We start from the raw sequence: 69,244 nt of genomic DNA on the forward strand, positions 1-69,244 counted from the left end.
AAATAAAGGTTAATCTATCATTAAGTGACAATGCCAAAAGAAATTACAATTTAAATTTTCTTGATTAGAGATGAATGCTCACATATTTAATGTCTTATATATGATTTATTCATTTAAATTTCTTTCTTGTTTGAATTTGTTTTCTTCTAATTATCATGTTAAATAGTATGAAATAGAGTCAGGGAAGTAATTTATTGTAACTTATTTTTTTTATCTCACTAATCCAAACACACTATCCAATAGTTTCTAATTGATTTTTAAACTTTTAATTTCAACTATGAACAATGTAAGATCATGATATTTCCATTTATTAGCTGAAAATTTTCTCTTTATTAATTGATAGGTCGGTTTACTGATTAGAAAAATTCAGATATGGAAATAAAGACACAGACGAATCAACTAACATAGTAATATTTTTGCAAACAACTGCTTAAAGTTTCTGTTTTCAAAATTGAAGAGTCATTAATAATCATTCAAACTAAATTACTCCATTAATGAAGCAAATTTGATTAACTACACTAGTAATGAAGCTCCACGGGCAAACTTTTCGTACCCAACAACATATTCTCAGAGCTAATTTGATTAAGGCAATTGGCGACTCAAATCTTTTTAATAAATACGTGTGCGCGCATTACCGCACGCATGTTTTATGTATCATTTATGTGTGGGTAATGAATCCACATCCCCCACTTGTATTCTTTGCTTAAAGTCTTCTCACCAAGTAAATTAAACAAAAAAAAAATCAAAATAATTGTTGTCTAGAGCATTCGACATAACATGCTTTGGTATTGATAATTGTGAAATTTGAATTTAATTGATAGTTAATTTTGACTAAGAATAATTAGAATTTATTTACTTTAATGTTGTTTTTAATGAAATAATAAGAAATTTAATAGCATGTTAATTTTTTATTAGCAGAATTCAAAAGAAAAAAATTACATGTGCTTTGAAAAAAAATTGAAGCAAAAACTTGAAGAAAAAAATTTAAAGAAAAAATTAAAGATTGAGACAGTTCACTTAGCGCATAAAACATGCCTGACGTATCGCCTCGCTTAGTAGCCAGATACCTTTGACATATAAAATTGAGAGATCTCTCTAATGAATAGGTCTTGAGTATTTCAAACAGGGAAATCCTCTTTCTAGTCATTCTCCCCTTCTCTTCTATTATTCATTCCTTCTCTTCTTCTATCCACATGAGTCCCTAAAGCGTGAAGCCTATCATGGCGCTAAACCCCCATTGTTGGAAATTTGACGGACCAACTCTTGTAATGTGATTTTTTTCTAATATCTATTTAACGAAATCCAATTTTTATTGCTATTGGTTGTGCTTTATTGTTTATTGATTATGATCTAATCACTCATGTTATGCTCATGTATTATTTAGGAGGTAATGCATTAAAAAATTATTATTTTCTAAGTACTAAGAAAGGGACATTTAAATGAAATCATTGCGAAGAACATAGTGATATTTGTTTAACTATTTTATGCATATTTAATCTTAGTGTAATTTACTATTTTTATCTTTGTAAAGAAATTTGAGAGAAAAAAATAGATAAATTAGACTCTTTATGCGAACTAAAGATAGATTATCATAGTATATATGAATGAAAACTAAGATAACTAAAAAAAAAAATTACTAACATTACATCACAAGTAGTTTACCTTTAAAGTATTCAAACGTATTATCATTATCTTTATCTTAATTCCTACCTTTCTTTATCTTTTATTTTAAATTTCTTATCCCTTCTATATTTTACTTTCTTTAAATTTTACATCTACAATTCTTTATCTCTTTTATTTTTCTCTTGCTTAAATTGAGATATACACCAACTCAAATACAAACAAAATCTATGAATTTGATACCAAGACTTCAATTAATTTTTCTACTTGTAACGATTTACACTTACCAATTAATTACCAAAGATACTTGATACTATAGTAAGAGGACTAAGAAGAAAACATAACAAAAATGAGTAAAAGAGTGGAAAAAGGTATCCATGGCCCCCTCAGTAAGCGCAGATTAAGGCCAAAGCGCCAAAGACCATATTCAAATCCATCTTATGTTTGCGACTTACGTACAAAGATGTCATTACCAAAATAAAGCATCAGAAATCGTAGAGGCAAAGTTGTTTTCAACCAGAATCATTATTTGTTCTTTATTATACAGTATAATAGTAGGATACCATATTGAAATAATAAAATTCTAAAAATATTTCATATAATACTTTTTTAATTTAATTAAAATACACTAACAATGTAAATGTAATTTTTATATTATTATTTAATTATAATTTTTTATGTTTGTTAATTTTTATTTATCTTTATAATAATTACTTTAAAAATTATTCCTAAAGTAATTTCTTATTTATTGATTGATAATACAATGATATATGAACCTACATTTTGTTAGTATGAATAAAAATAAAGTTGAATCCTTAGTAAAATATCGGGATCGAAACCTATAAATAAATAAAAATGATTATGAGAGAAAATCCGGTTAAAAACATCAAATCAAGTTTTTCTGGTGTAGTTATTAATAAAATTATATATATTTTACATTTATAATATTATAAAAAAATTATATATAAAAATTAAACTCATATTTTGTTAATTATTTTGTATTTCTCTGTTACAACATTGATTTTATCTCATATTTTGTTTTTTCTTTTCATCTCTTGTTTGAATGAGTTTGAATGAATATATAGTTTCTCTAATTCTATATATCCACCACCTACTAATTATTTCCATTAAAATGGAGCGTTATCTTTATTCCCTTTCCAACTTTGGATCTCCCGTATTAATATGCTTCCTCGTCACATTTCCTTGGTCATAGATTGTAACGCAAGGGTAGTTTGTTCATTTCACAGATCATACAATTACAATCCATGTAATGCCAACCAGGAACCTAGAAATTCTATCAATTGTCCTCTCTGGCTCCCACTTCCAATCATAGTGTTCAAAAAAGCTATGTTTGTGTTACCTTAAAAAACCCTGTTAAAACCTCAAACACCAAACTTCTCACTCAAAAAGCTACTTCATTATCTTCCTTTCCTCCTTCACTATCACTACTACTACTCATTCTCAAGTCTCTCAACATGTCTATGCCACCGCACAGATCTTTACAGGCCATCTTTCTTGTCTTGTTTGTTGTTGTTCTTCTTCCTTTCTCAGTCTCAGTGGCAGCTTCATATTCTTCTATTCATGAGCTTCTCCGAAGCCATGGCCTACCAGCAGGGCTGTTTCCAGAGGGTGTAAAGTCATACAATTTGGACCAAAGGGGTCGTTTGGAGGTAAACTTGGATGGTCCTTGCATGACCAAGTATGAAACAAGAGTTTTGTTTGAAACTGTGGTTAGAGCAAACCTTAGTTTTGGTCAGCTCAAGGGGTTGGAGGGTCTGTCTCAGGAAGAGCTTTTCCTATGGTTACCAGTGAAGGATATCATTGTGAATGATCCATCTTCAGGCCTTATTCTCATTGACATTGGTCTTGCACATAAACAGCTCTCTTTGTCTCTCTTTGAAGATCCCCCAGTTTGTAGATCCCAAGGTACTCTTGTTTCTCTTTCTCTCTCTCTTTGTCTAGCTGTTATTTATTGATGACTTTGAAGTTTGAACCTTTTGAATTATGGGGTTTGAATAGGAATCATAGTGGAAAAGCATTAAGCATATGCATACCATTTTCTTCTCAGCCATGATTACTTTCTAGGCTGTCAAATGATGATTGGATGCATTTCAATTCTCATTAATTTTGTCTTCTAGATTTCATTCTACATGCGGAGTTTTGATTTAAAAAATTGAATGTGGGGTGCAGGTCTTTCACTTAATATTGGTGGAAGGAAAAGCATTGGATTTCAAGACCAGAGATGAAAGATTGCTTGTTTATCTGAACAAAAAAACGGTTTCTTGTTTTCTCTTTCCAATTTTGTTTTGTTTTGCCCTTTTCTTTTTTCCTTTAAAAATAACTATATGGTGTAATGTGCATAGATCCTATGAGAGTTGTGATTAAATTAGATATCAGTTGAGGGAAAGAAAAAGAAAAAAAGAAACTGATAGCGCTATCTATTGTATAAAATCTTTGTGCAATTTTGGTTGTCGCTTTTTTTTCTAATGTTCAAGGAAAGTTATGGTATTATCATGTCATATCATTTCATTTCTTCTTTTCTTTTCCTTTTACTTTTTACTTTACTAAAGGGAAAATTATTCTTTGAAAGAAAAAGGCTACTTGAACCTGTATTGAAGATATTCAGAGAATCTGCTAGCTTTGACGGCTATTTAGATGTTTGTTGAAACCAAATTTGCCTCTCAAATTTTTAGTAGGAAAAGCCTTAATTGATTCAAGTTAAAATTTAAGGCTTAGGCGATGTTCAAATGGCCATTACATAAGGATCATAAATCAAATTGAGTCTGCTAAGGGAAAAAAACGAGATTCTAATTTGCTTAATTTATTTGACAATCATATGGTCAATAATGTCGGTTTACTGTGAATTTCTCTTATGTATCCTTTTTCAATTGTGTTCTAAGGACCGAAAAAGAAATAAGATATCAACTTGTTTGGTCGGATTTAGATATTCAATATAAAGTTCTTCAGTCTCCTCAATTCTGTTCTGTTACCATTTATTTTATGGTTTTAGCGATTGCAGCCTCGCAGGTTCTTCTCTCTCTCTCTCTATATATATATATCCTTTCCCATAATCACTTTTGGTTGTCTAATAACAGTACAAGCATTCTTAGTAAGGAGAACCTTCATTTCTATAGCCATTTAGCTTTTATAACCTTTGCTTAACCTTGAAACAGATCGAAGGTAAAAATAAAGCATAATGGAAGCTATTGCAAAAAGAAAATATAATCTGTTATGTGACTAGTTTTCATTTTCATTGTGGAAATGTTATGAGCTGACACCATGCCTTCAATTTTACTCATTTTATTTAGTCTAAAATCTAGAATTGATTTAGTTTTGTATAAACTTTTTGAATGGCAAAACAAAAATATTTTTCTTATCACGTTAACATATTGCAGGTTATGGTATGAGTGTCCAGGTTGGTGTTAACATATGCCTTTTTTGGGAGGGGTTGGAGGACACAAGAAGATGAACTGACTTTATAATCTCCTTAGGAGAAAAGAAAGTACTCAATTTTAGTGGCTAGTTTACAGTATACTGAATTTGCATTATCCAACTGTAACAGTAACAACTGACATATAGTTTTTGATTTTTCTATTACATAAGCAATCCTCTCAAATCCTAGTGGTACCGTAATCATGACCCGACAATAAAATAACTAATAGTCTATTTCAACTTGCTCTGTATGTCATTGATAATATCTTGCAACAAACTCTTGGTTTGATCAATTGCAAGTCTTTCACCATCCTTGCCCCTGAACAATAAAAAGTCTTCGTTAAAAATAATTGAAGTGCATATTATATTATCACATCATTAAGTTTTCGAAAGTAGTACAGATGCATATTAAAGTACAGATGAATCAAAGTTCATCTTCAAGTCTCTTATGGGTTTAATAACACACAAGGTATGCTACTCTCTCTGTGATGAAATGTAGTAAAAAACAAGTTTTATTCTTATCTTTCATAGAATCGCCTGTATGCAGCTTGTAATTAGAGATGCTCCTTTTGTGGTTGCGAGATTGGTGTCTATGAGCTCAATGCCAAAATTATTGAGGGCCTCCATCAATTTGCTGAATCTTCCCCTCTTCTTCTCAATGATGATCTTGACCCAGAGTTTATTTTCATCTATCTTTGCCACTCTGACCTCAGCCTGTAGAAAGTAACAGAGGTAACATTAGTAATTAACAGTTTGTAGAGGGCTATTCATTCTTTTTACAAAGAGAGTATCATAATTATAGAAGACCTGTATCCCCCAATTCTTCATATCCTCCACAGCATCAATTTCATCTATTTTTGCCTATGCTGTTTTCTCTGAATTTGCTTCCAATTGGTGAAGCTCTTGGCTGAGACGCTGCACTTCATATTGCAGCTTCTCAATGTAGGTGATAGCATCTACAATAATTGTTCCTCTATTCATCCAAAAGTAAAATTAAAGTTTATAGTCAGTTTACATTCCAACAATTAATGTAACAATTTGTATGTTAAACCATGAAACTGAATATTGAATGAACTATGAGATAAAGAATGATCAAGAAAGAAAGTGAGGGCTTTGGTAGTTGCATTTGTGATGATAGGGTTCATAGACCGCAGCATCAAAAGGCTTGCACTGAGTTTCTCCCTCCTCCTCCCTTCAATCTCAAGGTTCTTTGATTTGTACACTCTTGTGTCATCATCATAGTTCCTCTTCCTACTCATCCTTTGCCTGCTACTAACATTTTCAGTAGCAACAACAGAAAACTCTTCCATAGTAAAACATAACTGATCCTCATCTTGATACTCCATTTGTGTGAAAAATAGGCCTTGGGGAAAGGAAGAAGACAAACGGGTATTGAAGAAATTGAGAATTTGCTGGTGGCAACATAAGTGCTTCTCATAAAGGCATCATGTCAGAGAGACAAAGTATGCCTGTTTTGAGGGCCTTTTTCTGTGGTGCCTAGTTAATTCAGGTAAGTTTCTTATGACAAGTGAGAAATATATTCGTGTTTGGCCATTTAAATGTGCCTTCTGCTTGTTGGAATCTTCGTAACAGAATGTGATTATGAATTATGTTTTTTTTTTTTTTTTGGTTATAGTCTGATTGAAGGCTTTAAAAAAAAAGTTACCACAAAGCCATAATAAAAGTTTATCTACAAATGTGATTGATAAAATGATCATGATCAAAGACATGTAAGTACTTATTTGTGTTCACGATAGAGGCAAGATGCTGTAACTGTACATGACAAAAAAACACGACTTTCACGTAGGCTTTGGCAAAGTGAAAATAAATTTTCGTGTGCAATTTACGGTGATTCGTTAGGGCTTGTTGGCTGAAACTGCAAGAGCACCACAGTTGAGTGTGGTTGTTAGAGGCTTAGAGCAGAGACATGTTTAATTATTTATGTTCTTTCTGCCTGAACTAGAATAGTTTTTTAAATTAGTTTTTATTTGAATTTTATTTATTTTTAACACTTAAAATATATAGTTTTAGGTCTTGATGAAAAGGGTACTCTTTTTATCAAATAAAATTATACTTAAAAAAATAAAATTAAAGTGATAATGCTGAATTATATACCTTTATATTTAGTTCAGCATGGTTGTCAACTTGGATTATAATGCAGAATTCATCAACAACTATTTAACCAGTGTTTTGTAATTTTTTTTCCTTATAAGTATCTTGTTTAAAAACAATTCGGGTTTAGGTACTGCGAGACATTAATTAAAAGTTCATATAAAAATAACCACTTATTAAAAGCTAATTTTTTCAAGGGTTTTCCAAACAATATTTTAAGAGAAGTATTGGAAACCTCTATCACAAAGCTTTTGGATCATCCTTTTATTAATTGAACCAATAATTTATAGCTCAACCGATTTTTTTCAGACCATTAAATAAGAAATAATCATACTGAAAATAAAATCAATTGATGGTTAGACAGGATAAAACGACAGGTCGTACTAAGTTTTTATTAAGCTTAAATATATCTTATTTCAAGAATACACAATAAATAGAAAAAAATTATTTTAAATTATTAAACATCGCATTCAATGAGTCGATATAAGCCTAAAATTAATATATCTTATTTTATATTAAAAAATAATTTATAACCAACCAGAGTTAATTTTGTATAAAATAATAATGGTCGAAAATTTTGTGAAGACAAACATTCATGTTTATGCTCAATCGTGTTTCAAATAAGATTGTTTATGATAATGTATACTTGTAATAAAAAAAAAAACTTTCAAAATATTATAACTAAACATTTTTCTGTTACAAATTGTAAAAAAACTGATTTGCCTTCATTGTAATTTATTTAATTTGATTAATCTAATTTGACATTCATATGATGAATAATGTTGGTCTATTGTGAATTTCTTTGTTATATATCCTTTTTTTAATTGTGTTCTAAGGACTGAGAAGAAAGAAATAAGATATCAACTTGTTTGGTCAGATTAAGTTATTCAATGTAAAGTTGCTCTCTCCTCCTCATCGGCATTGGAAATCTATCTCTTTCAAGTATAGTTAGTTGGTAATTGATCTTGAGTTGTCTTTTTCTTTGATTTTGGACAAGCATGTTAATCTCATAATTAATCTGAAACCACATTCTTATGTACATAGCTCCAGTGTTGTTGAAGTACAGTGCAGATTGCTGTACTTCTTAGCCGTAAAAGGACAGCATTGATTCTGCTCTGCTGTTGCCTTTTATGTTAAGGTTTTAGTGGTTGCAGGTTCTTGTCTCTCTATATCCTCTTTCCTAGCACCACTTTTGGTTGTCTTACAAGCATTATTAATAAGGAGAACCATCATTTCTATATCTATTTAGCCTTTATAACCTTTGCTTGATCTTCAAACAAATCGGTGGCAAAATAAAATATAAAGAAGGAAGTTATTGCAAAAAGAAATGTGATATTTTAAGGGACCGGTAGTGTAACATTTTTCTTATTCAATTAACATATTCTAGGTAATAAAGTTGCAGTTGATGTTAACATGTGCCTTTTTTGGGAGGGGATAGAGGGATGCAAGAAAATGAACTGATTTATTGTGCACCATCCAACAGAAACAACAAACAAAAATGATCTTAACTGGTATATAGTGATATATCTTTTTTGTCCGTACAGACCTCTCAATGTAATCATGTCCTTACGATTAAATAACTAAGAGTCCATTTCTACGGGCTCTATATGTCATTGATGATATCTTGCAATAAATTCTTGGTTTGATGAATTTCAAGTCTTTCACCGTTCTTGCCCTGAAAAACAACAAAAATCTCAGTTAAAATAATTGAAGTGAATATTATATTACCACATTCTTAAGCTTACACAGTTGAATCGAAGTGTTCATCTTCAAGTCTCTACTTATGGATTTGATAACATACAGAGAATGCTACTCTCCCTGTGATGAAATCATAATCTTAGAATCACCTTTATGAAGCTTGTAATCAGAAATGCTCCTTTTGTGGTTGTGAGATTGGTGTCAATGAGTTCAATGCCAAAATTATTGAGGGCCTCCATCAATCTGCTGAATCTTCCCCTTTTCTTCTCAACAATGATCTTAACCCAGAGTTTATTCTCGTTTATTTCTTCCACTATGACCTCTTCCTGCAGAAACTAACAGTGGCAAGGCAACATTAGTAATTAACAATTGTAGATGGCTATTCATTTTATTTATTTTTTCAATCAAAGAGAGAATCTCATTGATGAGATGACCTGTATCCCCCAATTCTTCATATCTTCCGCAGCATCAATTTCAACTATTTTTGTCTCTGCTGTTTCCTCTGAAGTTGCTTCCATTTGGTGAAGCTCTTGGCTGAGACTCTGAACCTTGTCTTGCAGCTTCTCAATGTAGGTGATAGCATCTTCAACAATCATTGCTTTATTCATCTAAAAACCAAAATTAAGAGTTTATAATCACTTTACATTCCAACAATTAATGTAACAATTTGTATACTAAACCATTAAACTTAATATTGAATAAACTATGAGATAAAGAAGGATCAAGTAAGAAAGTGAGGGCTTAGGTAGTTGCATTTGTGATTATAGGTACTATAGACCGCAGCATCAAAAGCCTGCTACTGAGCTTCTCCCTCCTCCTCCTTTCAGTCTCAAGGTTCTTTGATTTGTACTCTTTCGTGTCATCATCAAAGTTCCTCTTCCTGTTACAACCATTTTCAGTAGCAAGAGAAAACTCATCCATAGTGACACAAAGCCAATCTTCATCTTCATACTCCATTTGGGGAAGAAAAAAATGGGTCTTGAGGAAAGGAGAAAAAAGCAGGTTTTGGAAGAAATGTGTTTGAAGGCTTTGTAAATTGAGAATTTTTGGTTGGTGGCTATATAAGTGCTTCTCATTGAGAGATCATGTCAGAGAGAGGTGAAGAGAGAGAAAGTACATTGATGCTTGTTTTGAGGGTGTTTTGGTGTGGTCCCAAGTTAGTTCAGGTACGTTTCTTATGACACAAATATATTTATTTATGTTTGATCGTTTAGATGTGTCTTCTTCTGCTTCTGCCCATTGGAATCATCCTAACTGAATTTTTTTGATACGATCTTCGACTCTTAGTAACAGAATGCTGATTATGATTATGGTTATTTTATTACAAAATGTAGTTAGAAATCACATTGAAGTTGTTCCGAACTTCTTTCTTTTATAATATAGTCCGATAGAGGGTTTTACAAAAAAAATAAAAAAAGGTACCACAAAACCCTAAAAGTTTATCTAGAAATGAGATAGATAAAATTGTCCTGATCAAAGACATGTAACTACTTATTTGTACTCTCGACTCGATGAAGGGAAATTAATGCAGCAAGTGAAAATAAATAAATATTTTTCACGTAGGCTTTGGCAAAGAGCAAATAAACTTTGGAGTGCATTTTGGTGTGATTTTGTGAGGGCTAGCTTTGGCAGTTGGGCTTGTTGACTGAAACGCGGTAGCACAGTTGCGTGTGGTTGTTAGAGCAAAGGCATCTTTAATAATTTATGGGCATGGCTATTCATGTTTAACCAGGGTTTTTGCTCTCTAATTTGATTTTTTTTCTTCTTGATAGGTATTCTCGTTTAAAAGTATATTTGCTTGATACACCGTCAGACACTAATCAATAAAAAGTACATAGTAGTATTAAAATATCCACTTATTATAAGTTCATATTTTATTTTTCAAGGGTTGGCCACTAAATTTTTTGAAAAACTAAATTGAAAGTTTTTCCTAATTTAATTATATAATTATTCTTTATTTGATTTTTATAAAAGGTTGATTGTTGATGGATTGATAAGTGTATTAATTTGTTTCAACTAGTAAAGTTAAAATAGAAGTCCGAGTGTCGAATTTATATCAACTTTGTTTGTACTTAAGTAGATGAATATTTTATTAATAAAAGAAGTTAAAGAAAAAATAGTAATTTAAATTGGTAGAAAATTAAAATAAATAAGAGAAGAATAACAAGAATTTAAATTGATTAATTAAAGACAGAAAAATTAGAGAACCCAATAATATTGTATAAGTAAATTCAAAAGATGAGAATGTTGCCTACCAGAGCTACTCATGTAATGTTAATCATCTTTCTCTATTTATAATTATTTCAATTTATACATACATCTACTAGTATACTCTAATTTTGACCCCGCATGAAAAATCTAATTTATCTATTTTCTCTTCCTTTGTAGAGCTAAAAAAATATCAATCTATTTTTAGTGATGACTTTATTTAGATATTTTTTTCTCAATTCTATTAGAAAATAATGACTCTCAACGCTACCCCTAAAATTTAGTATGCAAATGGGTGATAAGTCACAAGCAATAATATTAAGCATAAGTGAACTTCTCATGCTAAGTTCGTCTTTACTTTCTTGAATTGGCCTCTTTTCCTTGATTAGTTTATTTTCCTTAATTAGTCTTCTTTCCTTAATTCGTCATGTTTTCCTTGATTATTCCTGTTTTCTTTAATTAGTCTTGTTTTTCTTAATTATCCATGTTTTCTTGGAATTTATTTTACTCACTAAACATCATAAATTCATCACTTTTAATATTTTATGCACAAAAACTTAAATAATGCTAATTTAATAATTATTTACTCAAAAAGAAAAAATTAGGTTTCACTTTACATCCAATTTAAATAAATAAAAATAATAAATAAATAAATAACAAAACTTTAAAAAATATTTTCAATAAATTTTAATCAATCATAAAAAAATGTGTTTGTCTTAAAATTTTCTCTTAGCATAAAATAAAAGAACCATACGTATATAGCATTTATTACCATGAAATCCAACTCAAACATTATGCTAAAATCAAATCCTTTAATTATTTGAGACAAGAATAAAAGTACAAACACATGAGGTAAGATCCTTATTGCCAAGGATCACAATATTATTGAAGGATGATAAATTAATGCGGTCGCGTCTAGATAGTGTGTTAAAAGTTATATATGACATATAGGTATGAGAAAAAAATAGAATATAATAAAGTCTCACATCAAATAAAGATAATATTGAAATAAATTGTATAAATGAAAAACAATTATCACTTTATAAATCGATTTTGTAGGATTCATTAGAAAAATGGAGATGTCTCCATTGAGACATTTCCAATCAAATGAAATTGTGCAACGTACCTTTGTGCGTCTTCAGCCGAAACATGTCGGCGTTATATTCACATCATTAAAACGTGACATGTGTAGAATAGAATAATAGAATATATATCTCCATTCATTTTGTTTTTACCTCAGCTCCTTCCAAATCATCAGAAAGACGAAGAATTTTGGGCCACCGAATGTATAATTTGTGGAACTTTGTCCACGATGGCAACAATTTCGTTATTTCTAGAATGATCCATGAGGAAGAATGCATGGACAAGCACTCTGACTTTGTCAAATGGCTAGAATTCAACCAATGTGCCTCTTTCAAGAAAGCATTCAACAAACGCATCCACTGCTTCGTATATATAAATTATACTTCACTTTTAGATTTATTGGAGATTTAATTTCAGAAATCCTACTACTTATTCAAACAAAATAATTAACATGTGACATGCATGACGAAATAAATATAAAATAATTAATATGCTTTTGATCTCCAAATTTTTAAAAGTTCAGTTTTAACCCCTTTAAAAATTTTGAAGAACTAATTCCGAACTTTGAAAATTTTAGAGGGGATAAAAACATATTATGCCCTTATTTTTTATTTATTTAGGTGCTCTTTTAAAAAATCCCAAATAGTTGAATACCAACTAAATAATTTAACCTTAAGTAAATTGATTCTTTACCGATCTTTTTAATGAATCTATAGGGTTGAAGCCATGCTTTTCGTAGATTTTTTCGGCGAAATCTTTTTGTATTGTCGTAAAGAACACTTAAACGCATTTTCATGAAGTCTGGAAGTTGCTCTGTACCAGCCAATTCCCATCTGAATTCAGACAAATCAATTCGTTGTAAGCATTAATTAGAATGAAATATCTAAAAAATATGCTAAATGCCAACTATCTTTATGTATGGGTGTCCCGTGCATGGGACAAGTATTAACTTCGAGAAGGACAAATTGGTGAAATTCATGGACACCCTACTTTTGTGTAACCCACATGGGCAAAATCACCATTCTGGGTTACTTTTAGAAATTATTTACCAGAATGGGTCTCTTTGCTTTTTATTTACTAAGGGGTGCTGTTTTGGCAGGGAAAGTGCTTACCTGAGGGGCGCTTACCGGAGGAAGGCGACACGTGGCCGCTGCTGCAGGCGGTGCTGCAGGTGGTGCAGACGGTGCTGGAAGCACCCTGCAACAAAGCGCCGAAGGTCGCGCCCTGCATGCAGGCGCTACTGGTCGCGCCCTGCACGCAGGCGCGTTCCGTCGTGCCGTTCCCGAGGCGCCTTGGTTCGCGCCCTGGCCCCAGGCGCGTCCAAGCGCCCTTAAATGGGGTCCCCCCCTCCCCCAAACCCCCCCACGAAAGCTGTCCCCCCCTCCCCCAAACTCCCCCTTCGTGTTCCCCCCCCCCCCCAGCAGTCCCCTTCCCATTCCCCCCTCCCCAGCAGCAGGTTTTTCTTTTTTTTGTTTTTTGTTTTTTTAATTTATTTTATTTATATAAATGATTATATTTTAATCTTTTTATATATATATAATTTTTTTTTGCAGCCAGCTTCTCCCCTGTTTGCAGGTTCCCCTTCCCTTGTTTGGTTAGTTTTTTTATTTGGTTAGTTTTTTTTTTTTTATTTAATGTATATAAATTGTTATATTTATATATATATATATGTATATTTTTTTTTGCAGATAGGCAGTTTATATTTTTTAGTGGATTTATTTGTAGAGGTAATTATTATTAGTTTGATAGTGTGTTATATTTTTAGTGCTTTGTTATATATTTTTTTCTAGGTAGATAGGCAGTTTAAATTGATATATATTTTTAGTGCTTTGTTTTTTATTTTATAATAATATAAAATTGTTAATTATTGTTGAAGATAATTATAGATAATAATATTGTTATTTAAATACTATATAAATTGTTATATTTTAATATACATATATATATATATATATATATATATATTTTGCATATAGGCAGTTTATATTTTTTAGTGGATTTATTTGTAGAAGTAATTATTATTAGTTTGATAGTGTGTTATATTTTTAATGCTTTGTTATATATATTTTTTGATAAATAGGAAGTTTAAATTGATATATATTTTTAGTGTTTTGTTTTTTGATTTTATAATAATATAAAATTGTTAATTATTGTTGAAGATAATTATAGATAATAATATTGTTATTTAAATATTATATTATTATTTTTGTTAATATTTAATTATATTAGTTATAATTGATGTTATTTGCAATTGTAAGACTTTGTTGTTGTTGGGTTGATAATTTTAGTTTGTAGAATATAATTTTAATTAAAATTAATAATAAATATTACTAGAATATTGCTATTGAGCGTATTTAAAAAAGAAAGGCATATTGAGTTTGATACAATATATCAATAGTTTAAAATTAAAAATAAACTCTAAATTATAATTAATAACTTTTAAAATAAAAAGTTAAAATTAAGAAAAAAAATTGCTGAAATTGCTGCTATATATATATGTGTGTGTGTCATTATAATTCATTTACTTAAATTATGTGTTCATTTGTAAAATTTAAATTATGTATTTTTTTAGAATATTGTTTGCGTACGTATTTAAAATGTATTTAAATATATTGTAATTTATTATTAATTATTTATGATATGTGTGATTATTAATTTTTTTTCTTGTTATACAGGAGTTTTAATATGGCAAGTTCGTCATCATCTAATCATTATGACGTGGCATCTGGACCATTAGAGGATGATTTACTGTGGATGCAAAAAAACCATATATCACAACATATTTGGAATGATGCTAATCAAAGGACATTAAAAATTCGACGAGCTACACCACTGTATAATCATAGAGAAGCACCGCCCGAGGAAATTATTCCTTTATTACAAGTTTCGGGTTTGTACCCGATAATGAAATTGGCGCAATTGAAGATAAATGGAGCATTAGTTAATGCTTTTATTGAAAGGTGGAGGCCAGAAACACATACATTTCATTTGAAGTGTGGCGAGGCAACTATTACACTTCAAGATGTTTCTGTGCTACTTGGTATTTCTGTTGATGGAAGACCTTTAACCGGCAATACAAATATTGATTGGTTTGAGTTGTGCCATGAATTATTGGGTGTCATGCCTGACGATGATGCAGTTGACGGGAACTCACTTTTATTGAGTTGGCTGACTTCTCAATTTGCAAATATTAATGATTTCATAGGCAACCAACAAGGGCTTGAAAGATTTGCTCGAGCTTGGATCTTAAGATTCATAGGAGGCGTGATGTTTGTTGATAAAAGCAGCAAAAGGGTGCCAATGAGATATTTGCAATTTTTGAGAGACCTTAGAGAGTGCAGCACTTATGCATGGGGAGCTGCTCTTCTGGGTAACCTTTATAGAGAGATGTGCATCGCAACAGACTATCATGCTAAATCAATAGGCGGTTTCACTCTCTTGATTCAGTTATGGGCATGGGAACGATGCCCAACGTTAGCCCCGTCAGTTATTCCTCCACAACAACAAAACGCGCCACTTGCTTACAGGTATACTTTCCTTTAATATTTTGAATTGATAATTAATAAATATGGTTGCTTGATGTTAATCATTATTATACGTAACATCTTATTTTGTTATTTGTTTTTTTGTGAAGATGGTTAGGAGGTGAATTGCATCACATAGGCAATGACAATTTACTTGAGTTTCGTCGTAAATTAGATGTCATGAAACGCGACGAGATAATAATTTTGACATTTGTTTATTAAATGATGTTCTAATTGTTACTTAATTTATTAAATTTAACTTTTATATGCAGTTTGTTTGGGTCCCTTATGCTGGACATGTGGAAATGAATTTGAGTCAAGTTTGTTTTATTGGGTCTGTATTATGGACATGTATCGTACCACTTATTTGTTTTCAAAAAGTGGAATGGCACCAGCCGGATAGAGTCATGCGACAGTTTGGAATGCAACAACCTATTCCGGGCCCAGTAATGCAACCCGAAAACATACATGACTTGACCTTAAAGGGAAAAGAAGGAAGAAATTGGATGCGACTAATGCAACCCGCGCTTAATGAATGGAATAGTCGCTATGAAAGGAGAGTAGAACAAACGCCGCCACAAACAGGGACCCTTAGTCTGAACTCTGAATATATGAGGTGGTACAGGCGTAAGACAAAAGTTTATGTCGACCCAAAACATGCAAGAAGAGGACTATTGGTATAAATTGTTCATTATAATTTAGAAAATAATGTTGCGTTGAAGATTATTTTAATAACTATTCTTTTTTTTTTATGTAGGGTGAAATCGCGGAAACACTACATTTTATGGTGTCGCCTGTTGGGAGAAGGGTTTGTACTTTTGATGATTTACTGCCATGTATCGAGAAGATCACTCTTATATCTGAAGAAGAGGATAGGATACTTGAGGCACATCAAGATGCTCCCCCTTCTCAGCCACAATTTGAACATCAGCAGTTTAATATACTACAGCGAAGTGTGGAGACTCGAGGCTTAGGGCGACGTCGGCAAACTGTGGATGCAGCACCGTACAGTTTGCCTCCGATGCCAGAACGAGAACATGGAATGTATTACACACCGCCGGTATTCACCCAAGAACCATCGCAGATGGCGCCGATGTATTCATACCCACATGATTTCCAACCAGGGTACAGTATGACAGGCATATTTGGATCCTCTCCTCCTTCAGGGGGGACTCCTTCATTCACCCAAAATAATGAACTACCGACCCCAAATGCTCCACTTGGTGGTCCGTGGAATGTACCTGGAAATATACCCGACATGAATGACTTATTGGGGGTCGATTTACGTCATGATTTCTCTGCCGAGGCTGACGAAGTGGATGAAAGGGGAAATCTTAGAAGAAGAAACCCTGATAGGGCAGCTAGGAATTGGGATCGGCCATGTGGGACATCGTCGCGGCATCACAGACATAGTCATGATTGATTAATAATGGGTTTACATTGTATTGTTTTTTTCCATGTACTTTGTATTGTTTTTTTTTTCTTCATGTTTTAACAATGTCATGTACTTTCAAATATTGTTTTCATGTTAATTTTATATTATTGTTACTTTAACGTTCAATCTTATCGTGCAATGCTTTTAAAATAAATTACGATAATGTCACTGACACATAAATGTGTTTAAGAATAACAAAAAAAGAAGTAAACATTTCATTATCATATGATCTAATACATGACATCAACAACTGCCTTGTTGAGATTGCAATGGACAATTACGCCGGTTGTGTCCTACTGTCCCACATCTGCCACACTTGTAGCGACTTTGCGATGGCTCCCTCCAATCCATTTCATTTCTTAATCGAGTTGATCTTGGCCTTCCTTTTTTGTCACGAATAAAACTTGGATCAGGCACAAGTGTCCACGGGTCATCAGATGGGACAATCGCATCGTCATTCCCAAGAGGCCACCATTGTGCGGAGTAAGCACGTAATATGTAGTCATTTGTGTACACAACATCTATATATTGATAGAAGTTGATGCTAACAGTACCACACGCAGCAATGATATGAGAGCACGGATAGTGGTAAGTAGTAAATTGTCCACATTGGCAGTAGCGCTCATTCAAGTTAACTGTCCATTTATGTCCACCTCGTTGAGTCATAGGGTCGAAAGCCTCCTCAACCTCAAATATTGTTCTCTGAATATCATATGTCCGAACAATGTGAGAACAAGCCTTTTCTTGATTTTCCCGAAGTTTTTTCATGACGTGTGAGCAATATATTTGACCATCGCGTATTTCCCTTTGTGCTTGACGACCACGATCAACAAAATACTTTCGACACCTGCTGTATGTTGACTTCACAAGGGCAGTTATTGGTACATTGCGACATCCCTTAAAAACTTTATTTACACATTCGGATAGATTGGTTGTCATATGACCGTATCTACGACCTTCTTTGTCATATGCCATTGTCCATTTTTCTTTTGAGATCTTCCCAATCCATGCTTTTACTGGGGGACTCAGCTCACAAAATTTATCAAAATTTCTATCAAAAATATGCTTACACGGGGTGTATCCTGCACATAATAAATTATCCACATTAGTCAAATTTGCATAACAAATAACATATATGTTATATATGAAATAATATATGTTAGATATGAAATGTTACCTAATTTTTTTAACATTTCTTTTTGTTTCCCATTCTTAAATTTGTGATTAAAATTACTTCCAATGTGACGCACACAATGCACATGATACGCATGAGGAGGTTGCCACCCAAGTGCTTCATTCGCAACAGCTGCCTTTATACTTGCATGACGATCAGAAATGAGACAGATACCATCTTTATCTGTGACATGTTCACGCAAGTGTGCCAAAAATCATGACCACGCTGTTAATGTTTCCCCCTCAACCACAGCGAATGCAAGCGGAAGAACATGACTATTTCCATCTTGTGTTGTTGCAATTAACAGCGTACCGCGATACTTCCCATACATGAATGTACCATCAACTTGTATGACTGGTTTGCAATATTTAAAAGCCTCTTTGCATTGACCGAAGGTCCAAAAGACTCGATGGAACTGTCGGTGTTCACGGCTGACAGTATTGCCAACAACAAAATCATCATCACAAATTTGATAATACGATCCTGGCGAATGATTTTGCATGTGTTTCAGCCATGACGGAAGAACGACATAAGACTCATCCCAGTCGCCATATTCAATTGTTATTGCCTTTTGCTTTGCCTTCCACGCTTTCCTGTACGAAATGTTGTAATTAAACATTCCATTGATCCTCTCTTGAATCAAAGAAATCTTGAGTGACGGATCTTCTTTGATCATCCCTATAAAAATAAGTACGAAAAATTATTGTACACCACACCAACAAACACAAAAAAAAGGATAAATAAGAATGAAAATTTATAATCATACCTAGTACACAAGTGGCAATCAAATCAGAATCCAATTTATCATGGTCTTGAGTTATACTCATATTCAAGCAACTGTGTGGTCCTCCCCATTGCGTAACTTTCCATGTATCAGTTTTTTTTTATAAAATTGCCCTCATATAAAAAGGGCATGGGATGTCATCGCTTCTATTTCCACAACAGACGACATATTTCTGCGATTTAGATTCAACAACTTTGAAACTTTGATGCACTTTCATTACATATTGTTGTAATGCATTTTTTACTGCGCTTTTGGTATCAAATTCCATACCAACATATAATTCTTGACCCATATTAAAATTTGATTCCATATCTAAACCGCAAATTTCTTCTTGGTCAGGATAACTCCAATTAATATTACTATAGTGAGAAGCAGAATCCCAAAATGGAGTCTGACTTCCACCTACAAAAACAATATACCAAAAATTTATAATTCAAGGGTAGATAATTATTTAAATATTATAATATTTATTTATATATAACAATAAATATACCTTCTCCCGATTGCACAACTGTAAGTGGTTCGATCAAACGGGCAGCTTCATCATCTGTGTCAGACATTTCATTAATATCCTCATCCTCATCTAGTGAGTCCTCAGCGTATGAATTAGATATTAAATAATCATCATCATCAAAATCTTCTTCTGAATTTGTTCCAACTGTTGCACTACCCGATTCATTGTGAGACATATTATTTTCGCATGATAACAATGAATTTGTCAAATTAATTGCAGAAGCACCCGCAACATCAACTTCAACACATAATTCTATGACAGACATTTCTTGTTGTTGTTCAAAACTTTGAATCATTGTTTCAACATCTTCATCGTCACAAATTTGCAGTGCAATATATTTACCTGCAACTAAAAATCTACAAGTGATAGTAGATATACTTTCATGTTTTTGTAATTTTACCTTGTCGTGTATCCTTTTTTTTAAACTCTCAAAACTAATACCACGCTTTATTTGAATAGCTTTTTTAGGGCCTTCAAATGTGATACCATCATCAGTTTCATACATCTTACCATTTAAATAGACGAGTGTAATAATTGAATTCATTTTTCAAAAATATACCTACAATAAATAATTAATGTCGTCAACAAACAATAATATAAAAAATATATTAACATAACATAAATTATTAACCTAAAATAAATTAACAACAACAAATTACTCTAAATAAATGAAATTACTGTCACAACAATTTCCTACTTCGCACACGAATGACGCAAAACAATCGGCATTTATTTTTAATGTGTATGTATAAATTTTGGCTATTAAAAAAATATACCAACAACATCAATAATTATGAGCTTAACTAATAATAATAATAATGTGCTAGACATAAAAACTACTACAATAAATAATTATTGTCATCAACAAACAAATATATCATAATTATAACCAAAAAATAAATTATTAAGTTACCAAAAATTACTAATTATCACACAAAAAATATAAACAAAATTACTATTTCATTTTATAGTTCATGTCAATTTGTTTATGCACCTACAAAATATAATCATTATTATCATCACCAAAATAAATATTAATTAATGCTATAATGTATTGAAGATAAAAAATATTTACTAGTTTTGAACAAAATTTCTAACCGGTACGTTTCAACTCAGCTTCAAGGTTTCCAAATGAGCTTGATTTTTGTGTGAAAATGAAACGGAGGGCAGATGGTTTTATAGGGAACAGGGACGTGCCAGGGGCCCCACCACTAGTGGAAGTGCCTGCCAGGCTATCACTAGTGGTCGCGCCTGGCAGGTAGGCACGACTGGTAGCGCCTGACAGGTAGGCACGACTGGTAGCGCCTGGCAGGCAGGCACGACCACCCCTGTCACATCGTCCTGTCCAGACAAGCCACGTGTCGCGTTCTGGTGGAACGCGCTCCTCAGGTAGGCGCTTTGTAGTAAAATAACAGACCCCCTTGGTAAATAAAAATAAAACAGACCCATTTTGGTAATTAATTTGTAAAAGGGACCCAATTTGGTGATTTTGCCAACCCACATGCATAGATGCCTGGATCAAAGTACGAAAAATTATGAATTGAAAATTTTAAATATGTACTTTAATTTTTTATGTTTGTATTATTGTATATTCCTAACAATTGTACTATGTAGAAATTAAAAAAACGTACTAATATAGATGGGGTATATTTTTTAGAGAGTTGAATTATTTTTATAATAATTTTTTCAACAAGTTTTACAAACAAGTATTTTTTTTTTTGAGAATGTACTGTGGAAACTATTTATTTTTACATAATTAAAATTTATAATAAAAACATATTTGAAAATATGAATTATATTTTAAATTTAAAATGAATAATTTAAATTATGATATAATATTATTTCTAAATATATAAAAATTAAAAATATTAAAATCCAATTTAAATATAGAGAAAAAAGAAGGAAGATTGAAAATGATAGATAGTTAAGAAAATTAAGTATAAAAGTAATGATAAAAGAAGGATAGTTTGAGATGGTCGATAGAATTTTTTTTGTCAATTGTATGAATCGTGTATGAAATGAACATCCAAAAGAGAAAAAGAAAAAATATTAAAAATGTTTAATTGAAAGAGGAGAGCGAGTCGATCATTCTTAAAATTGTGAATTGTAATTTATAACATAGAAGTGAAATTCTTATATCTCTTCTATAAATTACTCATTTTATTTTGCACAACCGTCATTTCTCTTCCTGCTAGCTAGCTTCTTTCCTTTTTGTTTTTATTTACAAATTATTCTAAAACTTTAGTATAGAAATAGTTTAATTTGTACATAATTTTTATAATGTAAATAAAAAATATTAAAATCATAAGAAAAATGTGCATAACTAATTCAAATAGGTAAATAAATATAATATAAGTACTTTACATATTTATGGGAAAAAGTGTAAAATTAAAAAAAAAACTAAGACTCCAAATAAAAATATAAAATTAATGTAAAGAATTTAACTCAATTCAAGTTGATATTTGAAAACAAAACAAAACACTTAATATATAAAATGAAAAATTAAAAATACTAAAAATTTGAGGTTTTAAAAAAAAATATAAAATATATTAAATAATTAAAAATTTATCTGTGAAAAAATATATTATTGTAAAAAAACTCATTTCCTTTGTGAACGAAGATTTAGATATATAGGAGTTACATAAATGAAATTTGCAAATACCTATTAACAGCGTCAGTTAATAAATTAAGCTGGTCTAATGTCCCATAAACATCAAAGACGTCGACGATGATGTCATCAATAATGTAGATAAGAGAGATAGGTTTAGTGAGTTCAATCATTTGCTCTGAAAAAGTGTGGATCTGTGAAGCACGCCATGGGTCACATGTACCACTTAAGAGGTTGATACCTAGCTAACTTCACCTCCTTGGCCATTCCAAGGTCTTTCCACCATTTGTTAATGTAAAAAAGTCAGTGATAATCACTACTACTACTATTTAAATAACCAACGAAAAATGAAACTATATATGATGACATGTCGAGGGATTATATTATTTATGAAACTTACTTGCAAACTTGAATGATTTTATTCTAGTTCATGAACCTAACTATGTAGGAATTGATCATTCATTTATATGTTGTTATGTTAAAGTTTAAGTATTGGAGAATGTGATTAATCCTTAGAATTTGGAAGAATATCTAAAATGTTTCATTATTAGAAATAGTGTGAAATAATTTCTTAGTCATGTAGTTCACTCGGTTTAATTCTTGAGAGATTAAGGAAGAAACTAGGAGAATTAGGCTCTCTCGTGTGAGAAATCACGATTAGAGTAGTTTTACGGATGTAGGTGATAACTAGAATAATAATAAAGAGAAAAATTATTTTAATTACACCAAGAGAGGTTTCATTAGGAACCCACGACATGATCAAATCCTGCATTTGCTTTTTGACATCAAGTTCAGTATTTGTTTTCTTTACTCAATTTTAGTCTAGAATCGCACTATTGTTTAATTTGCAACCAAAATGATTTACATAGCATTTTTCCAAGTCATTTATTAATTGCACGCAAATAGAATATGCATTAGTTGAGCACAAGCAAAATTCTTGTGGAAACGATATTCGATTTTACCATTTTAAAATATTACTTGAACAAATTGGTGCACTTACCAATTAGTTAACAATGATGTTTTGAATAAGTTTTTTTATTTAATTTTATTTTATTCCACTACTTAACTTGAGTTCTTTTGCAAACTTAGATGATCTTGTTCTGAGCCGGATATGTGTTTAATAAGTTTTATTTGAAAATAGTGACTTGAATGTGACCATTTTACTCACGTGAATTTGTTTACGTGATTTGAATAAAATTGGTTTAATTAAATTTCAGTTTTTATATGTTTTTCTTATTTATATGTATGTCGGGTAAAGAGTGTCACACAATCTACTATACATAAAAGATAAATATATTTTATATTTCACTTTCTCGTATCTTGACTATTTTATTAACGGTGATGGAAGTTAACGTTTGTATTTATTTTTCGTACTTTTTACTCTTTTGGAAATTAAATTTTGTATTTTTATATTTCAGGAACACATTTATCAGCAAAGTGGAAAGACGAAAAGTCAAAAAAATATTATATAATAAATATGTTAATATGTTGACAATTAGAGATGACCACGTTGACAATCGTTTTAGTGAAAAATTCATTCCCTTATGTCACGTAAGCTATTTTATTTACGATGACCGACGAAAGTTAACAACGAAATATATTTATCACACTATTTATACTTTTGAATTTATTTGTCTTACAAATTACTCATTTAGAAACAAAAGTAAATATTTATCTTAAATTTTTTAATAAAATTTCAAAAGACCGTATGAGAAAGTGTACTCCTAGTATTTCTCAACTTTATAATTTTGATGCATTGGCTTTGAGATTGGCTGCAACAATACATATGCCGGTAACAGAGCCGAAAGAAACATGCTTTCTCCTGGTTGGATTCCTAATTTGCTCTGCATTTATTATTATTATTATTAGTGAGAGTGATTACTTATTTAAAAGTAACTCTTTTAAATTATTCTCCATTTTTATCATTCATTTTTTTATCCAATAATTAAGATTAATTATTTATTACAATCATTAGATTTTAAAATAATAATAAAATAAATAATAATTTTAAAAGAATTACTTTAAAATAAGTTTATTATTATTATAAAATTTAAAATAAAAAACCCATGTGATCCTAGAGTATGAAATAAAGTAGTTGCGACAAATTATTCGATAACAAATTGCAGGCATAGAATATGCACTACATGTCGCTCAGCACCAGCGACAGCATTATTAGACAGTAACTTGACATGTTCTTGTAGAGTGGAGAGGCCTGGATTGCTACGGTAATGGTACATCAAAGGGACCATTCTAGCAGCATTGAGGCAGAAATTGGTAAATGATGATGGCAATTGATTTTGGGTGAGGATTTCTCGATTGAGACGTTTCCATTCACATGAAATTAAGTGGGCAACATGCCTTTGGGCGTCTTCAGCTGAAACATCTTGGTGTTCATTCATGTAGCAATCAATGTATGACCCATCAAGTCCATTTTGATCTTCACTCTGCATTTATATTCACATAATTAAGACGTGACATGTATAGAATAGAATAACAGAATATAGACCTCCATGCATTTTGTTTTTACCTTAGCTCCTTCCAAATCATCAGAAAGACGAAGAATTTTAGCCACCGAATGTATAATTTGTGGAACGTTGTCCACGATAGCAACAATTTCGTTATTTATAGAATAATCCATGAGGAAGAATGAATGGACAAGCACCACATGCACTCCTGTGCTCACAATTCCATTGTTCAAGTACTCCGCTGACCTTGGCAAATGACCAGAATTCAACCAATGTGCCTCTTCCAAGAAAGCATTCAACAATCGAACCCACTGTTTCATACGTATAAATACTTCATTATTAGATTCTGGTTCTTCCTAGTACTTATTTAAACAAAATAATTAACATGTGACATGCATGATGAAATACATAAAATAAATTGACCCTTTACCGATCTTTTCAGGGTCTCTATAGGGTTGAATCCATGCTTCTTGTAGATCTTTTCGGCAAAGTCATTGGTAATTTCGTAAAGAACTCTTAAACACATTTTCATGAAGTCTGGAAGTTGCTCTGTACTAGCCAATTCCCATCTGAATGAATCGAGATAAATCACTTCGTTGTAAGCACCAGATTGTTAGGAATCTAAAAGCTATCCACTAGAAGACTACCATTAAAGAAACTAAGAAATTTAAATAAAATTGATAAACTTTTATATTTCTTCATTGGTGATTATCTATAAACAGGAATAATCTTATATAGCCCTAATAAATGCCGGTCAATGAATGATAATTATCCTTTTTACAACATCCTTTTATATTAAGAAAAATAATATAATTATAATATAAATATCTAAGAGAATCTAACAAAATTCTTAAATAATTTTGATTTCAAGGCATGTGTGGGCCTCCCTAGACACGTCCTATCAATCTCATCTATCAATGGTGTACCCACCGTTAGGGAAAGGAGAGAGACCTTTCTTTGTGTAAGGGTGTTCCCTGTCGCAGATAATCGAGTTGGAACAAGTTTATTTTAACTGTTGTTTGATTCAAAAAAAATTTACAAATGTATTTATTTAGGCCCTAAATATTAACCCGGTTAAAACTCAACACCTTTTTGAGATTTAACCGGATTGACCTGATTAAAACATAATATAAATTAAAATTTAATAGTATGCGTAGCTAAATTAAAAAGTATAAACCTAAAATTAATATATATTTAAAAATAAATAATCCTCTCTTATGATTATAAAATTTGAACCTTAATTGTTATAAATATACTAGCAATTATGAAAAATATAACAAAAATGTAGTTTTAATAACTAATATTAGTCTTATGACTAATAATATTTTCCAACATTTTTTTATGTACTCACTCTATTCTTGTTAGATTATTACTCTTTATGTTCGCATGTTTCTGTCTTTTCTCTTTTTATCTTTCTCCCCATGTCAAATTGTAAAACGTTTCTTGAAGGGAATAATATTATTCCTTTTAATTATTGAAAAAATTAATATATATATATATATATATATATATATAATAAATATGCCTGATTAATTCAAGTAAGTAAATGAATAAAACATAATTAGTACATAAGATTTATGAGAAAAAGATTAAAGTTTTAGAAAAATAAAAGTACAAAATTACAAATAGCTAAGATTTGAAAGAATTTTTTAAAACAAAAGTTGGAATTTGAGGAGAAAAATATTAACATATTAAAATGCTTAATACTTTGAATTTTTTGAAAACATAAAATAAATATAAACCAATGATAAAGTCACTTATAAAAAAAATAAAATTATATTATTAGAAATGCATTTAAGATCGACAATATACATTTGTTTTTTTTTTTGTAAGTAAAAGGTGCATGATTAAGCATCACAATAGGAGTAAAGATTCTAACTAGGTTGGCATCGCTAATTCTATTGATTGTCTGCCGCACACACTAGAAATATATATATTTGAATACCTTTTAATAGCATCTGTAAATAAAGTAAGCTGGTCTAATGTCCCATAAACATCGAAAATGTCATCAATAATGTAGACCAGAGAGATAGGTTTGGTGAGCTCAATCCTTTGCTCTGAGAAGCGTGGATCTGTGAAGCATGCCATTGGCCACATGTACCATTTAAGAGGTTGATATCTAGCGAACTTCACCTCATTGTTCAGCCCAAGGTCTTTCCACCATCTGTTAATGTAACAGTGATTGCTACTACTATTTAAATGACCGACAAAAAATGAACATATATATACGATGACTAGCTACTAGCTAGAGGAATAATTATTTATGAAACTTACTTGTAAACTTGAGTTATTTCATTCTGGTTCACGAACCTAACTATGCTGGAATTGATTTCAGCAAGTTCCTCTAAGCATTCCCATTCTCTCTTGGTCTTGAAATCATTTAGAAGTATACTTGTGTCGTCCCTGAATCTTGATAAGTCATAATGAAGCGGATGCTGAAGAGTCTTAGCAACATACATAGCTTCATTATGCTCTTCATGTCTTGTCAGCCATGCATGAAGAAGTTGGTGGCAGAGGTAACCTGCATCATCAAGACTGTCTTCTCCTTCAATACCTAGCTGGGTTGCCTCATACAGAGAAATAAGACCCTTCACATCTTCACCGTGTTTTTCTCTAAACTCTTTTTTGTTACTCTTCAGGTTGTCAAATACATCTGCACAATCATTATAGTTGGTATATATATTATGGTGAACTAATAAAGAATGAGATAATGGTGGTCAACTGGTCATGACCAGCTGTTAGTGTGTTTAGATACCTCCTAGAATTCTTACCCCAAGAATCATGGTAAAACATTGAGAAAAGTTTAAATAACTATTTGCGTTGTTTTGGCCCTTATTCAATGTGATTTTGGTAGAATTGAAAGTTAATCCAAACTCGTCGTATTCCAAGAAAAGCCGTTGGGTGATGGTGGGAAGCATAAATGATTTTGTTTAACAATATGGTGAAGGAATTGGTCGGTCCCTCGTTATATCAGATAAAAGTAATATTCTATATTGTATGGAATGTAGTTTAGAAAGTAAATATGTGTGGTCAAATGTTTATGTAGTGAGGATAATTTAAACCTGCAAGAACATAATGGCCTCTTTGTCTAAGTAAACGGAATGGAAGTGCAACTTCACAAAGTTTATGGTTATTCGCAAAATCACTGAGATGACTGCTAAATATCAAATGTTGCTTCTGAAGAGCAGCTTCAATTTCCTCTTCGAAGTGGTGTTCAATGCCAAGCCTTTGGATAGTGTCAACCATATACATACTCTCCATGGGATCCTCGCCAATAAGCTTTTGGAATACATGCTTAACTTCCTTCAATACCAACGCTTGTTTGATATAAATATTATCCTAAAAATGTAATGGATCAATTTCAGAAAAACCTTCGATGAAAAAGATCGATCGTCAACAGAATTAGAATTTTAGTTGAACAGAAAGAAAAAGAAGAAAAAGCATCCTTACCATAAAGGAGTCTTTTCTTTAATTTGTAGAACAGTGCGTCTTGGCTTCTACTCTAGTTAGATGTGTAGACATGAGTCTATTCATGCTCTTATTTAACGTTGCATCCGCTCACAATGAGTTTGTACACATTGAGCTCTTTAAAAGTTAGATATTTCATGAAACACGTTTATTGTCATCACAATGTTGAACCTTGAATTTCTGAAAAGCAAACCTGCTAATAAATTCATGTTATATTATTAAGAATATAAATCATTTCAATGCTATATATTGGCTTTGGAAAAATTATGTTAGATAAAAAAGGAATTAACAACACTAGTTAGAAATTTAGGGTAATAAATCATTTATAAATTTAGCACAGTTTTTTAATTAATTAAGGATGTTTGAAAGATTCGAAGACAGAACTGGGCCAGGGAGCAACTAACGATCGAACAACCCAACTTTTGTCGTTTACAAATTAACGGCTGAGATTTTACGTTTCATTAAAATTTCAAAATATCTTGATGAGACACAAATAATTTCATTTTATAGGTCTTTTCGAATCCTAAGCCTGAAAGTGGGTTTGTCCTACAAGGAATTTTAATTTGAGACCAGCAGCTAGTTTTGAAATAAAGAAAATGGCACAGTTACGAGGTAATTTTTTTAAAATTATTAAATAGGGATAAATTTTAAATAAATACCCAAAAAAGAATAAGTAGTAGAAAATGATAGTTCAAAGTGGTAAATCTCTTTAATTTTTTTTTTGACTTTTTAATTTTTTTTTCTTAATTACAAATTTAGTCCTATATTTATTTCAGTTCACTAATTAGGTTCTTATATAATTTAATTTATCAATTGAGTTCTCTTTTTTCTTACAATTTGATTATTTTAATTTCTAATTTCTGAAATTAAATATTAAGTGTTAATTGCTTGACCGTAACGTATGTTTGGCATATGAGTGTTTCAATAGACAGATAAGGAAGCTGCTCAGACTAAGGATCACATACAAGTTTTATCCTGGATATGGCTACGATTTTGGAAAAAAAGGATTCACTTATCCGCTATCATCTTGGATAAGAATTACTAATTGACGTGTAACAAAAACACGATATGTAGCTGTCAATTAAGAGTCAACATCAATCTTGGGATTGAGAACTAAAATAATTGGATTAAAAAAACTGGAGATTGATGAATTAAATTAAAGGAGATTGTAGTGAGATGAGATAAATAAAAGATTAAATTTACCATTAAACTTTTTTCTAATACGTCTTTGTCTGAATTTGGCCACCAAAATATGTCTTTGTCTGTCTGGTTGGTTGTTTGGTAGGGTACATCAATAATTCAAAAAATGTTGTCAAATGAAATTTCATGTGACTGATAATGAACGATGTGACGGGATTTCGGGTACTCCGATAACAAAAATATATTAAAATAATTATTATTTTAATTTTTAATATAATATTAATTATTTTTATTTAATTTTTATAATATAAATGATAGATAACAAAATTTATAAATAAACTAACATATAAAATTAATTTTATAAAAAAAATTAAATACAAACAAAAATTATTTTGGAACAAAAGAAAATAAGCACGTATGTATCACGGGTTTTTTGGGTTCAATCCTTTCCTTTGAAAACTGTGAATCGATTAGGTATGCCACTGACGTCATGTACCATCGAAGTGCTTCATCCTAACAACTTCAACTCCTTGGTTAGTCCACTATAAGCAAATCTTATTTTTGAATAAGAAACTAGGTAAAGTTTTTAAGAAAAAACTAGATTAATAAATAAGTAATTATGCTTTATTTATCATTTTTAAATAACTAAATAAAATATAAAATCATTTATGTCAGTCTAAGACTAAGACTGAAACAAGTACGAAAATATTAGATAAAGTTATCTTGTAAGAATGTTTATCAAAAGTTGCCATAGAATCAAACCGGATGTCAACCGGTAAGACTGGCGAAAAGCAGCATGAACTTGTAAAAACCGATAGAAATTAAAGAATAAAAATGCACTAATTAAACGCCTGCTTACTTTTATAGCATGAAAAAGAGAGTCTAAGTTACAGCACCAACAATGTGGGACTCCTCGTAGCTAGTATGTGTAATTTGTAGTATAGAGTGAACATTATCAAGTTTAAGCATGTGGGACTCAACACAGTGCAATGAAATTGTAGTCCAAATTACGACCTGAGACTCTCTCAACATAACGTCTTTGCTTAATGTGAGACGCTGAGACTCTACTGTGCAACACAACAATTATAAACCGGAAGATATAAAACATATTGGTTCAAAGAAATAAAAACGTATTGGTTCATAGCTTCATATAACTAGTACCGGTTCAACCATGGTTGGACCATCAAATCTTAAACCGATACTATCACCGGTTTAATGACTGAGTCTAATTTTTAAAACATTGTATACTTTCTTTTTAGGTAAAATTGTAAAATTGGTCTCCTACTTTATCTCCAATTATGGGTTTGGTTCCCTTATAATTTAATTCATAAATTTGATCTCCCAGCTTTATAAATCTCCGCAAAATTGGTCCTGGAAGTCCGATTTGGACGTTGACCGTTAACATCAGACGTTGACTGCCACGTGTTAATGTCACGTGTGACTGTCACATGTCAATGACACGTGTCAATGTTTGAGTGATTCCCTGTAAATGCTTCATTTTTTTGTAGGTAAAATTGCACTTTTGGTCCTTCAGTTTTACTCCAATTTTGATTTTGGTCCCCCCATAATTTAATTCACATATTTAGTCCCCCAATTTTATAAATTGTTCATGCAAAATTGATATTTTGAATGGTTTAGCCACTGGTGCTAGAGACATGGTAGGTCTTGATAAATTTCGCACTTCTTTTTCATCACAAGTTTTTCACTCACTTGAAAACCAGAGAAAAATCACTCTGTCTCTCTTCCATTTCCGGGGTTGTTTAACTTGAGAAAGTGGCGCATGAATTCCAACCTGAGCTTGAAATTTTCAGATATCTTACTTTAACAGGTTCTATAATGATTTCCTATTTTTTTTTCTTTTTTTGCTCCACCCTGCGGTAATAAAATGAATGATAAGGATGCATTATTTTAAATCTTCATATATATATATATATATATATATGAGTTATTTCAAAGAGTAAAATTAACAGTGAAAAGTAATTTCTTTGGCTATCCCCAAAAAGTGGTGAGGCTGAAGCCCCTGAAGGAGTACTGTAGGTTTCTCTTCTATTTTTCTTTTCTGCACAAAGCAAACAAGTGGCAATTCTCTCTTATATAAAATCATGTGTGAAATATGTTACATAGAATATGATATCTGTACAGTATTTGCATAACTTTACTCCTTTAATACTTGAAGACTACACAGGTATACACACAAAATTCAGTCTAAAATCTGCAACTAAAAATCATGAACAGAGTTTTGGCAAGTACATAGCATTGCTCATAATATGGGTCCCTGACTTCTTCATACTGGCCATTTGGGTCCCATTCTGCATTCCTTCCCAATCTCCTCTAAGTTCTTCAGCATCATAGCTTCTCTTTTCAACATCCTCATTCGCTTCCATGTTCTTGAAGCTTTTACGAAACATGGACTCAAAAAAGTTTTTCAAATGATCATTTTCCTGGAGCAAGGTCTTCATTCGGCTTTGTCTAGTAACATAAGCTCTTGGTTTTGCGTCTGAAGGAAACACCAAGCTTCGAGTAAGATGCCTCAAAAGTTCAGCTGACAGCTTCTCGTGGTTCAGTGTACTACAGATACTTATCTTCTCTTTTTCACTTAGTCCTGCATGGACCTATGAATCTATATCGATAACTGAAAGAGACTTCATAAAACACTACACATTGCTAAAAAAAAAATTAGTAGAAGCAATAATCAATTAGAAGCTTCAAGCTGTTTAAAGTGAAAAATTGCATACAACACAAGTATTGCTGTCTTGCACACTAATAGAATCATAGAACAATGCAAATTGGTAGCTTACCTTTAGATACATGTCCATGGCTAGGTACAATTGATCATGAGATTCCCTTGCTGCATCTGGGAGCACTGTAATCAATGCTTCAAACTCAAAAGGTTTGAGATGGGGATCTGGAGCAACTTCCACAAGGAACAAATCCATCATTTTCGCCACTCTCATCAGTCGATTTGAGGTTAACTCAAAACTACCTCCAAAGAAAAATATGTGTACTAGCCTTAGGACAAAATCAACATCATATGCTTGACCCTTCCCGTGTGGAGATGGAAGAAGTAGATAATCAATTGTTGTTTGATCCAGCAGAGGACCTATAAGACTTTCTATCTTGTTTATGCAACTTCTGCTCATTTTCAAACTAACAGCAGACCGATTAAGATTGAATAAATCCTTGCAAGAAATTGATCTCGATTCTAGCAGCAAAACAAGATCGATTACAACCTTAGTAGACTCCATCTTCTCAGCTTGTGCAGCACCAAGACAACTTGAGTTGTGATAGTGGAACAGAAACCTAGAGACCACACCATGATCAAAATCATAAGATATCATTGTCCTTATGACCTTATCCAACAAATCAATCTTCAAGAACAAAAGATGTTCAAACCACCATGTAGCCCCAGAGCAGTTATTTCTCCAACTATTATTACTGCTAGTAGCACAGGAAAACTGAAAGCTTGACCTGTTGGAGGAACATGTATTTGGACTTGTGATGCCGGGTGAAGCTAGCCTCTCTATCAAGTTATCCACAATTCTGTCCAGAATTTCCAAATAACCTTTGAAAGAAAACAAGCCTTGACACAGTTTCAATGCTTCAAGGAGCTCAGACCAAGTCCAGAAACGAATCCCATCAAGAAATTTTTCAATTTGAGGTTTCAAGTTGGGTGTTCCTGCAGGACCATCATCATCATCACATTCCATTTCCAGGAAATGAGCAGCAGAACATAGCATGGCCAGGTTGGATGGAGTCATCTCCATACTGCTATCGTAGCAAAGTCGTCCTATGTGCTCAAAAGCATATGCAGCCACTGGAAAGTCACAAAATATAACTTTCACTCCACATTTATGTCAAAAGATTACCAAATAAGTTGCTAAATTTACGGGAGAAAGGTGAAAGAATTTTCTGCACAGTATTAAGGAAGGTTAGATGGCCTGAAGAAGTATTGAAAAATATTTTATTTCTTTACCAAAGAAAGTAAATTAGTGCAATGTATGAAAGACACTAACAAGGCATCCAATTTTCACATGTATTTTTTATTGGAAAAAATCATACTTGAATCGAGTAGGATTATTATGAATAGCAAAATTTTACTTCTTAAGTATTTATTGCAGTGTTACATTTACATATCTAGGACTTAACTCAAACTACTAGTTAAATTAAAACAATTTCACGTTATTTGATCTACCTGCTTGGTGATATAAAGAAAATAAGGATACATTATAGATGATGAAATTAAATAGCAAATATACAAAGAAGAGAATAAATGTGATGATGATACAAGAAAGCCTCAAGCAGAAGGCACTTGATGTAATATATCAGGTTTTTTTTATCAATCTGCATATTCTCTCTCCATTTTTTTCCTAAAATACACTACTTTGGCCTTTTATTCCTAAAATACAACTCTTTTGGTCACTTCACGGAAGTCGGGTTCTCACACCATGACTTCCCTTCTTCTTCTTTTTTTTATAAAAAAGTTTATATATTATTAAAATTAAATATTATATTATATAAAAAAAATTAATTAATTTGAAAATTATTTATTTATTAAATTAATTTATGTAATATTATTTTATAATTTAATTTTGTTATTAAGAAAATGATATTATTAAATTTAAGTATTTTTGTTATATTATTTAAATTATTTAAGATATTTTTTGGGTGAATATATGTTTTAAAATCTGAATTTTGTATAATAATATATTTATTTTAGTAAATATTTATTTTGTATAATAATCTGAATTTTAAAATTTTTAATTTAACTAAAAATCTATTTTTAATTTAACTAATAATCTGAATTAAAAATTTTAAAATTCAGATTATTATACAAAATAAATATTTACTAAAATAAATATATTATTATACAAAATTCAGATTTTAAAACATATATTCACCCAAAAAATATCTTAAATAATTTAAATAATATAACAAAAATACTTAAATTTAATAATATCATTTTCTTAATAACAAAATTAAATTATAAAATAATATTACATAAATTAATTTAATAAATAAATAATTTTCAAATTAATTAAAAATAATTTTATATAATATAATATTTAATTTTAATAATATATAAACTTTTTTATAAAAAAAAAGGAAGAAGGGAAGTCGGGGTGTGAGAACCCCGTGAAATGTGTAACATCCCATTTTTCGTAAGCTAATTTTAAAAAATAATTTTTATTTATAAATAAATAGAGTTTTAGAAAAATGATGAGATTCTATAATTAAATAAATAAGGAGATATAATTATTAATTAAAATAATTATTTGAGAGAAAATAAAAAAGGTATTTTATTTATTTGTTTGATAGAGAATAAAATAGAGTTTATCTTTATAAAATAATAAATAAATAAATAAAGTAAACATAGCTATAAATAGTGTTAGGTCAGTTTTCACAGTGACGCTTTCTCTTCGTTCCCTCATTTTCGTTTTTTCCCTTCTCCTCTCAAAACCCTCTCTTTTTTCCCGCGGCCCACCAAACTTGTCTCAGAAAATCGATGATCTCGGACTCATTCACCGTTGGATCGTCATGAAATTTGAGCACCACGTTTGCAACACAATTCCGAGCATTCTCACCGTTGGGAATTTTGATATCATGTCTGAACTGAGAGAAACACCCTTCGCATTGTAGCATTTTTCTTTCCCGCAGAAACCCAGAGCTGTCTTGGTAAAACTATGATCTCGGTTTCGTTAACCGTTGGATTATTGTGAAATTTGGATATGTTGTTCGAAATTCAATTGCGCACGCTTTGACCGTTGGGATTTGCGCGATGATGTTCGTGGAGAGAGAAAAAGGAATCGCATGAAGATAGTCCAAATGGAGGCTTCAATCCCTTTTACGTTTCTCTGACGTTTAGGAACTCTATCGGAGCAGTCGGAGGAGAAACTGGAGAAATCTTAGGGAACCGCTCGAGATGCTGTTATCGCTGTCGGAAGACACGTGAGTCCGCTTAGAGGTAAGGGATGAGTTATTCACAATTGGGGATTAGTGAGAACATGTGTAGGGATCCTTAGAGGATTAAATTGGGGTTTTATTTTGGGATGTTTGTTAAATTACAATTTTTCCTTTATGATTATAAATAAAATATTGATGTCCTAATGAAGATTGCTTGATAAATTGTGTTCTTGATATTTGTATGTTTCGACCTATGATTTTGATATAATTGTGTAATATTATTTGAGGGGTTTTAGTCCTCATGTTGTGATGATCTTTTATATAAATTGTTATATTGAGGATATAAAATGATGATTCAAATTGTGAGTATGTGATGAATTGTAGAATAACATGTTGCTTTGAGATTATAATATTGTTATTGAGATTGAGTATAAGTGTAAAGTTGAACATGTGTTAATTTGTGAGATACGTGTAAACATGTAATGGTGGATTGTCACACTATGAGAAGTGAAATTGTGAATGAGTTCTAGTTGTGGATAAGTGTGTAGTTAACACTTGATATGAAATTACTTGTGTTGTAAGCTATGAATTGTACAATAACCCGACCAGTGTTATCTTGAGAAAAGCGTTGATGCGCAGTGTTAAAGAGAAAATGTAGGTTTCCTATTTAGGAGCCAGTGTTAAATCATAACACAATTGTGTTGAACATGTTTAAAACACGAGTGTAAGGTCGTGGGTATTGTATAATTCATGAGCAGTGTCTGCATGCAAAAATTATTTTAGGGGTTGGACCTGAATCAGGAGGGAGAGGCCCTAACGGACTCTTCGGAGTGTAGGCCTTGGGGGTCACCGGGTTTGAGTGCTACTTTAAGCCTATGCTGATCTCATATGGTTGGAGCATTCTCGCAAAACATCGTGACCCTGACTGGTCTCCCTATGATCTTACTTAATGAGAGTGACCTGACAAACTCATTGTGTGGTGTGTCTTGTTATGTACTCCTAAGCGCCCCAGGGTGGGTTTTCACTGACATGGTACCACATTGCATATAGGATTGAGTCTTAGCATAACTGTTGCATATGCTTGCTAATTGATGTGTTATTATATCTTGATCAGAGTGTGGGATTCTTGTGTAATGTGATTGATGATTGAAAAGTGAATTTTGAATGACGAAGTGGTGAAGTTACGTGAGCTATGTTTAAACAAGTGGTATCTCATTTATATAACATGTATATTTAATTGTCTTGTTTCTCTATTAGCTAGGAATGTGATAACTCACTCTCTGTGTGTGGTTGTGTTTGGATCCTGTGATGATCTTGAACTTGTGTTCGGGGGAGCAGAAAATAGGTGGATGACTATGAAAAATCTCATGCTAGAGGACACGAGAACACAACGCTCTGATAGGATGTGACATTAGGATATAGGTTCTATATTAATTGTATGAAGCTTAGACGACCTTGTTGAGTCGAGAATACTTTATTATTTATTTGGACAAGTTTGAATATGATGTAAAAGAAAAATGAATGTGAACCTTTTTCTCCTTTGAAAGACTTGTAAAAAAAATATTTTAAAAATACTTTTAATTAATATTTGATTTTTTTTTATTCCTTATTAGTATATATGTGAGGGGTAGAGGGTGTCACAAAATGGCCAAAAGAGGTGTACTTTGGGAATAAAAGGCCAAAGTAGTATATTTTAAGAAAAAAATGGAGAGAGAATATGCAGATTGGTAAAAAAAACCTAATATATCATGGGGGTCATGTTTGTAAGAAGGGAAAGACAGGCCATGCACTTCGTGCAATCCATAATGACATGAAGAGTACTGCAAGCAGGTCCACATGCCTGCCATGCTTTTAAGGTGTAATTAAATTATGTTAAGTGTTTACTTCTCATGCTGTTGGGAGTAAAGAGCATGCGCATGCTAATCACCATCCGTTTCACTCAATAAACTACAAGTTACTTAAAAACGATGGCATAAAATAAAGAGTTTCACCTTGTTTACCATCAAAGTTTCTTCGCCATTGATATTCACTTCAAGGTCACAGCAAGCTCCCGTTGTTCCAACATTAATTTGAGGATTAGGAAGTTTGTGGGGTATATCTGTAAATGACAAAAGACCAATTAATCAGAAAAGGGAAGTTCGTGGGAACATAAATTTGTTAAGGAAAGGATCGTCAGTTACAAGAAAAAGAAAAACATGATGTGAATATGTTTTAGCTTAGTCAACAAAGGAGCATGAGAGACTTACTTACTGAAAGACACAGAAGGGAACAGTTATTGAATAAAAAAATATAAGTTAATTAAATTAACTAAAATAACTTGTCAAACACTTGACAAAATCAAGAATTTAAAGTATTTTATCCCATTTTTAGCGTCCTAACTTTTTTTACATCAATTTATTTTACACTTTCTTTTGCATCGTTTAAAAGCATTAATTTCTCTTGTTATCGACATTTCTCTCCTTGCTAAATAGTCTGGCACTATATCAAGTGTAAAAGACTATACAACTTGATGTCAACTAAATACTTCCCCAGTGTTTATCAGTGTTTTTTTTATTAAATTGTAGGGCATCACTTTCAATTAGTTTTTTTGGCCACAGAATAAAAAATGGAGACCCAACGCAAGAAACACAGAACACAATTTTTCTAACCATGCGCATTGATCATGGTAATTAAAGTAATCCATAATTCAAAGTGACCAATGTATCTTGCTTGACTGAATTAGCTTGGCGCAATGGCACTTCCCTTTTTCCTTTACTCATGCCACAATTTTATGGGGTGGTAGCTTGCTTGACCAACCAATTCAGTGGGCAATGGATCCCACTATTTAGGAAAGGGAAAATCAACACAAAATTTTGCCTTTAGGTGAAATACCTAATGCCAAAGGCCGTCATCGACAAATCTATTATTGACTTGGTTCAGTGATTTGGAAAAAGAAAACTATGACTTGACAGTCAATCTTATAGGTGTAGTAATAATAATATTTTATGAATTTGAATTTCATCATAAATAATAACCAAACAAACGTATGCCTTAAAATACTTATTCCATTGTCTTTCTCGTCACGCTATTGCAATCACACCTGTCACTAGAGTATCATAATTGTCACCACCATATTGAGGCAGCCATTAATAGTATTAGTACTAGAACGTGAACACCAACTCACATCATGTTATGGATGATCTTGCTATTAAAGAATTTATTTATTCTCAGTCAATTTCTGCATGATTTGGCATATAATAATAAATACAAGGATTTAATATTTTTCAACTGAAAATTCTGTATGAAGGGAACAAATAAAGGTTTATATTAGTAGAATGAATTACTCACAAGGTGTACGTGATAACTTAGACCCTTTAAACATTTGATAGAAGTTTAATTTTTACTATGTGAGTAGAATACTATTTGTGAGTGTATAGGAGATATTCTTTAACTAGTATTCTACTTTTTTTTATAGGGTAGTCTCATAATTTTGTCATAAAAAAAAGTGAAATGAGTTGATGAGTTTTTTCTTCCTTACCACCAATTCATCAAAAAATGAGAGTACAACTTTATTCCCATTTTGAAATATGAATTGGAAAGACCAATTTTTCCATTTTATGACATGTTAGTAGGTTAATATATCTAAATCTGAAAAAATGATATTAAATAGAAAAATAAAAAAGAGAACATAACTTTTATAAATAAATAAAAAAGACAATGAGAGATAGAATTAAATTATCAAAATATAAATAAGAATATGATTGGAGAATAATAAAATTTATGTTTGAATTAAGGAATTTATAGATACATATATAAAATAAAATAAAGTTTTGATTGAACACTAATTAAACTATAAGTTTTAACAAGCACTACAAAGAGCTGTTAAAAAAAACAAAAAAAACAGCACTACAACGAACTACATCCGCTGCTACACCGGTAATCATGTGTATGCCTCATGTTTCTAAGATCAGAATAATGTTTGAACTTAATGGTCTCCACTTTAAGTTCCTCAAATTAAAAATGCTTTCTTTTCTTGTTATAATTATTTTTAATTAGAAGAATTTATAGAGCATAGAACAAAATAGAATAAAATTGGCTAGTGAATTTTCCCCCCTCATTTTTTTTCTTCATCTGCAATTAATACTGGAATAAAAAACTTTATGAAAATTGAATTCACTACCACTCAAACAAAAAATTTATAGTTTGGTTGGTTTAATAAGTTTAATTTGATGAAAATGACTCTTTAGATGTGTTTAATTTGATTAATCTATGGACAAAATATTCTCACTCTTTTACATGTGTGTTCTCATGTTTGTCTACCATGAAGAAGTTTTAAGTGGTCCACGGCTAAATCATTTTATTTTACCTACAATAGAAGGTAATAATGATATGTTGATATATATTTTCTTTTATATATTTAAATTAACTTTTTAAAGAGCTTAAATTAATTTTGTTAATTTAACACAAATATTTTCTTTTTCTTTTTCCTAACCTAATTCGCCTCCATCGGACTCAACTTTTTTTTATCCAGATCTACACCACAACTCCTCCCTCCGATTCAACATCTCAACTCTCTACCTCCTTCCTACCTCCTCCCCGTTTCTTCTTCACAACAACAATCTCAACTCGATTCTTTTTAATTAAGAATTTTGCCATGTATTTGGGTTTTGTTGTGGTTTAAAACCACTCAATCCACATGTGTTTCTACAGTTTGAGAAATCGACCCCCCTAACCCCGATTTTTTATCTTCCTTTTTACTATAAGAATAAAAGTCTGTGGATTTTGGATTGTCTATTAGTGTTTGTGTTTCTGTTGTAGGTGAAGAAAGGGGAAAGAGGGGATGGTAGTGGCGGCGGTGGGAAGGAGGAAACGGAAAGGAAGGGCCACCGCTAGAAATCACAACGGCGGATGAGAGGGAAAATAGCAGTACCAACAAGGAGGGAGTGCATGGTAAGGAGAGTCGGTGCAAAAAGAACAAGAGGACCAAGCCATGTCAAGCCACATCACTTCATATTTACTCTTGCTTTCTTGTGTCCGTCATTAATGATCGATCTCCTTCACGTTAATCACAGCAGCCAGCACTCTTGTCGACCTACAGCAACTACAACCCCAATCATAACAGGCTTCCCTACCTCTCTTGTACCCCTTCTTTTTTTTCTTTTTCATTTTTTGGTCATAAAGCATGGTTGCATTTCAATTGCAAATAATAAATCATAATTTGAACACACTGTAAGACACCAACTTTTACTCAAATTTCAGATTTAAACAACGATTTCCAAACAAGCATTGCAATCTGCTTGAGTTCTGTTATGGAAAACACTTTGGGGCACTTATCAACGGATGCATCCCACAAGGGACAAATCCCAAGTAGGAATTCTTAACTCCCCTGCTAGTTTAAAATTTTATTTCAAGCGTAAGACAATATTTACATATAATAACATCTAGCTATTCCAATTTTTATGTTTAGCTCTTACGCTAATGCGTAGTTAAAAATGTTCTGTGAATAATTATTTGGTATGTTAAAAAAACAGTTACAATGCCAAATAATATTCTCAACTTTATCTGTTTAGCAATAGAATTTATGCATTTCATAGTTAAAGCAAGTGCGGTTGAGCGATCGTGATCATATACCGCAAGCAGTGATCAAACAGTATCACTCATTGCGATAATTATTTAGATTAACCCCAATGACCAATAGCAATACATAATACAATATAAATTCAGAATCAAAAATTAAAAAAAAAAAAAGGGGGGGGTCCCCAGGGCAGGCCGTATTAGACCATCAGACAAATATAACAAATATGAGGCTTTGAGCCGGCCATAATTTTATACATAAGCAGAGTCTCAAACTTCATTTTGCAATTAAGATGCCCAAAATTTCATGTCAATGAAGCAATCACTAAAATTAACATAATGTATCTAAGAAATTGCTTTCTACATATATTCTACATTTTGGCTCAAAAATACCAAGATAAATAATAGTATGTATACATATCACAGTCACACTGATTGATACAGTAGCCGGAGACTATATTTGGATTTCATCACGTCACCTATACTCAGGCAAAAATAAAGAAAGAATATTCCCTGTAATTATATTTTGAAATATCAAAGAATTTTCAGTTTACCCTTGGCCACAGAATCCTTAACAAGCTCCATATGGCATGAAGCTTTCTGCGCTCCAGTCAAACCAGAACAGGTGCCACTAGCCCCTAAAGTGACAGCAAAGTAAAGATAAACAGTGCAGAGGAGAGTTAGCAGAACAAGAGCAGATAAGAGGAAGCGATGCCTCTGGAAAAGTGTGGACCAACTACCCAGTTCATCCTTTTTAAACTGTCTCCTGAAAGATGGAGACTTGAGACGAGGAGATGTCAGAATGGAGTCAAGAACCATGGCTTCAAATTTCAATGTCAACCTTTATCAAACCCCTGAAGTTGTACATCATGCAAAAACACCAGTCAAGTTGTGATTCTATATATATGATATGTAAGGCTTAAATTATGGCATATCAATATTGTAATAGCAACCTCATTCTTCCCAATTCTTCACTAATTCTACACAATCATGCACACATAACAGCACATATTTTTTGGCTTTCAGAAAATATAACATGGGTTTTAATATCAATTAGCAAAATCTCCTGAAATCATGGCCAAATATCACTTCAGAATCTATAAGGGAAGTCTTCATCTTTGCCTTTGGTCTTCCCTCAAACAAAATCTAGTCTCTCACGCCTAATAATCCTTCAAAAGGAATAGGCAAATGCCACACACAGACAGTAACTCACAAAATCAGCCATGAGTGGGAATTCAGAGATGCCAAATGCAAAACCTTCAAGGTTATAAAAAATTGTCCACAACCATGATTTTGGCATGTCAAGGTCTTTGGATTCTCAACAACCAAATCACTAATTGTGGCTGCAATGGCCACATTTGTCTGTAATTTTCCACAATGTTAAGGATTGCAACAACCGCAACACGATACAACTTAAAACCTTGAAAACCCTCAACAACATACTAACCTCACAAAAAACAAGGCACATTCAAGATTTCACTATGACTACAGAGACAATCAAAACTCTTCACTAAAACAGCAAGACTCCCAAATCAACAAGATCGGCCCTTTTACTCATATTTCAGCAAGAAACGCCACTTTAAAACTAGAAAGAAACGCAGATCTTTTTTCTTGTCGTACAAAATAAGAAAAAAACAAGCTTCTGCAAGAATAAAAAGCTTGTCCATTTCTCAAAATATTATATATCTGTAAGAATTCACAGAAAACGGCAGGTTACATAATTGATAATTCATTCCCGAATTAATCCAATCTTATGAAAACTCAACAAGATTCAAAAGAAAAAAGAGTGATTTGACATAAACATGCCCAGAGAGGGTGTGAATCCGATTTAGGTTTCACTCAACGCCAGCACCAAAGAAAAGACGTTTTTTTCAATCGTGAAGTAATTACAATTAATCATACAACGCAATCTCATAACCGGAGCAAGATTAATTTGAGAATTAATGTTGAAAAAGATGAAAGAAGACTCAGATCTAACGAAATGAAAGAAAGAAAGAAAGAGACATGAAAATAGTAATAACAATAATAATACATACCCTTCCCCTTCGGCTTGGATTCGCGAGATGTGATGAGACAGTTGCCGCACAATATGTGAAGCGCAAGCGAATTGCTTTCCTTATAAAGTTGGCTCAATACGCGTATACAACTCACACTCCCCTTTCTAGTCTTGTACTGTAGTACTTACTAACTAATCTCTGTTCTTTTTATTTTGTCCTTTCGATTTTCAAAAAGCCACACAAACCATGGTGGGTTCTTTTCTTTTTTTCAATCTGAGGATGTTTTTTAGTTGAGCCTCAAATTACCATTAGCAGCATAAAAAAGAATTAAGGTGTCCAGGTCCAACTTGCCGATTTTTTTGTTGGAAGACATTCATACATACATGTAGTATTAATTTGAGGGACCATATTTGGTCTATAATTTCAGGCACCGGCTTTGCGAAATTAACAATTCTAATGCCTATGGTCAACAAAACAAAGATACTGAAAGGTCCATCTCATTAATTAATGATTGGGCTTGACCGCCTAACACGCATCTATCTTGAGCCCAATTCAACTCCACTCTGGACCTTTAAAAAACACTCCACTCTAGAATGGACCCAAAAATATCTACATACCATTATTTTAACAAAGAAAAAATGAGGAGCCTACTTCCTACACTCTTACTTTCTTTTGCTTCTTCTACTTTTCATTGCATTCCAAAAAATTCATTCTATCCAAGAATGCAATGAAAAGTGTAGAAAACAACAATCTGAGAAATGATACATGTTTATAGTAGAAAGTATTCACCAATTGTTATTTTATCCGAAAAGGAAATGATTAGTGAACTCTAATCTAAATGATACCTAATAAGAAAAGTGTAAGTATGATATATAAAAGTTCAAAATAAAGAGTAATATATAAACTCTTGGCATGCAAAATCAAACAACATGATGTCGTGTTTGTTTGAGCTTTTGTCATGCGTGTCTTTCAACTTTTTTCACGTCCAATTCAAAGTTTACAAAGAAGCTACAAAGTGTAGCTTCAATTAGACGTCGATAACATTAACAGCAATAAGAAAAAAATATGAATCAAGTATGCAATGAGACTTTTTGAAATACGCATAAGCACAATATAAACACATCATTAACACTTGTCACGAAGAGCGTGTTTGTTTACACATTTGATGCAATTGGCACGCATTACAAAGTATCATCGTTCTTTGAGAAGCAAAGATTTCTTGCTTTTGGTTGAATGTGGGTTTGGGTAGCCCCAGAACGGAAAAACAGACATGCTATAACACGTAAAGCATCAAATATCAATCTCATTTTTTAAACAAGAGGTGGAAATACCACGTCAAGCTGGTCCAAAATTTGTTCAAGCCGAGATTTTTTTGACCTAGCCTTGCCATATACCAGACCAATGGCCTAGGTCTAATGGGCTAACTTAGCTTAAATTAAAAATAAAATTTAACACATATTTAATATATTATTGTTTCTTGCTTGCAACAGCTAAAAATACTGCAAGCCCAACAGGCTAGAATGTTGTGCAGAGTTTGAATTGATGTTTCATCTATACATGACGAGCATGCAAATAAATATATGAAAGCTATAAAATATTTGAGAAGAATCACTACTCTCCTTAAGCTTGAGCTGAACCTCCTAATCTCCTAGCCTTGTCTGTTTGCTGTTTGTAGATTATCACAAAGCAAGGAAGAAGGGCTTTGGGATTTAACACGTAGAGTTCCTCAGCATCTGAATGACCATTTGTATTTTCTGACAATGAATCAAACTCTGAATCAGCCCTTTCTTCTTCAATTTCTTCAAGAGGACTATAAATTCTCCCAGCTATTACTCTGCACACTATGACAGACTTTCTTGCAAATGGCCTCTCATGGGATGTCATAATGGAAATGGATTCAAAGGCTTTCCTACTTGTGGAAGTGGTGTAAACCCCCGATGCACCATGGAATTCCTTATTGGTGAAGAAGCCATTTCTCAGGATTTGGCATATACCACAATAGTCTAAAGTGCACAGGCTAGAACTGTTTGTGCCAAGAGAACATGAAATAGTTGTGCCATGGAACCTTAAAAGCTCATTTCCATCAGCCACACAACGTGGATGCTTCTTCTGTAGCTTCTCAGCGTTATCCTTCACCTTTGCTCTGTATTCCTCAAAGCAAGCTAAGGTTTTTGGTACATTCAGAACCTTTAAAATGCAATCAATCTGCCCCACCATGTTTTCGGAATTATTAATAGAGCTTGTTCCACTTCCACATATTGTTTCTATAATCTGTCTAGATGAATCTTCTTCAAGTTCAGTGACTGCAAAACAATATATGAAATGAAACGCATCTAGCTTTAGTTTGCATAAATCACATGTTAATTGCAACAAAGCCCCCAAGAAACTCTCCCTGATATGCAAAAATTTCTGACAAAGGATCTCAACAATTTCAGCAATTGGGCTAATACTTGGGGCAAGTATGTTATAGTTAATTAAGATGAACACTTTTAGAACCTCTTTCCTTCCATTCTTTATTCTTTGATGTGAAGTATATTGAATCCCCCTCTAAAGGCTTTATTTCTAACTTCTGAGGGAAAGAAAGACTAAATTCTTTGAACAATTTATTTAGCAAAGACATGGCAAAGAAAAGCTTATGGCAACTAACTGAATCATAACATGATGAAAGTAAAAGCAGAAGCACTTCAAAACTCTGGCATTTCAGTTTCACTAGGAAATATTAACCTATTATTACCTGAATGCTCGGAAATATGATGTGCTTCTACAGCATCGAGATTTTTCAATTTCTTGCCACATTTATGGCATGTCAATGTTGAACAACCATCAGAATCCATCTGAACCAGCGTACTTGTATTGGAGGAGACATTTGCTTCATTGTAATCAACATGATATGTCATTGTTATCTTTGAAGATGTAGCTGACCTTCGTGTTCTATGAGAACCTTCCGAAGCTTTGTTGCCGCTATTGCTTTGAGGACAAGGACAACATCGAGAGGTTCCATTGTTTGAGCTATCAAGAACAATTTCATTAGTTATGGGACTAGTGATGTCAATGTCCCCTCTATAACTCAGTGATTTTTTTAAGTGCCCCTTGCTTCCTTGGATGAAATCTTTGGTATTTGAACTCTCAAGATTACTTAACTTTGTTCTCTGATTACCCTTTTGCTGCCTAGTAGTCTTTGGATCATGAACTTGATTTGGTTGTGGTTTGCATTGAAGGGTCTTCTTGAGAGAAAGCCAAGCTTCAAGCATTCTGTCTCTCCCTTTTTTCCTTATGCTCTTAAAGGAGGATCAACCTTCAAAAGGCTGAGAGAAGAAATGTATAGAATAGAATATTTCCACGTACCAAACCATTCCAAATTCCAATTCCAAAAGAAAGAAAATAATCAAGGAATCTAGTCCCTCAACCTCAACTATACAGTTCCTTCATATATATGCAAGCTGTTTTTCCTTACAGATAAATTCCATGTGTAACAAGATACGCATTACACTGATTTCATTAATTGAGTTTCCATAAACTTGACAATTTGATTTTGAAGCCTTATAATGAGTTGAGAATCTCAATTTATTATTCTTGATTCAAGTAATCTCCAAGAAATTTTATATCATTTCAGGTTGTCAGATCTTTGAACAAACAACCCATGAGGAAACACTACAAGGGACCCCAATCATCCAATTATTCCAAATAAAACAATACGGGAGATTGAAATTGAATTAATCAACAAGGAAATGTAAGCAGGTGACAACATCATATAATAAAATAATGAATAATCAAATAAACAATTTTATATGGTGCTTTCACAACTCTCAGAATTAACAATTTTATCTCAATAGTCTGTAGCCTGTACATTAGCTTCACGCGAACGGTCTGAATTCTTCGAACCAATTCCTTCTTTAATTAATTATTTGTATAACAATGATTAAGACAAATTCCCTTCTCGGTGATTGGAAAGAAAAGGCATAATTTATTCTTCTGGGTCATGAAAATTTATAAATTTATATAGCGACTACAGCCTTTGGTGATGTCCGTATTCTAGATTGTCTTCAGTTTTAACAGTATTCAATGATGGTTTGTAGCTCTGAAAATCCAAAGTAGGATGATTACTAATATAGTTAATAAAGTATTTCCGGAATCGCAATTCCATTTTTTTTTTATTTCATTTATTGAATTATGATATAAATTATCTTTTTAATACTTATCAAATTAATTATGATATAAATTATATTAATATCGATATGTTATCTTTTTTAATAGTAATCAAATTAATTGTGATTTGAATTACCTTTTAATTGAAATATAAATTAATAAAGACACAAGCTACTTTTTTAATCACAATCGAACTAATTATTATACAAATTAGTATCATAATCAATTTAGGTTACTATTAAAAAGGATAATTTAGATAATAATTATTTAATTACTGCTATAAATGATAACTTCAATTGTAATTTGTTACAAACATTACTACACTATATTATATGTTAACTACACTATTAGGTGTTTCAAAATTCTTTCTTGTCTTATTTCATTAATGTGGTGAATTTATAATGATCATACATGGTATAATTTGACACTTTTGGTCCATAACATAGAAGTATAACAGAAATGCAAAACAACAGAGTGGTGGGATCGTGCTAGTTTGTTATAACAGTGGTAGTGCTTGTCGGCAAGGTGGCATCCTAGGTGAGTGGAATCTAACATAATCGTGGAGATGTGCTGGTGGTTTGTGTACCCTTTTGGGCCTAGTAGGTGTTGTTGGTATTGCTATCATTAGCCATAGTTGGAAAACCAACCTTGTCCTCAAGGTTGGGCAATAAAAACAAGCTGAAACAGGGGGTGGATTTAGAAAACAAACAGGTATGTAAGTGAAGTTGCTTTATTTGGGCCCTAACAATGATAATGTCACAAAATATGAATTGTTATATTGCCATCCTAAAGAATAGCCACCAATTACCATTTGAACTCTAGGGGTTGCCAGAATGAAAGAAGGATATATAGGTGCCCCTGGCCATATGTAGGATTGACTGAGATGAAGCCAATTATAAAGTCAGAATGATCCTCAGTAATTTTTACTATAGTAGCGGTATAATCTCCCTTAGCAAGGTTACCAGCTGAACTCATTTCAGCAAGCAATAATAGACCCCTGCCACAACGTAGACCCTTCAACTTTAATCCATCAACAATTTCAGCAGCGGCATAATCTCCCTTGGGTTGTGGCTTCGATGGTGACGATGGATAAGGTGGCAGGTGTGGCGACGGATGTCGACGCTGATGACTAACAGAGCAAAGTCGAGTCTTGGGGGCGGAGATAACCAAAACCCAGCGCGGATGAATCTGGTGCACCACGGCGGCATCATCGAGCAGGATGGCGTCATTGGTGTAGGGGATTTCATGGCAGTGGTCGTGGCAGTAACGACAGTGGATGGTACGGAGCGACAAAGGCAACGGCCGACCAAGATGGAAGTGGCGGTTAATCAAACGGAAACAAAGAAGTGTTAGCAGAGCCATAGGTGCGGTTGTTTTAGGTTTGGGATGGTGGGAAGCAGAGTCGACGTAGGTGCAGTTGTTAATGGTGATTTGGGAGAAGATGGAGTGAGTGTGAGAGCGGATAGCCGGTCAAGGATGACGTTAAGCTTGACGGTCATCTGCAAAGTCTTGGTGGTCATCTCGAGAGTCTCGGTGGCCATGGTGGATAGGTTCTGAGTGAGGCAATATACAACCTCTTCAAGGCGGTCCATGGTGGTGTGGTGGCCGTTGTGAGCGAGCATGATTAGAGGATGGTGTAGGGGTTCCAGTAAGGGAAGAGGCAAGTAATGGCAGCCATGGATGATAGGTCAAAACAATTTGTTACGAACATTACTACACTATGCTATGCTAACTACACTATTAGGTATTTCATAATTCTTCCTTGCCTTATTTCATTACTGTGGTGTATTTATAATGATCATATAGAGATATAATTTGGCACTTTTGGCCCATAACAAAAAAGTATAACAGAAATGCAAAACAACATAGTAATGGGATCATACTAGTTTGTTATAACAGTGGTAATTCTTGTCGGCAAGGTGATATCCTAGGTGAGTGGAACCTAACATAATCATGGAGATGTGCCGGTGGTTTGTGCACTCTCTTGGCCCTGGTAGATGTTGTTGGTATTGCTATCATAATTAATTTAATTTTAATAAAAAAGTTAGTTCTATCACAACTATTTAATTTTTAATTAATATTAAAATGTAGTATTTTATACAAGGGAATTCTATTTCTTTGGGAATCCGAGTGAGCCTACATTCTCAATTCCATCAAACCTCAATCCTATTTCTATTATAAGATGAAGAATTGAAGATGCCAAGAAACCATGTTAGTCACTGCTCCATCTAATTCATTAATTTTGCTAAAAAGTTAATCAATCAGGTCAGACCTCAACACATTAAAGTTGACCTTTGCTAAGGTACGTATCCCGGTTCATTAAGCAACATTCACTTAACGTTTTCAATAACCAAATACAATTTTATATCATGAAGAAAAAGGAGGAGAGAGATACCCGAAAGAAATTCCGATTGACTATTGTTTTTAAAATCTGAGGGTCAAATCAACTATTGATTCATTCAAATTATATACGTTTGATTTTTATTGCATAAATTCTTAGGAGGGATAATCGTGAGAGTCATGACATGAATATTTTTTATTTGAATAAAATTACCTCTCTTTTAAAAATCAAAGCACCTGTAATCCTTATTTTTTTTATAAAAAAAAAAGTAAAACCAAGCTTATTATAATACCATGCACTTAATTTTAATTCAGTTACGTGACCAAATAGTAAACTTAATCCATTTTAACCAATCAAAATAATCAATTGACTATTAATATTTCTTTCAGTTATTTTAAAAAAAAAATGCATATTGAATATTGTTTCTTGGTATCGAAGGATAATTCATAATGCATAAAGACAACTTCTAATTGGAGTTATAAAGAAGATATTTAGATTTAATATGTTGAAAGAAAAATAATTAAATTAAAAAATAAAAAATGTTTTGGAGATTTTTTTTTTTAAAATCAAGAACACAAAGAACAAAAAAAAAATTTAAAAAATGTGTTGGGAAATTCAAGAGGAGTAAATACCACGGAGATTTACATCAATGAGTCATGAGCAACCATATTAGTAAATTTGGCACTACACTTTAACCCAAAACCTTAAAGTTCAAGTTTATGGGAAATAGACCAACACAATAACAAACTCTATAACAGAGTAATAAGCAGCAAAAATAAATTCCTCCAAACTTAAAAAAATCTGTGAGGAGCACCAATGAAATATAGAACGTAAAATAGAAATTCAAGAAAAGCATAGACAATTTGTTTAACGTGAAAAATCCCTCAATATAAGGGTAAAAATCACGGGTCGTCCAGATAAAAAAAAAATAACTTCACTATAATCAATGAAGATACAAGAAAACCCCCAACAAGTGTATTAAAATATATTACAAACAGTCAAATCAAAACAAACCCACAATTGGTACAATAGAGAGAAGAAGATAAAACCCCAAAATATAGAACAGATAATGCGAAACACTTATCTCTCTTTACACATATCTTTCTTCCTATCCAACCAGACAATTTGATATATCACGCACGTAGAACCTGATGTCCAAAAATTAGTCTGATCCAACGATGAACGAATCCGCAATTGCAATCTGAAAAACGTTCTCTAGTAAGTATGCGAAAATCACAATATTCTCTCTCTCCTTCTTTCTCTCTCAATGATTTGTAACTGTTTTTCCCTCTCAAATACGTGTCTCTTTCACTGTATCTCACTCTCTAATTTAAACCCTCTCCACTTAAATAAGTGAGACATACGGACCTTCTCATTTGGGTTTTTACTCCACATAGGAAGGGAACACAAAAAATCCAACAAATCTCCCTTTCACAACTATGTGGAGGTGACCGCCAAACCGGCGATCTCACAGCAAGCTTCAAACTTTTCTCTTAGTAATGCCTTAGTCATCATATCAGCACCACTAAAGGATTTCACCTTCAAAGGGCCATAAACATTTGAATGCACCAATTCAAGCAACTCAAATTTTATGGAGGGAGAATGCTTCTTGAAGGATACTTTGGTTTGCTTACCAACCATGCAATGAGAATATTTTTCTAAATCTGCATTCTTCATTCCTGGAAGCATATCCTTCTTGGCTAAACAATTCAGCCCCTTGTCACTGATATGACTAAGCCTTCGGTGCCACAAAGATGTCTCCATATCCATAGCATTCACACTGTCTCTAGAACCAAAGCTTTCGTCCAATACAACTTTGAAATTTTCTCCCCCTTGGCCACAACCAAGTTACCCTTGGTGAGTTTCCACTTTCCAAAACCAAAGTGGTTATCATAACCAGCGTCATCAAGTACATGCATAGAGATCAAATTGAAGCGAACATCTAGAACATGTTTCACTCCTCTAAGTAGCAACTGCATTCCCATGTTGGGTTGTAAACAAACATCACCAACACCAATCACCTTGGACACGCCATCATTACCCATCTTCAAGACTCCAAAATCACCTGGAGTGTAAGATGTGAAGAACTCATTCCTGACTGTAACATGCAATGTAGCACCACTATCAATTATCCACATGCTCTCATCAGATACAAGATTAAGCGAATTAGGGTCATGGAGAATAACAAGATCATCACTGGCAGCAGTAGTCACACGATCTTCATCATGATCCTTCTCTTTTTGCTTACCCTTCTTATCTTTACTCTCTTTCTTCCATAGAAAATAATTTCTATGAATATGTCATGTTCTATGACAATAATGACACTCAATATTCTTGTACTGAGACCTGGACTTGTTTCTGCTCTTGTCTTTATCACCCTTCATATGTGCCTCCATTGTTCAAGCAAGTAAAAAAATAGACCCTTAACCAAAGAGCTCTAATACCACTCTGATGGGGAAAATAGGTCAACACAATAACAAATTTTGTAACAGAGTAATAAGCAGCGGAAATAAATTTCTCCAAACTTGCAAGAACCTGTGAGGAGTACCAATGAAATATAGAGCACAAAATAGAAATTAAAGAAAAATAGAGACATATTTTATTTAATATGAAAAACCCCTCAATGCAAGGATAAAAATCACAGTCGTTCAAACCAAAAAAAATAATTTCACTATAATCAATAAGGATACAAGAGAACCTCCAATAAAGTGTACTAAAACGTGTTGCAAACAATCAAATCAAAACAAACTCCCAATTAGTAGAATAGAGACAAGAAGATAAAACCTCAAAATATTGAAAAACGTTATTTAGTAGGCGAAAATCACAATGATTTTCCCTCTCATTTTTTCTCTCAATGATTTGTAATTATTTTCCCCTCTCAAATGAGTCTCTCTCACTTTCTAATGTGACTCTTGTCCACTTACATAAATGAAACATGCGAACCTTCTCATTTGGACTTTTATTCCACATAGGAGGAAGAGAGCTCAAAAAATCCAACAAAAATTTTAATTTATTTTAAAAAAATAGATAAATAAACCTTTATTTATAATTAAAATTCATAGTTCCTTAAATAAAATTAAATAAGAAAAAGCCTAATGATAAAAAAAAAAAAATCTTAAGAACGGGTGTTTGATATTACTAGCTTATTTCGTGAATAAGTCTGACCAATTTTATATCCAATATGAACTAATAAGTTATAGGATTCTAACGAAGAGTTTGACTTATTTCTACATTTATTGATATTATGTCACAAGCTAACTATCTAAAAGTTAAGTTGTTAGACGAAGACAAATTAAAATGTAAAATTCAAAATATGTCAACAAAATCAAATGTTCTTTGCTCGAACGTAAATAAAACGACGATGGGCACGTTCTATACAAAGCAGAAATTTTTTTTGTCCTGAATTGCAATTTTGATGCTTTTAGTTTTTTAAATTCATAATTTTGATTTTTTATTTTTTATTTTTAATTATAATATTTAGTATCTAATTTTATAAATTTTATATTTTGATCCCTGATAAATTATTAAATAATAATTGTGATTATTAAAGATATTAAACTAATTATGAATTAAATAAAAAATATTAATTATTAAAAAACTTTAATAAAAGATTACGAATTTTATTGTGATGTTGTTTTCGGTAGAATTGAGTGTGACAATGGAGTAGAAGAGATGTTTACGAAGGAGAGGAAGAACACGATGTTGTGGAAAACTATGATTTATAATTTATAATTTATAATTTATTTTTTAACAATGAAATTAGTCTTATCCAAGAAATTAGTCTTATCCAATAAGTTGAATAGCACATGTAGTTTTGATCCAAAATAAAAACTAGGCTCAAAGCGCTGTGCGTGGGACTCACTTAATTTCTATTTTTTTATTTTTAGTTTAATTATTAACTCTAAATTACTTTTAAACCAAAGCATAAATAAATCAGTCCCGTCCATGTCCAGCACTACTGCACTAGGGTTACATGAGTAACATAACACAGAAATCTGAGGAGAGGACTTTTCCAAATCGGATCACTAGGCACTACTAGTCATTCAATTTTTATTTTTTTTGGGTTCTGTTGAGAGTTAAATTATTTGTACTTATTTGATTTTTTTAGTTATAATAACTTCTTCTTTAATTTTTATATTTTTAACCATCTTATTTTTAAGTCAATCTAGTTGTTGTTTTTTTCTTTCGGTCCCGCCGTTTAACTTTATCTGAGATGAACATAAATTAGATTAATTGTTTCACATTATTTCAAATGGGGTTAGTCAACACTTAATGACCAGAATCAAAAGATTATATATATATATATATATATATATATATATATATATGTTAAAATAAAATATTTTAAACTATAAAAATCAAAAGGTTAATTAGACCTAAAAAACGTTGTTTGTAATATTTGGTAAACTTGTAGCAAACAACATTTTACATTCTTTTTTTTTTTAACTCAAACATTTTACATTCTTACAAATGTAACAATACTTTTAGTTTTATGTTCCAATTTTAATTTTTATACTTATTTTCGCAAATATAGTTACTTTTTTTAATTCTTATGTTTAAATTACTGTAAATACAATATTTTTTATTTTTAATCCCTTTTAACTGAAATCAAAACAAATGACAGATGAATATTAAGCTTAATTATTAATTTGATACTTTTATTTTTTAAAATATTTAATTATGTTTTTAATTTTAAAAAAAAAATTAAATCAGGTTGTTTATTTTTTAAAATGCCTCAACGTGATTTTTTTTTTTTTAATGTCTCAATGTGTTTGATATTTTCGTCTGATTGAGACTGACCATGTTGTAAATTTCAGTAAAAAGGATCATATCGGAACATTTAAAAAAAAATAAAGAATTTGATTGAAATTTTTGGAAATAGAAGAGCTTAACTTAACATGATAAATAAGCAAGGGACAAATTTGATAATTAAGTGCTTTTTATGGAAATAAAGAAAAATGTTCTACCGCGAAACCCAATGAATACAAAAAGGAATAATAGGTGGTGTGGTACATAAAAAACAGTGTGTTGTGTGGTCTCATTTCGTGGAGGCTTCCCGGAGCCGCTAAAAGTTGTGGCTATGAGATTTCTTGTACGAATTTTCCACGCAAGTCATCCATACTGACCAGTGACCAGAGGTGGCACGGACACCAACACCAAGACAGAGACTTTGGATGTTTCTTCGTTACACACCAATCTCATTTATCATTCCACGCCCTCTTCACTTCCCAACCACCAATTCACTCTTTTTCTTCTCGCCCTCTGCCGTGGGTAAGCATATTCTTCTCATTTTGCTTCTTTGCTTTCATAACTTTAGTGCCCAATTGGACTTCTTTGTTTGCTTTCAACTTACAATTTCTGTGGTATGATTTCATACCTTGTTAGTTACCTTACCTATCATACATATGCATCATCTTCAAATCCACTGGAGTTCCAAATCATTTTTGGAAGAAAAAATAAAATTATTTCCTTCCAAAACCCTCTTTATGACAATTAGTGCCAAGATATATGTGTCTATCTTTCCACCTTTTTTACTTTTTTTAAAATAATAAAAAAAAAACAGAGATCTTATTATTTATGTTCTACAACCTTTTAGAGTAGTTAAATTCTTTATGCAGTTGGTCATGGGAAGTCCCAATTATGCTTGATTGAATTCCATTGCTTCTCACCAAGCAAAGTCTTATGTGGGTGCAGGAGGAGTTTGTAACATGGCTGCTCTACCAACGGCGGAGCTTAGTGACGCAAATGCAACACATGTAGCAAGTTGTGATGTGAGGGTGTTGCATCCAGTGTTCAAGGTTTACGGTGGGGCCACCGCGTTCTCCGGCCCCGTTGTCACCGTGAAGGTGTTTGAAGACAACGTGTTGGTGAGGGAGCTTCTTGAGACGAAAGGCGAAGGAAGAGTATTGGTTGTTGATGGAGGAGGAAGCTTGAGGTGTGCATTGGTGGGAGGGAATTTGGCACTGATTGCACATAACATGGGTTGGGCTGGGATTGTGGTGAATGGCTGCATCAGAGATGTGGATGAGATCAATGCAAGTGATATTGGCGTCAGAGCCTTGGCTTCTCATCCACTCAGATCCAACAAAAAGCGCACTGGTGAAAAGAATGTCCCTGTTTATGTTGGTGGAACATTTATTCGAGAAGGAGAATGGTTGTATGCTGATAATGATGGCATCCTCGTATCAAAATTTGAGTTGTCAAACTAAAATAGTTTGCCTTCAGTTCAATATTATTGCCATTGGGATGCCATTTTAGATTTTTAGGTCAGGCTCTTTCTGGTTGGTTTAGTTTGTGGGGAAGTGAATAAAATTTTAAGAATTTCTTGTGTGCACATTGCCTAACATTTGTTTCTCTTATTTTTGGGGGGGCAAGGGGGGTGGGGTGAAATGTTGAGAAGTTTGTCTTCGAAGTATACAATATTTCACTGGATTGGGGCAGCTGTTAAATCTGAATTGGCAAAAGACGTGCCATCACCTAATGAAACAAATTCATTTCTGAAGTTATCTATCTATGAATTGTGAAGTTGCTTGGTCAAAATAAATCTCTTGGTTTTGTTTGAACGATGGGGATAAAAATATCAATCCAACAAATCTTGCGGGTGAGAAATAGGTATCTAATCGAAGATGCTAGTCGAGTCTTGGCTTTGCTAGCAAAGATTGCTTGGCTCGGATAGTGTTTTAGTAATCGGAGTTAAGTCATAAGCTGTCTGATATTGGACCAAAAGCCACGATAGAAGTAGAGGAGGAGCAAGCAGTATGTCGATAAAAGTGGTCCTTAATACTATCAAACAATGACAGACATTCTTGATACAGTCGAAAAAATGACATTCTTTGAACATGTTGATTGTGATAGATAACTTTACCCAGCTGGGCTGTTATATAAAGTATGCTAAAAATAAAATTGGTGCGTGAAATAGGATTGTTGAATAAAAATATACAAAGAACATAATATGATTAACTCCTCTATCAATCACAAATATATGGAAATTGGTAAGAAAACAAAGACGTGACTAGTTGCAACTGATCACAGGAGAGAAAAAAAATGTAAAGAAACTGTTAGTCGAGAGAACTAGTATGTGTAATAAGAGATACTCCAAAGAAATAGGAGCGGAATCATCAGTCGTTGTCTAAGGAATCTGAGTTTGATAGTATGTGTGAATACCATAACTCTTAATGTTTTGCAGCTGCCGTTAACTTAACAAGAACTGTGATCATAAACAGTTTATACTATTTCAAATTAGGATGAATACAAGACTGGTAGAAATAGAATACTTGATCTAAAAGTTACGAAAATTTCCTTATTTTCTAGCGTGTTATAGCAATAATAAATTCCAAACATTTTTTAGAGTTATTTAGAGATCATCATTCCTTACTGTTGATTAGATAAACTCAGTCTAAGACCTTAAAGAAGGGCACCGGTTGTTGCCACAGTCATGGCGGTCAATAACCACCACTTTCGAAATCTGATACAAGTCATCACTTTAAGCCTCCAGTAGCTCGTCCATCAGAGCCTGCAACTCTACCCACAACCATCTGGAACAACGGTGGCAATGAAATTTAAGTTTAGGATTTCAAGCAATCTATTCAAACCCCTCACCACTAGCCCAACCTTGGTGGCTTTAAGAATAAGAACAACCCACACCTCATACCAGCCCTCCATACAGTCTTACACTAGACTACTTAGACATTGAATTCAAAAACCAAAAACTAAAATGAAGATTTACTTCATTTAATCTATGAAGGCCAATGCATAAATATCCCCCTTCTGCAGCCTATAAAACACCTACTAAAAAAGTTGTGTTTAAAGAGGTAAAAAGAATTCTTGCTTTCCTTATCCTTCAAATTTGAATGGGAAGTTGGAAAAATGAAATGCTAAGGAAAATGACACAGGAACCAAACTCAAGCAGCCCATATCAGTTCTGAAGAAGTACTTCTGCAAATTCCTAAAATCATATTAAAGATTTTCACAGCCAAGAATGTAATATCAGCATGAAACAAGCCCATCTCTGCCTCACTTATTAAGGAAACAAATTGATGCATGGAGTTGATGCATAGTACTTACTCTGCAGTTTAGAGACTGACTCTCCAGCATCAGTAGCCATTAAAAATTAAAACTAAGTTAGTACAGGTTTTATGGGATCAGAGCTTTTGAATAGAAGATTGTTAATAATGACCGACTAAAAAAGTAAAAATAGCATACTCAGCTGCTATTACAAGATTCTCACATTGATCAAAGCATTCTAACAAAATGTTGATTTTACATGACCATCAAGTGTAATTTAGAAATGATCAGACTTCATGAACTACCATCTCAGTGACCTCACCAATTCCCATATCACATTCATCATTGGATTGTAACCACAAAAGATTACCAAAATATATCCTTCAAACTAATAAATCACTTGATGTACAATGAATCAATGATCATCATAATAGTTGAAAGAAAATAAATAAAAAGGACAACAAATCATTTAACTAATATAATGTTCATAGAAAATGCACCATACCTTCCCAAGACATTACATATATATATATATATACAAGAGAAACAACTTTGAGTGTGTTTTTCTAGTAGTTGGTACACATTCTAAAGCCACAGTCATGTAAAGGTAAAAATTACCTCATTTGTTATTGTTTGTTTGAGTAACGGTGTAAAGCTTCAAATTTTGAGCCACATTGACACAACCAACAAAAAAATAAGATATCTCATAGTCAATTAACAATCACTTGTGAAGTAGACTAAAAACCCAAAAGATTATACCACCACAAAAGTTCCAATTCAAAATAAGTTATAAATTATAGAGAATCATTTGAAACAAAATTCCTTGAAACTTCTGAAGCAAGATATTTTCATAAAGTCAATAACTAAACACTGCTACTGCCACTGAATTAAAAGACTGTACGTACCATAACCACATGATTACAATGCATAGAGGATAGGTCACAAAATATACGGCACAGAGTACCAAAAAGGCCGCCTAACAAAATTGAGAAATCCTAATGATCGGATGCCTGAAGCGCCTCAAGTATCAACTTAGTCTGCTCCCCTATCAGTTCTGAGCGATTCGCAAACAGTTCCATCTCAGCAAGATGTAATTTCTTCCACTTCCCCCTCAACTCTGCCCTCTTTGACTCTCCAATCAACTCCAACCCCCTCTTCACATCATCCTCATCCAGCTTACAAATACTCGCACCCTCTTTGGATCGAGCCAATTCGCGCAAAAACAAACTTGCATCACCACCATCAGGCTTTTGATTAATCTGCATCTTTTCAGAATCCTTATACTCCAAGGACAGCACTGGAACCGGCTCCGGTTTTGATTCAGGCTTCGGTTTCTTAGCAGAAGCCACATTCCTGCTACCGCTTTCCTTCTTCTTCGGACTCTTGACAGCACTCCCATTAGACTTGGGCTTCTCCACGGGGCCCCCATTAGCTCCAGCAGTAACCTCACGTCCCCAAACCTTTTTGGACAATTCAAAGAATTTCTGATCGTGCGGTTTGGAAAACTTAGGGGCCTCTCCGTTCTTCCCTTTTCCAGCCTGGGTCTCAAACTTCTTCTTGAGCCTTCGGACCTTCTCCTTCAGCTGGTTGCAGGAAACTTCCACGTGAAGCGACTTCTTCACGAAATCGTGAAAAGCGTTGGTATTGGGAAACTTAAGAGGGTCCAGCCCTGTTTTCGAAGTGAACTCAACCACGCCCTTCACAATGGCGAGCTCGTCCTCCTCGCTCCACAGTCTCTGAAACTTCTTCGAGTTATCGCCGGACTTCTTCCCGTCCTCCTCCATCTCGTCGTCAGAAGCAGCGGCCGCGGCGGAGTTGGCGGCAGAAGAAGATTCGGTGGCTTTCTTCTTGGCGCGTTTGGAGTCGGCGACGCGGGCGTTGTTGTTGTTGTTCTCGGCGGGGCGCTTGAGTGTCAATTTTGGGGGTGGCGCCGGGGAGGGCTGGGCCTTGGGCTTTTGGGCCTGGTCCATGGGCTTGGAAGCTAAAGGCTTGACCTTGACGGGAGTGGGGTCAGGTTCGGATTCGGTCTCGGATCCTGATTCGGTTTCGGATTCGGAGGAAGAGTGTTGGGGCTGAGGGTTTGCGGGAGGGGGTGGAGGGTTTTTGGAAACTGGTGGTGGTGGGAGATCTTCGTCTTCTTCCTCTTCTTCGGAGGAAGCAGCTTCTTCTTCTTCTTCGTCTTCTTCTTCTTCTTCTCCGGAGGAAACTTCTTCGTCTTCCTCTTCTTTGTTCTTCTGGGAGGATGGTTGTTGTTGTTGTGGCTCTTCTTCCTCGGAATCGGAAGAGGAAGCAGTGGGTGGCTCGTCGAGAGGAGAAGGGCGCAGCTTTTGCTTCTGTGCCATGGTGAAATTAAATTTAATTATAATTAGGGTTTTCGGAACAACTAACTGAGTGAGTGAGAAGAGCTTAGGTAGTGGGTAGTGACAGCAGACTTGGGAATATATAACCAAAAAAAAAAACAATCCTGGTAGAGGAGTGATAGGAGAGGCTAACGGTCCAGCTCCTCTAATCACAAATTCACAGGTTGTCAAATTTAATTAAGTTAAGAATTAATCTATTTGATAATTTTATTCCCTTCGGCATTTCAATTATATTTTCAAAAAATATTTAATTATTAAATTCATTCACCCTCGAGTTATCTTGTAAATTAGTATTTTAACATGATAAAAATATAATTCACATAATAAAAAAATATTTTTAAATATGTGAATTATATCATAATACAAATCTGTAATAATAAATAAAAAGATAAAAATAAAAGATGTTTTTAGTTATTGATAATTTCTTTTAAAAAAATTATATTTGATTTTTAAAAAAAGATAAAAATAAATTGAAAGATAGAAACTGTTAAAAAAATCACGTACGTGCATAAAGATAAAAGAATAGTGGTTTGAGCTCAAGATGGTTCGTAAAGAAAATTTGAGATAAGTATTCATTAAATTTACAAATAAAAAGATAAAAATAGATTGAAAGGTAAAAACTGTTAAAAAAAATCAAGCATATATGCATAAAGATAAAAGAATAGTGGTTTGAGCTTGAGATGGTTCGTAAAGAAAATTTTAGATAAGTATTCAATCAAATCAAATTAGAGAAATATATTTGAAAGAGGCAAATGATAAAAAAAAAAAAATTGCTCAAGATTATGATACTAAGATAATACACGTGACTCGATAAGAATGATAATAACTTTTAAAAATATTATTGTTTAAGGAAAAAAAAATCTAAAAATATTTTCATCTAAGAAAATCTTTAAAAGTAATCGTACTCATAATGAGAATTCGAATTTGCAACATGAGAGTACATTGTAAAAACAAATCTTTGTTTTTAAATAATTAAAACTTAAATTTAGATGCAAGCTAAGGTGATTCAATACAAGATATGATTTATGGTCAACAAGTTTATAATGACCGGTAAATTTATCAATTATCAAGACTTAATAAAATATTTAGAGCATTCCAAATGTAAATTTATTCTAAAGATCTCAAAGTTAGGATATGTGTCATATCAATTTTTAAGAATTTTACTTACTTTTTATTCAAATAATAATCTCATTAAGAATTTGACTTGGATTCCACGTGCTATTTCACATATTTTTACCATGTGTGCTCTTCTTTTTATTTTTAAAATTTCAATCTTTTTTTTTTTTCAATTTGCAAGCTTTTTACTTTACGGGGGGCAAAATTGAAACCCAACAGATTAAATGTCCTTTCTCTCAAACTACTCGTCTCTCTGAAAAATTCTCAACCATGATGTCGTGGTTCCCCCCATCACACCGTCGCAACCACCACCCGCCATTCCTCTCTGGTTTCACACTTTCTAATTCTGCATCTCACGCTTCCTTTCTTTCAAACTCTATGAAAGCTATAGGATTGAAATCGATGGAGAACGGATGTCTCTCTTTGCCGGATGCATGCACCCAAAGGACGACTCTGTCTCTTTCCTGCACATCATTATAGCCCCTCGAACCGGTTGGTCATCGAGGGTCTCCTCGCAACAACATAGTGCTGGCATGTTAATGGTGAATTTGATTTTGAGTTAAATTATTCATTTGATTTCTATAATTTCATGATTCTTATTTTTTTTAATCTTATAGTTTAAAAATAGACTTTTTAGTCTATATAATTTACACTTTAATCCTTTTTTAGTGCATGTAGTTTTGAAAATGATCTTTTTAGTCCGTTTCATGAGTCTTACTTTTTTAGTTTTTATAGTTTTCAAATTATAAATACTAAAATAGAATCAAAATGTAAATGATAGGGACTAAAAAGATCACTTTCAAATCATAAAGACTAAAAAGATAAGAACCATAAAATTATAGGGACTAGATGAGTAATTTAACCTTTGATTATGCTTTGATTTTGAAATATTCCAAAAAGCTTGAAATGTGTTTTTTAAAATAAATATAAGAATTGTTTTTTCAACAATAAAATAAATATACAATAATGTTTATATTTTCTTTAATTTATATACAATAGAAATATAGACACATAAGCACACAAATGAAGTTATGATTATGTTCATAAAGTTATTAGTGTTAGTTATTTTATGCCCATTAGGAGATTATCATAATCTTATCAAAGAGTAGTTTTTAGAGTATATCCTTTTCATTGATTAAGTTGGGTTCTATCATAATTCTCAATTTACACTACTTCTAGATTTAATTCCCAAAATATATTATCCTTTGAGAAGTCATGTTTTTAAGACTGACTTCCTACTTGTATTTTTTTTTTTGGTTAAGAAGTCAGGTTGGGTCAACCTACGTTTCACCGGGGTGTTTTTAAAATAAAATGTTATTTTATTAAATTTAATTTAATTTTTTGTTTATATTATTTAATTTGAAAAAAATGATAACATTTTTTGTTAATAATTTATTTATACATAATACATCATGAACAAAATACAGGAACAATAGTATTTGCCTAAGAAAAAACTAAAGATGAAGGTATGTTGGAATAATTTTATTTTTTTTGTTATGGCCTTATTGTCGACAAATTTGACATTTTTTACTGATATCCCATTCAATTTATTCTAACACACTTTACTTCTTATTCTCCTTGGATCATTGATCTTCTTCATATTCTTGCCACATTAATTCGTGAATTTATGTAGCATTAAACCAAAAAAGTTATTGTAGACATCCAATATGTTATGTAAAGTAAATAGCGGCAAAACATAATTCATGGGATCAACATTCAACATTGACAAATTTACAGTCATTACGTGAGAACATAATAAATGTTTAGTTTGTTATTTATCACAATCACAAATTTGGAATTGTAAAATGACCCTCAACCTTCGAGGTGGCCTGAGAGTTTTAAGTGAGGCTTGGGTCTTTGTACAATAAACGTGTGGTTGCGTCTGTCGAATTCATTAATAACGTGTATACTTAATTCCTAGTGACCGCTATTTATTGTCTGGGAGACAACTTCAGAATACTACGAGTTGAAATCTTGTGCCTCTCAATCGCACATGACTTATTTGGATGGAAAACCCTGAGACAAAGCAACAACAACATCATCATTATAAGGGAGAACCAATAACTGATCAACATGTTGTAATAACTGATACAAATGTTGTACATGATTAACAACTTGCTAGAATGATTCAGATAGGAGAAGATATGTATGTTGCACAATTTTTTTTTAAACTATGATTAGTTTTGTCATTTTCGTTTTTCAAATGTTATTGTTGGTAAGTTTCATTATTTTTGTTTTATTATTTTTGTCTCTCTAATTGTTAGTAATTTTCGTATTTGAGTGTTTTAATTTTTTCGTATAATATAAATGAGATGTGATAATTATATATTCGTTTGTTTTTAATCAATTTATTTTTTTAATCACTTTTCCTTTTTTTTATTTTAAGACTATTAATAAATTATTAAACAAAAAATATTATTATTTTTAAAAAATTAAATAATACATTTAAGAAAATTAATAAAATAACATAAAGAGATCCTAATAGAAAGTCAAGTTGGCCCAAGAAGACATCTCAACCAGTAGTGTAATTTGAGAATTAAATTGAGAAGTAGTGTGAATCATGAACTAGGAGAGAATGTAGTGTAGATTGAAAAGAAACAAAAAAAAAAACTCACTTAACACACATTGTATCGTGAGATGAATTAATTATAATTTATAGTTTCAGTATTGTTGTTTTGTCTCAATATAGTTTATAACAAAAATTAACATGAATGTAAATAAATTATTTATCTCTTTTAATTTATTTTAACTTTGACAATTCAATGTGACGTTGAGGTGTTACTTGCAAGTTATGATTTAAAAGTGAATAATTATTCTTTTTTCTGTTTCACAATCTTATTACAAAATCAAAATTGTACCATGTATTCTAACATAAGTTGCATTTTTTATGATGATTGTATCGCATGGACACCTTGTAATGTGGCATACCTTGTGGTAGGAATATAAATATTCTTTGGCCTTTTCTACCTTTAAAAAAAGTTACCTTTTATTTAGTTTTACCTATTAAAATATTTTTTTTAAAATAAAAATTATTGGAACATGATTTTCTATTTTAGATTCAATCTACCAACCTATAGTGGATTGGGTTGGGTTGGATTAGATTGATTATTTATAGTGTCACAAAAGAGTAAGAGAGTTTATATTGATCCATCCTTTGAGTAATTATTGGTAGGTTGAGTTAAGTTGACCCACTTTTAAATGTAAAAAGAAAATTTTAATGTATATATTCTATGTATAAGTATGTTATCGGCATAATTTGATACTCGGGTTTATATTATTAATTTGATTTAGTTTCCTTTAATATGTATTTAAAATTAAAAGAAAAAATTATAAATTTTCTAATATATTTACTTATTTTCTAACATATTTATATCATGATGAGAGAAAGATTGAAAATTTAAGGCCATACGAGAGAAGAGAAAAAAGAATTGAAAATGTTGGTGACAGAGAAGAGATAAATAAATTTTAAGTGAATAGTAGATTAGTATAATATAATCAGTGAGTTTGTTTAAGTTTAATTTTATAAAAAGGCTTATTTTAATAAAATAATAAATTTTATGTTTTTTAATATGTTTTTTTAAATTAGTTACGCTTTAAAAAAGTAATTTTCTTTTTATTTTGAGAAATAAATCTTATCTGTTTATTAAATACTTATTTTAAATTTTATTTTAAGTTTAAACAAATTGACTTAATATTTTTAAATTAAACAAATAAGTTTGTTTAGTAAAAAAAGTATGGTTTAAATTACTAATAAGCTCGTACTAAAAAATGAGTGTAATCGTGTGAGTATATTAAAGATCTCCTATTATTTTACATTATAACAAATAAAATATTAATATATTAATCGAACACACTAAAATTAGATGTTTAAGATACCAAAAAACTCAATGGTGTAATTTGCTTACAGCCAAAAAAATTGATCTAATTTGCATATATCATAATAGCTAGCGGACTAAAAGTGTAATCAAATATAATTTCTAAATAAATTAGGAATATAATCTTAAAAATATTTCTTCAAACATATTCTATTTTATTTGTAAAAATTGATTGAAAACTATAATATGAAGAGAGATGATAATTAAATATGACGTGGGATTCATCAAATTTTATTATTTTTAATAAATTTTAGCTAATAAAAAATATATTTAAAGGGATATTAGAAAACGTAATTTAATTAATAACCCACTACAAGAAAAATATTTTTCTACTGGGGACTCAGTGTGCAACACGACCGTTACATTCAAAATATATTAATTTTAAAAACTAAAGGGCCCTACTTCCGAACCGGATTTCAACTCGGTTCAATTCAAAATAATAAGTAATAAGTTAAGAGGAGTAAAAAGAGACCCAGGAGCGCATTTTTGTTGAACCGCCCATCCAAATTCAAATTTCACTACGCTCTTCCTCTTTCCGTCCGTAAACCCTAACACCACCAGCATCAGTTCTGTTCCTTCCCACATCTCAATCCAAGCAATTCCTCCTCCGAAGCCTCACATGGCTTCCCGCATCGAGAACAGACCTCCTCGCAGCCTCTCCAATGTAAGCCTCTTTCTCTCTCATTCATTCTTTCTTTCTTTCTTTCTTTCTTTCTTTCACGTACGGTAGAAGAAGGAAAAATACAACAGAATATCCAAAACTAGGCTTTAATTCGATGATAGTATCACACGATTCGCATCACTAACGGTGTTTTTGTTTCAGAAAAAGGGGGCCACTGAAGAAGTTTTCTCCGACAAGCGTCGAAGGATTGGATCGGAGAGGATGGAGCGACAGGGAGGCAGAGGCAGGGCTCCCTTGGGTGCTCTAAAGGCAGATGCTAATGATGGTGCCGGTGCCGAGGGTTCCGAATGTAGCACTGTTGACTTCACCAAAGAGGAAGTAGAGGCCCTGCTGATGGAGAAGACAAACACGAAGGAGAATCGCTATGATAATAAGGTTTCTGGTTAACTGAATCTGTTTGTCAATTTAATTACTGTTTTTTGTTGTCTGTGTAGCTTATTGGAGCGAGTGGTTTAATTTTGCAGAAAAAAATGGACCAGATGGGTGATCTCATTAAAAGGCTTAAACTCTGCGTTAGATGGTTTAAGAGAGTTGAAGAAGGCTATATCCTACAGAAAGAGAAGCTTCAGACTGACCTACAGTCTGCTGAGAAGAAATGCCTTGATATTGGTCAGTCTTATTGAAAACACTTTCATATCCATGTTTTTAGATACTAGCTTACTTTTCTACTTTGGAGTGACTTATTTGTGTTTTCAGCATCTAGCATTGAACATAGTGTTGTCTGTTATGTGACCGTTGCTCCAATCTAGTAGATAGTGTTTAGAAGGCTTAACAACTCTAGCTACTATGCATTGTTGTACACTATGGAAATTGCAGTTAGATCACTGAATGAAAATAATGCTTGTTCACATTCATTTATTCTGCTAGAGCAAGATTTTTTTTCTACCCAAAATTATTAAATACTTTTGTTGTTTTTTGTCGAGTCATTAAAACTCCAGCGTGCTTGTGTAGTCTTCAATTGTAATTTCAAAAATTAATCTCAAATCTCAAAGTAACAGTTGTTCAATAATATATTCACACATTTGTGTTTTGTCAGAGAATGAGATGAAAATTAAGATTGCAGAGTTGGATGAGACCATATCTAATTTGAGGGTGACAATTTCCTCTTTAGAAGAGAGAATTGCAAAGGAAGCGTCAGATAAATTGGTAAGGTTGTTTGCTGCAATATTGCGAGTGGATATCCCCAGTGATTTTTTTCTTTTGCCTGATGACATTGATTCTCATGATTTGACAACTAGGAAGCTATTGCTTGTTATGGAAAAGAACAGGAAGCCAGAAGTGCAGCTGAGCAGATGCAAGCTTCTATTTCAACTGAGCTTGAGAGAGTTCGGGAAGAGAAATCAACTGCTGAGAGAAAGGTAATTCTATGTTATAATTGAAATTAAACCAATTTACAGTTATCTGTTCAATATTGAAATCCCCAACCTAGTTACCCTAGAATTATTGTACATTGGTAGATTCTATATTATGTTTATCGCTTACCAACTTTTGTACCCTACTTCTGATTCTGCTGCGTTTTGCAGGCCATTTCAAATGAGGACTTGTACAAAAGATCACAAGAGTATAATATGAGTCTGCAACAGTACAATAGTCGCCTTCAGTCGGATCTTGAAATAACTAATGAGGCACATAAACGATTGGAGACGGAGAAAGCAACCATTGTTGAGAACCTTAGCAATGTGAGAGGCCACAACAAGGCATTACAGGACCAGTTGGCATCTCTTAAAGTAAGTTGTTTTGTTTGATTATTGATTTTAATGCTTGAAATTTTTCCCACAATTTCAATATTTTATAATATTTCCAATCAAGTCAAATGCCGTTTTCCATCGAGTGTCGCCTTAGGCATTGAAAGGGAAATGAGTAATTGATTTACCTTGGTATTATGGACTTGCTTTGTAGCTCTTCTATGGATCGTGGTGGCAGTGACATCCTCCTTCATGTGTGCACTTGAAATTTCAACTTGTATAAAACTTTTTTGAGTTGGCATGGCACAAGTAAACTTTTTGTGAAGAGCAGTAAAATGCTAATAGTTTGGACTTACATTTTGCTCGTATTACTATTGACTCCATATTGTCATTTTGAGTAACTCTCCTATTTGTGTTGACTGGTTCTGTTGCTTTTACCTTTTTCTTCTCAGGCTTCACAGGATGAGGCTGCAAAGCAGAAAGAAATGTTAACAAATGAACTCAAATGCCTTCGGGAAGAATTAAAACAAATTAGAGATGATCGAGATCGCCAACAGCTACAAGTACAAACTTTGATGGGAGATGTAGAAAAATACAAAGAATACACAGGGAAATCATGTGCGCAGTTGGATACCTTGACAATTAAAACAAACGCTCTTGAGGTTTGTGGCGTTGTTTTGTCCCTTCCTTTTGGTTATTATGATGCTTTTATTAATTATGCACACGTGTGTTCATTAGATTTATAAAAGATAGTGGCTTTCTTTATAGGGGACATGTTCTTCTCAAAGGGACCAAATAAATATGCTGCAACAGCAGTTGATTGCAGAAAGGGAGAAGTCAAAGGTACGTTGGTTGTGTGTGTGTGTGCGCTTTTTTAAAAAAAAAATTATTTTCCTCATAATGTGGGATAAGGCTATGGTTGTTTGTTTGTAACCAAGTTCCTTGTAAGATGCTTCATTAAAATTTAACAGGGGATCAGTCAATTATTAAATATTTGAATTTATTTTTGCTAGTAGTTGCTAGTTATTTCATAGTTGTATATTCTTGTTAGTAGTATTTATTGATTTTTGCTAGTATCTAGTTTGTCCATATTTTGTTAACTACATCCAAAACTATTATTTTCATCTTGTTAGATGGCTGATTTATCTGCTTCAGAAACAAGAACAGTGTTTGAAGATCAGAAAAGAATTATATGTGAACTCCAGGAACGACTGGCAGAGAAAGAATTCCAAGTAATTGAAGGGGAGAAGTTAAGGAAAAAATTGCATAACACTATCCTGGTAAATGTTTTTTTCATTTTGTTTGCTGAAAATCATACCTAAATCATTTTCCCCCTATCAGTTGTTTAGCACAATAGTTCAGTAGTATATAATTATTTCTCTATGTAGGAGCTAAAAGGAAATATTCGCGTGTTCTGCCGTGTCCGACCTTTGCTACCGGATGATGGTCCTGGAACAGACATGGTTGTTTCGTATCCCACATCAACAGAAGCTCTTGGTCGGGGTATTGAATTACTACAGAGTGGTAAGGGCACAAGCTTCTTCTCCTCTTCCCTAATGCTTAATAGTTTCATGTAGTTTATGTGCTTATGCAAATATAATAATTTCATCCTTTAACGATAAACAGGGCAGAAGTACCCTTTTACATTTGACAAGGTATTTAATCATGAGGCTTCTCAGCAAGATGTTTTCACTGAGATATCACAGCTGGTACAAAGTGCGCTTGATGGATACAAGGTGATTATTAATTTGCCTCCTCTTGGTTCATTATGATAGGGGCCTAATTCTTAGAAAATAGGCAAAAATAAAGCATAGAAACTTTATGATATAGTAGGACAGTAAAATACTTGCACTTTTTACTTGATAGTAAAATCAAAATTGTGTAAACTATTCGGTTCATTTTCAGGTTTTTTTGTTTTTTGTTATTGTGTGGTATTGTACTTTTTCAAAGAACAATATGTTTGATTGTTGGTTTTGCATCTCATTGTGGGAATTGATATTTGATTGTGTTGGTTGTTGTAATCTTTCTTCTGTGTTCTGCTGGTCTTTATCTTAGTTTCTGTATTTAGTAAATTCTGGCAACTGCGACCTTTTTTTAACAGAAAATGCAACTATTTGTCCTTGAAGTTAAGCTTATATTTTTCTTTTTTTGATTTATTTTTCTATTTAATATGAACTCTGGCCTATATCTCATCATATTTTGTTTGATATCTTGCTGTTTTGGCGGCTTATGGTTTGTTTCTTGAAAAAAGTCCTTTTTTTCTTCATGAAATGCATCACAAAAATAGAATATAGTATGCCATACTCCATAATAGACAAT

At 32.4% G+C, this 69,244-nt stretch overlaps 13 protein-coding genes across 15 annotated transcripts in view; 4 read left to right on the forward strand and 9 right to left on the reverse strand.

The window, feature by feature from the left end:
- The first annotated feature begins 2,833 nt into the window (after positions 1-2,833).
- On the forward strand, positions 2,834-5,359 carry LOC114376007. Of its 2 annotated transcripts, XM_028333900.1 has the most exons (3): positions 2,834-3,546; positions 3,811-3,897; positions 5,016-5,359. In XM_028333900.1, the coding sequence occupies exons 1-2, from the start codon at positions 3,096-3,098 to the stop codon at positions 3,864-3,866; spliced, it is 507 nt and encodes a 168-aa protein (XP_028189701.1). In that variant the 5' UTR covers positions 2,834-3,095; the 3' UTR covers positions 3,867-3,897; positions 5,016-5,359. The 2 variants fall into 2 exon arrangements, with proteins under 2 accessions (XP_028189701.1, XP_028189700.1); XM_028333899.1 differs by lacking the exon at positions 5,016-5,359 and having other exon boundaries at positions 2,835-3,546; positions 3,811-4,144.
- A 554-nt stretch (positions 5,360-5,913) lies between these two features.
- Positions 5,914-6,398, reverse strand: LOC114373317 (transcription factor bHLH35-like). The gene is made up of 2 exons (XM_028330804.1): positions 6,202-6,398; positions 5,914-6,025 (listed from the first exon to the last, which is right to left on the reverse strand). Exons 1-2 carry the CDS (start codon positions 6,396-6,398, stop codon positions 5,914-5,916), a joined length of 309 nt encoding a protein of 102 aa, XP_028186605.1.
- Positions 6,399-8,553: 2,155 nt separating this feature from the next.
- On the reverse strand, positions 8,554-10,061 carry LOC114376005 (transcription factor DYT1-like). Its single transcript, XM_028333898.1, has 4 exons — positions 9,616-10,061; positions 9,297-9,470; positions 9,012-9,188; positions 8,554-8,839 (listed from the first exon to the last, which is right to left on the reverse strand). Exons 1-4 carry the CDS (start codon positions 9,817-9,819, stop codon positions 8,768-8,770), a joined length of 627 nt encoding a protein of 208 aa, XP_028189699.1. The 5' UTR covers positions 9,820-10,061; the 3' UTR covers positions 8,554-8,767.
- Positions 10,062-13,696: 3,635 nt separating this feature from the next.
- Positions 13,697-17,238, forward strand: LOC114375616 (protein MAINTENANCE OF MERISTEMS-like). The gene is made up of 5 exons (XM_028333447.1): positions 13,697-13,747; positions 14,829-15,680; positions 15,788-15,872; positions 15,950-16,354; positions 16,435-17,238. Exons 2-5 carry the CDS (start codon positions 14,839-14,841, stop codon positions 17,098-17,100), a joined length of 1,998 nt encoding a protein of 665 aa, XP_028189248.1. The 5' UTR covers positions 13,697-13,747; positions 14,829-14,838; the 3' UTR covers positions 17,101-17,238.
- A 1,262-nt stretch (positions 17,239-18,500) lies between these two features.
- LOC114373318 lies at positions 18,501-19,454 on the reverse strand. Its single transcript, XM_028330805.1, has 2 exons — positions 19,053-19,454; positions 18,501-18,964 (listed from the first exon to the last, which is right to left on the reverse strand). Exons 1-2 carry the CDS (start codon positions 19,111-19,113, stop codon positions 18,501-18,503), a joined length of 525 nt encoding a protein of 174 aa, XP_028186606.1. The 5' UTR covers positions 19,114-19,454.
- A 4,754-nt stretch (positions 19,455-24,208) lies between these two features.
- On the reverse strand, positions 24,209-28,215 carry LOC114374507 ((3S,6E)-nerolidol synthase 1-like). Its single transcript, XM_028332162.1, has 7 exons — positions 28,108-28,215; positions 27,720-27,996; positions 26,932-27,310; positions 26,603-26,821; positions 25,088-25,226; positions 24,720-24,968; positions 24,209-24,636 (listed from the first exon to the last, which is right to left on the reverse strand). Exons 1-7 carry the CDS (start codon positions 28,108-28,110, stop codon positions 24,298-24,300), a joined length of 1,605 nt encoding a protein of 534 aa, XP_028187963.1. The 5' UTR covers positions 28,111-28,215; the 3' UTR covers positions 24,209-24,297.
- A 3,124-nt stretch (positions 28,216-31,339) lies between these two features.
- Positions 31,340-33,517, reverse strand: LOC114374848 (BTB/POZ domain-containing protein At3g22104-like). Its single transcript, XM_028332554.1, has 2 exons — positions 32,064-33,517; positions 31,340-31,877 (listed from the first exon to the last, which is right to left on the reverse strand). The coding sequence occupies exons 1-2, from the start codon at positions 33,027-33,029 to the stop codon at positions 31,491-31,493; spliced, it is 1,353 nt and encodes a 450-aa protein (XP_028188355.1). The 5' UTR covers positions 33,030-33,517; the 3' UTR covers positions 31,340-31,490.
- A 7,421-nt stretch (positions 33,518-40,938) lies between these two features.
- LOC114376972 lies at positions 40,939-42,948 on the reverse strand. The gene is made up of 2 exons (XM_028335318.1): positions 42,756-42,948; positions 40,939-41,573 (listed from the first exon to the last, which is right to left on the reverse strand). Exon 2 carries the CDS (start codon positions 41,536-41,538, stop codon positions 41,254-41,256), a length of 285 nt encoding a protein of 94 aa, XP_028191119.1. The 5' UTR covers positions 41,539-41,573; positions 42,756-42,948; the 3' UTR covers positions 40,939-41,253.
- A 1,215-nt stretch (positions 42,949-44,163) lies between these two features.
- LOC114375414 lies at positions 44,164-46,383 on the reverse strand. Its single transcript, XM_028333190.1, has 2 exons — positions 45,451-46,383; positions 44,164-45,019 (listed from the first exon to the last, which is right to left on the reverse strand). The coding sequence occupies exons 1-2, from the start codon at positions 45,965-45,967 to the stop codon at positions 44,337-44,339; spliced, it is 1,200 nt and encodes a 399-aa protein (XP_028188991.1). The 5' UTR covers positions 45,968-46,383; the 3' UTR covers positions 44,164-44,336.
- Positions 46,384-47,217: 834 nt separating this feature from the next.
- Positions 47,218-48,707, reverse strand: LOC114375566. Its single transcript, XM_028333392.1, has one exon. The coding sequence runs from the start codon at positions 48,222-48,224 to the stop codon at positions 47,667-47,669; it is 558 nt and encodes a 185-aa protein (XP_028189193.1). The 5' UTR covers positions 48,225-48,707; the 3' UTR covers positions 47,218-47,666.
- A 5,527-nt stretch (positions 48,708-54,234) lies between these two features.
- On the forward strand, positions 54,235-55,705 carry LOC114375207 (putative 4-hydroxy-4-methyl-2-oxoglutarate aldolase 3). 2 transcript variants are annotated; one of them, XM_028332975.1, is made up of 2 exons: positions 54,235-54,474; positions 54,898-55,705. In XM_028332975.1, the coding sequence occupies exons 1-2, from the start codon at positions 54,378-54,380 to the stop codon at positions 55,410-55,412; spliced, it is 612 nt and encodes a 203-aa protein (XP_028188776.1). In that variant the 5' UTR covers positions 54,235-54,377; the 3' UTR covers positions 55,413-55,705. The 2 variants fall into 2 exon arrangements, with proteins under 2 accessions (XP_028188776.1, XP_028188777.1); XM_028332976.1 differs by having other exon boundaries at positions 54,456-54,566.
- A 2,272-nt stretch (positions 55,706-57,977) lies between these two features.
- Positions 57,978-59,635, reverse strand: LOC114375206 (STOREKEEPER protein-like). The gene has a single exon (XM_028332974.1). The coding sequence runs from the start codon at positions 59,547-59,549 to the stop codon at positions 58,203-58,205; it is 1,347 nt and encodes a 448-aa protein (XP_028188775.1). The 5' UTR covers positions 59,550-59,635; the 3' UTR covers positions 57,978-58,202.
- Positions 59,636-65,024: 5,389 nt separating this feature from the next.
- LOC114373574 (kinesin-like protein KIN-14C) overlaps positions 65,025-69,244 on the forward strand; it is a 6,091-nt gene continuing 1,871 nt past the window's right edge. The window contains exons 1-11 of the mRNA XM_028331062.1: positions 65,025-65,222; positions 65,382-65,615; positions 65,705-65,849; positions 66,277-66,386; positions 66,479-66,598; positions 66,764-66,967; positions 67,378-67,587; positions 67,694-67,768; positions 68,059-68,205; positions 68,314-68,449; positions 68,552-68,661. Coding sequence (XP_028186863.1) covers positions 65,178-65,222; positions 65,382-65,615; positions 65,705-65,849; positions 66,277-66,386; positions 66,479-66,598; positions 66,764-66,967; positions 67,378-67,587; positions 67,694-67,768; positions 68,059-68,205; positions 68,314-68,449; positions 68,552-68,661 — 1,536 coding nt within the window. The 5' untranslated portion in view covers positions 65,025-65,177. The remainder of the gene's footprint in view (positions 65,223-65,381; positions 65,616-65,704; positions 65,850-66,276; positions 66,387-66,478; positions 66,599-66,763; positions 66,968-67,377; positions 67,588-67,693; positions 67,769-68,058; positions 68,206-68,313; positions 68,450-68,551; positions 68,662-69,244) is intronic.

The sequence above is a fragment of the Glycine soja genome, chromosome 11, assembly GCF_004193775.1.
Source record: "Glycine soja cultivar W05 chromosome 11, ASM419377v2, whole genome shotgun sequence".
In the NCBI taxonomy this organism is placed as follows: domain Eukaryota; kingdom Viridiplantae; phylum Streptophyta; class Magnoliopsida; order Fabales; family Fabaceae; genus Glycine; species Glycine soja.

Bases quoted from the DNA above. Each gene is read 5' to 3' on its own strand.
- LOC114374848 (XM_028332554.1), bottom strand. From the start codon at position 33,029: ATGGAGATGACTCCATCCAACCTGGCCATGCTATGTTCTGCTGCTCAT. The intron at 31,878-32,063 runs GTAAGCTACCAA...ATAGATTCATAG, and splicing joins CCATGGACATGTATCTAAAG to GTCCATGCAGGACTAAGTGA.
- LOC114375616 (XM_028333447.1), top strand. From the start codon at position 14,839: ATGGCAAGTTCGTCATCATCTAATCATTATGACGTGGCATCTGGACCA. The intron at 15,681-15,787 runs GTATACTTTCCT...TTTTTTGTGAAG, and splicing joins AACGCGCCACTTGCTTACAG to ATGGTTAGGAGGTGAATTGC. The intron at 16,355-16,434 runs GTATAAATTGTT...TTTTTTATGTAG, and splicing joins ATGCAAGAAGAGGACTATTG to GGTGAAATCGCGGAAACACT.
- LOC114375414 (XM_028333190.1), bottom strand. From the start codon at position 45,967: ATGCTTGAAGCTTGGCTTTCTCTCAAGAAGACCCTTCAATGCAAACCA. The intron at 45,020-45,450 runs GTAATAATAGGT...ATTGTTTTGCAG, and splicing joins TCATATTTCCGAGCATTCAG to TCACTGAACTTGAAGAAGAT.
- LOC114373317 (XM_028330804.1), bottom strand. From the start codon at position 6,398: ATGGAGTATCAAGATGAGGATCAGTTATGTTTTACTATGGAAGAGTTT. The intron at 6,026-6,201 runs GTCTATGAACCC...TTGGATGAATAG, and splicing joins GCAAGCCTTTTGATGCTGCG to AGGAACAATTATTGTAGATG.
- LOC114376007 (XM_028333900.1), top strand. From the start codon at position 3,096: ATGTCTATGCCACCGCACAGATCTTTACAGGCCATCTTTCTTGTCTTG. The intron at 3,547-3,810 runs GTACTCTTGTTT...TGTGGGGTGCAG, and splicing joins CCCAGTTTGTAGATCCCAAG to GTCTTTCACTTAATATTGGT.
- LOC114376972 (XM_028335318.1), bottom strand. From the start codon at position 41,538: ATGGTTCTTGACTCCATTCTGACATCTCCTCGTCTCAAGTCTCCATCT.
- LOC114375206 (XM_028332974.1), bottom strand. From the start codon at position 59,549: ATGGCACAGAAGCAAAAGCTGCGCCCTTCTCCTCTCGACGAGCCACCC.
- LOC114373318 (XM_028330805.1), bottom strand. From the start codon at position 19,113: ATGAGTATAACTCAAGACCATGATAAATTGGATTCTGATTTGATTGCC. The intron at 18,965-19,052 runs GTATGATTATAA...TTATTTTTATAG, and splicing joins GATTGCCACTTGTGTACTAG to GGATGATCAAAGAAGATCCG.
- LOC114376005 (XM_028333898.1), bottom strand. From the start codon at position 9,819: ATGGAGTATGAAGATGAAGATTGGCTTTGTGTCACTATGGATGAGTTT. The intron at 9,471-9,615 runs GCAACTACCTAA...TTTGGTTTTTAG, and splicing joins TAGTACCTATAATCACAAAT to ATGAATAAAGCAATGATTGT. The intron at 9,189-9,296 runs GTCATCTCATCA...TAGTTTCTGCAG, and splicing joins TGAAGAATTGGGGGATACAG to GAAGAGGTCATAGTGGAAGA.
- LOC114375207 (XM_028332975.1), top strand. From the start codon at position 54,378: ATGTTTCTTCGTTACACACCAATCTCATTTATCATTCCACGCCCTCTT. The intron at 54,475-54,897 runs GTAAGCATATTC...ATGTGGGTGCAG, and splicing joins CTTCTCGCCCTCTGCCGTGG to GAGGAGTTTGTAACATGGCT.
- LOC114375566 (XM_028333392.1), bottom strand. From the start codon at position 48,224: ATGGCTCTGCTAACACTTCTTTGTTTCCGTTTGATTAACCGCCACTTC.
- LOC114374507 (XM_028332162.1), bottom strand. The intron at 27,311-27,719 runs GTTTAAATTATC...ATGATTGTGCAG, and splicing joins AGGCCATTATGTTCTTGCAG to ATGTATTTGACAACCTGAAG. The intron at 24,637-24,719 runs GTAAAAACAAAA...ATATAAATGCAG, and splicing joins ATGATTTGGAAGGAGCTAAG to AGTGAAGATCAAAATGGACT.